Source organism: Cyprinus carpio, chromosome A18, assembly GCF_018340385.1.
Source record: "Cyprinus carpio isolate SPL01 chromosome A18, ASM1834038v1, whole genome shotgun sequence".
Classification (NCBI taxonomy): Eukaryota; Metazoa; Chordata; class Actinopteri; order Cypriniformes; family Cyprinidae; genus Cyprinus; species Cyprinus carpio.
Window position 1 is genome coordinate 12901006 of NC_056589.1, and position 72089 is coordinate 12973094.

Consider the following 72089-nt stretch of genomic DNA (forward strand, 5'->3'; position numbering starts at 1 on the left):
TAATTACCTTTGTTCGCTGGGTTGTGATTTAATTAGACATGAAAAGATAACAAAGCATTGATGTGGTATTACAATCATCCAGCATTTAAGGACAAAATCAGCTCCATATCCAAGTTAGCCTTGGCCCTCAGGTTGTAGACATGTAATGGCAGCCTATAGGCATGTGCTGACAAGTGATTGTTTGTTCTTCAATGCACAAAAGCTCCCAAGGTTCATATTAGAAAAAGAACATCATTTTGTAGTCATTACAACGGGTCATGAGTGATTGAGGCGTGCTAGATCTAACAGAAGTTTCTTTAGGTGTTTGTAGAATTGTACTTTTGAAACAACATTTAATGATTAGGAGCTTCTGTGAGAGACTGTACCCACAGGTACCAATAAAGTGCATTTCTCAGTTGTAACAAAGAATTAAAAGTACAGTGCCCTCAGCAACTCTGAAACAAACAATTCCTTTCATCTTTCTTGGTTTAATAGGTCTGTGCGTTTTAAAATTTAACACACAAACTTATTTGCTTAATTTTATATGGAAGAACATACAAGTTTTCTGGTTTTCCAGTTGTTACAGTCAAAAATGAATGACACATCAAAATCAATACTACACACACACACACACATTTATATATATATAGATAATATATAATATAAACACACATAAGTGTATGATGTGGGTGTGTGTTTAAGTGTGTGTGTGTGGTGTGTGTGGGTGTTTGTTGTTAAAATTAATAGTCTTAGAAAAATGAGTAACGGTAAATTGCTCCACTGGGGTTATTTTGGTGGCATTTCCTCTATTTAATTTTAGTTAATGTTGGTTTTTAAATCAGTAAGGGCACTGGAGCAGAACAGTAGGCTGCGATTGGAAGTGCCAGTAAGTAGTTTAGTATACTTTATTATTTTTCTTTTATTTTCACATCTTGATTGGTTATTTCTTCCAAATTAACAATATATCAGTATAATACCAGTAGATAATCCTTTGGTATAATATATAATACAGCATTTCAGTAATACTTTGATGTGTAATCAACTTAAAACCATTTCCCGTAACATTGTACCTGGTCCGCAGGTTTTGATTAGTTTTGTTTTTTGGGTGTTTGGGGGGGTGCACAAACTATCCATGCAAATGACATTTGAAACATGAACGCCTTGGTGAAGTATTGTTTATAAGCGTTAGAGCCATGTGTAATGTTTAAGCCATATTATCAGTAAGTGAGGCAATTGTTTAATATAAATGCAAAGTCTGTGTGGGGCATTATTTTTTCCATGTCAATATATAGGCAGCAAGAGCATAAACCAATCATGACTTTATGGTCAATAGCCCACACGAAGAGCCCGTTGGGGGCTGGTCAAATAGGTAGGGATAGAAGATTATGCAGAGGGCAGGTACTTGTTGTGTGAATGAATCTGAGGCAATCATCACCATGTAATAATTAGGCCTTACCATGGCTCACACAAGTTTTGAAAGGTTACCTTAAGTTTAAGTCGTACTGTAAAGAACATATTGCCATAAGCCGATGTTCTGTGGGATATGCACTAGAGTAGTATAGACATTCAAACCAAAAGTTATTCCAGACACCTTCAACATTTTACACATTATCACAGTTTCTTTGAAATAGTTATTAGGAAATGGTAATAAGTTAAACTGGTCGAACAAATTCAGCTGATAACGTCAGATTATAACTTAAGCATAAACAATGGTTAGAGGTCAAAGTAGTCCTGAGATAAATTTTTGGTGTGTCCAAAATTTTTTATACTTGTACCGGGGGTAGCCACTGTGTTAATTAGAATTTACATGTTATGTTTGCCGGTTGCCTTCACTTTACATAAGTTTGAATCCTATAGTTCTGTTTCCTGCACCCACTAGTAAAAAAAAATATTTATAATAGATATACATATATATATATATAGATATTATATTAATTAGGATAGATATATATATATATAAGCAAAATTATATCGTGGTCTCTGAATAATTATTTTGGTTTGAACTGTATCTATCATCGATCTGTCCCTGTCTGTCTGTCTGCTGTCTATCTATCTATCTATCTATCTATCTATCTAAAACTGTTAGGCATGATTTTGCTGTATACTAATTTGTTATGAACTTGTCAGAATTGTCTTAGTTTAAGATTCTGACCTCTGTCTTGTAGACACAGGTAATTTGACTACCTTATCACATGTTTGAAGTTCAAAATTTGTGGACAGGGTTTGTGGTTTTAGTGCGGAAAAGCATAACGCAAGCCTTGAACAGTTACCACCTTACAAGCAGACTGTAAATCTCCATTGCATGTACTCTCCCGTGAAGCTAAATTTGATAGGATCCGTCACAAACATTGAAAATAATAAAACTCTTTTTAATTAATCAAAGCACATCTTGAAGCCTACACCATAATGTGAATAAAAAGCAGTTTGAAGCAATGAAACTGAACAACCCCAAGGGAATGAAACAAAAACACATGATGCAACGTTTGGTTCACATCAATGAAATAATTCAGTTGTTTTACTTTGTCTCTGAAATGTCATATGCATTATTTAAAATTACGTTAACAGGCCCAATTAGGTAAATTTAATTGTAACATGTTATCTTGTTTAGAAAAGAATGAATGTGATATGTAAAGTGTGTAATAATTAGCAAAAGCAGGCACAGTCATAGAAACATATTCAGTTTGTACATTTCTAGCTGAATTTTAATTACTCCTCCAGTCTTTGGTGTCATTGAAACCTTTTAGAGATCATTGCAATATGCTTAACTTTTTATTCATTAAATAATCCTGAAAAAAGAGACTATAACACACACACACACATACACACACTCATGTTTGTGTTTTGTGAAAGAGGGGACATCCCATAGGCGTAACTTGTGGGTTTTTTATACTGTACAACACTGTATATGTCTATCGCCCTACACCACCCTACAACTAACGCGAACCCCTTACAGAAACATTTTTACTTGTGTCTCATAAAAACTCATTCTATATGGTTTATAAGCGTTGTTTGAAAAATGGGGACATGGGTTATGTCCTAGTGTCGAATAGGGAGCTCCACGTGGGCGATTGCTTCAACAGGGGGGTGGTAATACCTGTGTCATACCCATGTCAGTTTATCTATGAACAAAGCTTGTGTCCTGATATGTCCGGTGTACACGCACAAGACCCATACACATATTATTTTACATGACCATTTACAGCATTGCATAATTTTTAAAGTGCAATGACTATAAAAAATGTTACACGATTAAAATAGTGTCTTATAATTAAAGGTGGTTGGTCTACACAGGAGAGTCCTGGGGTATGGCATTTTTTTTATTTAAGACCAAACACCAAAGCTGGGTGCTGCTTGTGTAAGAAGCCACTCTGGCAACCGCCCCCGATACGCTCCAGCCTTTTCAGGTCGCACGGTCCTTGGTTCTAACATCTGTTATAGCGTAAATAAAGTGTGTCGTAGCTTCATGAGGTTCTACTCCCAGTTCTTGAACACAATAGTGACTGACCAAAAAGTAATACTGCCAAAATGCGAAGATACGAAGGAGAAGCAAAAGGTATTAAAGGAAGAGTGTAGTAAAGACGGAAAATAAATGAAGCATGGTAGCAGGCATGGGCAGATAGACCATTATGACACCAGTGTTTGCCAGTCTTTTGAGGCCATTGAGTGTGTGTGTGTGTGTGTGTTGTGTGGGTGTGTGTGTGTGTAAAGCCAAGCCTTAATGACATGTTTTGATGCCATTGTCTGCAGTTTTTTACCCATGAATTATTGTAATGGCTAAGGGGAATATTTAATACACTGTTATGATTTGATCTATATTGTTTTTCCTCAATAGCTGTTGTCACATTTACCTAGAATGTGACACGCTGACTTGAGAAACACAAGAAAGAAGAATTCGAGGTTAATGAAGATCACTTCCCATACCTCGCAGATTTTATTTTATTTTTATTTTTTTAAGCTCTACTTATTTTCCGCTCTGTAATGTAAAGTTTGGTGCAATGGTAATCATACCTTGTGGCATATTTCTAAATGGATGGAAATAGTGGGCCCACCCCCTACGGTAAAAAAATACATTTATTTTTGCCAAAATAATAATTTTATATATGCTAATAGATTGTAACTGTGAAGTTCAATAAATATATTTTTGAAATCGAAAATATATTTTATTTCAACCTTCATTTACCAAAAATTTTAAAAATGTATTTCACGTCGAAAATACATTTTCAAACCTTACAGTAGAATGTGGATGGAGAGCAAAGTACCATTAGTTAAATGGGAATTTTAAAAGGATTTTTTTTTTTTTTTTTTTGCATTCTAAAATAGTTTACAGTAAGTACAGAATAGGCCGATTAGTATGTACAAACATAACACAATAATTGGCTACAAATAAACAAGAGCCAAATGTTGAGAAAGAATTAGATAAGTCCTGTTTATTTATTTGCTTGTCACATGCCAGAATACTCACACTCATGTAGTACAGTGTGACTTTGACTACGGGCACGGATATCATGAGGACATTTGTGAGAGGCATTAAGTGGCAGTAGGTTCACTGTATGAGTTGATGTTTTTGAAAAAGAAACCAGAACTAGCACGAGGCACAATACAAAATTGCTATGTACCTTTAAGTTGTTGACATTATTCATTATAAGGGATAGAATATAACACATACATAATGGTAACACACACAGTATTAAAATCTCAGTATAATTTTTTTTTAAATAAACAGCAAAACAATCACAATAGATAAAGACTGCTAATGTAATGTACATTTGAGTTTTTTTTGCCATTAAATATTAAATGGCAATCACATGTTTTTTTGCAATGATAATGAAGACAGGTTTAGTGTTATAAACATAACCATAAACAAAATAAACGGAAAAAGATTACAAGTATTTATACAAATGGCTTCAAAATCACTTTGCAAATAACCACAACATGTAAATTCGCATTGGGGGGGGGGGGGGGGGGGCTTGAGTAAATGTAGTAATGTACAAAACTTTGTACACTGACACTAAAGATCAAATGAATAAAACAACTTAGGCCACTCTTATTTCATTGACGTCCTCATTTAAGAATTCAGACTATTAATATTTCTAAAAATGGTATCAACCTGTTGAGTTTTTCAAGTGTGAATGCCAGACATTTGCATTTGAATAGCTGCGCAGGAATGCTTAAGATCCAAGAAGTTTTGACACTGGTTCAAAGTAACCTTTGTATTTGAGCCAGATACTAAATCTTTGCTTGTTCATAGAATCTGCCATGGGCATAAACACCTCTCCTCCATTTTCATTTTGACAATCAAGAATCGTTTAAATCCTAAAAAATTTTGAGCTTCGTCATCATACACAACATTGAAGGAATTGCGTTTAGATACAACGGCTGTAATCTTCTGAGTGAACCCCCCGCGCCATGTGTAAGGATTGGTTGATGAAAGTACTTTACCCTGCCTTTTTGTATCCCATAACGACTCAGTGCCATACAGTCATCTCGCCTAAGTAATCGCACGTTAGGAACGATCGAGTGGCAGTGACCATCACATGTGGCGGGTTACATGTTTCACTGTTTGGTCTGGTCATAGTTTCAAAGATCTCCTTGCAGTCATTTGGGCTGTTGAGGAGATCTGACCATAAAAAGGTAGCCTGTTGTAACCAAAGGGTTGACAATCGCAGTCAACACCTTGAGTGCTTTTGTCATGTCCAAGTAGTTTTAGCATTATAGACGCAAATACAAGGCAGAGTGGCCCACAAAGGCCCCCAGTTAACTACACTTCTTGGTAAATGGAGGCAAAGATAGACATTATAGACATATTGCTTCCCCATAGTATACCTCCATGTGCCTTCACAAAATTCTTTTAAAAGGCCTCAGACTCAGTAATCTGGTCCTCTGTTATAGTTTCACAGCCACAGATGATACACCCTTAACTAGTTTGGAACCAGTGATTCAGTAGTGGTCTGCAAGACACCTTTTAGTACGGCAAGCCGAAATAAAAGAGCAAAATTACACCGGGGGCTTTCCAGAATTTCCTCAATGTGACTGGACCTTGGCACAGACAGGTACATTACATTGTGGGTTTTAATCGTTAAAAGCAACTCGTCCTATCATTTTGTAGAACCTACCTATATACCAGTGGTTCAATGGTTTTCACTGTTTAAACCACAGCCCCGGTACGTTCTTCTTGCAACACCCAGAAGTACTGACTGCCTTAGGTCTGGCACGACCCTTCAATGACAGTCACTGGGAAGGGCACATGCCTTGTGTCCTTTGACACCCACAGGCTGTCCAACTCTAACGCAGCTTCTACAAATCTTTGTTCTGTTCCTGCCTGCGAAGCTGGAGGTCTGTTCTGAAAGGATTACAACGAGTAATCCTCTGCCCTTTTCATCCATTTCCTTTTTGAAGGCAATAGGAGCCAGCCATATCACCATTGAACTGTTTGACATCTGTAATTAAAGGTCTGCAACTGATCACTCAGCAGAACTAGAGGATTCTTTGATTGATGAAACACCTTTGTCCGTTTCCCATGTGAAACCCCGTCCTCTAGTTTTACACCTTCATCTACAAAGGATTTAAGAATGTTCTCATATGAGGCTTCTTATCCCCAAACCACAGTCCACAAAGGATTACATTAGCCGTCTCATTTTCAACGGCAACTCTAAGGGTAACATAAAAGGCCAAATACTACAAGGGGACTATTTTTAAAAACTGGCACACCATCAAGCTAAATGTCAGTAAGGGTTTAAAGGGGCGTCTCTGAACCACTTAAGCTTTCTTATAACAAAAAACCATCACAATATCACTGAGAGATGTTGATGTTTCTTTTGCCTTTTTACCAATTCGTCTGACAATTCCTGGAATTTTCAAAAATTTTTTTATCTGGATCTTCAAGGAGAGTATAAGAAAAAATTATTGGTGAACCTGCTGCTTTGTCATGAGTAATTTGCATTGAACACATGACATGGTCGCCATTTCAGCTGACATATGTCATTGCACGGTCACTGAACACACAATAACAGATTCTCATAATGGTCTTGGTATAATCGGAAACTTCGTAAAAGGAGTATTTTTGTCCGGCATACCGATCATTACCACCAACACATTTAGGATTCTCATAATTCCTCCACGACATCATTGGTCAAACTGTTTTGAGCTTAAGTGCCAGAAGTAGTTCGTTGGGTTTTTGATTTTTGGTTGACCTTATCCTGGATCCTCTTAGCTGAACTGACTGGAAGGCACTCTTCATCATGAGTATTAGCTGGATTCTTCTGGGATTGTGTCTGGGAATGCTAAAAAAAACAAAACGAGAATTATTGGTCCGGTTAACACACATTAATACTCTTGTTGAAGAGATAACACACCTTGAAAAACAGAAAAAATAAGATAAGTTTACTTGTTATAAGGAGCAATTAATTAAAAAGGAGATGAAAGTTCTGTAATCCTTTACTCACCCTCAAGTTTTCTAAACCTGTAAGATTTTCTCCCTTGTTGACCACAAAATACAGTAAGCTATTTGAAGAATGCAGGTAACCAAACAGTTCATGTACCCCATTGACTTCCATATATAAATTCTATAAAACAAAAAATACAGTGCAAGTCAACAGAGAAACAGAAACTGGTTTTGGTTTAGCCGACTTGTCTTAAAATATCTTAATTTTGTTTTCAACAGAACAAGGAATACAGGTTTCAGAACAACATGAGGGTGAGTAACATTGCTTTTTTGTGAACCATACCTTTAATTAATTATTAAAGGGTTATCAAATTGTAAACTGTGAAATTACCAGAACCATACCTTATGACATTCCTTGATAACATTCCGCAGGTCTTCTGCTACCTTAATTCTGAAAATAAAAAAACATATAATACAGTCAATTAATAAAATGTAAAGTGCTTACTGCTTTTATAAAATTCTATTTTACTGCCATTAAATGCCTCCAAAACTTAGCAAAAGTGCAAGCTGTAACTTTTTTTAATAATGACTTGCTTGATAGTAACATCATAGTTGTCTGTTTTTGAATTCAGTTAGGTCATCCCAACTGATTCATAAATGAATTACGAAAAAAGAGTCACTCATAAAATTATAACTATAGCGATACATATAAATATTATGCTTTAAGAATCTTCTAAGAATAATTTCACACCACAACTATGATAACACCTAATATATATTTAACTGATTCAAGAACATGCATGAGAATGACATACTCGCGCTATAATCATGAAGTGTAAACTCCTAGTAAGATCGCGAGTGCTAGGGTTCCATTTGGGCAGGGCCTACACCCCTGATCAAAAGAGGCACTTCACGTGATACCGTAATACGGGAGTCCGTGGTCCAACCTTTATCTTTTTTTATTTTATGGGTGGTACACTTATGCTCTGTGGAAGTCAAAGAACCGACTATGAATTATTGGTGACTAACTTTCGCACAAGAATAGAGCATAAGCATTAAACAAAAGTAACCCCCAAACGGCTGCTTGAGGAAATTTTAATGGCGTTTGGTTGGTGTTAATCGACCTAGCAGTGGGAAAATTTTATCTCCACACAACCTTTGTTTTTAGGGCCCATCTTCGTATGGTTCTTGGAGGAATTTCTCTTCAGCATCAGTTAGATACCGTTTTATAACGAAATCCTGTGAGAGGCTCGCTCATTGTGTCTGTAAATCATATGTACATATTGATGAATTCAACAACATGAATGATTAACGTAAAACCCCAATGGGGGGGGGGGGGGGGGGGGGGGGGTGAGGTTCACGTTAAACATTGTATAAAGCTAGAATGATATGTATTGTAAATGCTTACCAGTAGTCTTCCAAGAATAAAAAAAAATCATCGTCTGAAATCCATCCGTCAATGCGCGCATCCGCGCACATTTCTCATGGCGCATGCCTGTTATATAAGAGCAACTGCATAATAGATTTTAAAGTAAAAAAAAAATTTAAAAGCTCCTAAATGTTTTAATGTAAGTGCAAATCATTTCAAATTTCACAATTTAGTTATTAAAAAAGGCGTTTTGATGACTTCATTAAGGGTTAAAAAAAAACGTTGCCTGAGCCGAATTACTTGACTGCACCGAGGATTGGCGTACGGGAAGAACCAGCCGAATTATGTTCGCGTTATTAGTGGGTGGAGGGATGAAAATTCCTCAATTCTCCAACTGCCACATATTAGAGGATTTGATGAGGATGAAACAGCAGCGTGTCTAGAACGGACCAATGACGTTTACTTTGTGGAGTGGCACCAAGGCGTCAAAAAGCCGAAAGGCGGTTGGCCTGTTTTTGCGTCTCTAGCCTCCAGTCTCAAGATAGCAGGTAACGTTACCTTTCGATAATTCCCCCAGTTTTTAAATAAACGTGTTTTTCATTCATAGAGCTTGAGACAGACCCGTAAAACTTTTGTTCATCTTCGGAACACAAAGTAGATATTTTTGATGAAATCTGAGAGCTGTCTCACTCCTCATAAGGGATTGAAACCTGCGCCCAGAATAGTTAGTAAAGTCACGTTAATATAGTCCCAAGTGAACTACCGTGCTCACTTGGACTATTTAACGATGTCTTTAATATACTCTTATGTCTCCTTTAAATATTCTGGATAACTTATACAAGACGTCAGTAAAATATTCATATAAAAAAAAAAAAAAAAAAAAAAAAATATATATATAATATATATATATATATAGATAATATGTATATATATATATCATATATATAATATATATATATATATATATAAGTAAAATCATCCAGGACCATGTTGGTGACTATGATCAGCAGTATTCTATCTCTTCAGAAGGGGAGAACGTTACAATAAAACGTAAGGAGCTTGAAAACCAGCTCCCCAAGCCAGTAACACTCTTAAGAGAAGAGTAAACCTCATGAAACTCCTAGAGGGCCGCAGATGTGAGGAGGACCAGCAGCTAGAAAAAGGTTAGTGTTTTCCCATATGTAATATCCTTTATATATGTCTATATAACCTTTTATGATGCCATATAAATGACTTGTTTACAGTCATGCTGTGTGTTAAGGGACAGCTCAAGACCTACCACAATGATCTAAAGTTGTGGAATGAAAGAAAATTGAACATCACGCGTGTGATAAATCGCTGAGATGAAGAGAACATGACTCTTCTAAATAAAGAAAATGAGAGGCTGAAAAATGACATCTTACAAGTAATTACTGTATGTTACATATATATTAAAATGAAAATCTTGATACACTCTATTATATATATATATATATATATATATTATATATATATATATATAATTAGATTATATATATATTATATATTATAATATTTAATTGTTAATTTAATTTAATTTAATTTAATTTATTGATATAGTTGAATTTTACGTCACTGAAAATCCCACTCGTCTTCTGGCTACGAGCACTTACTTCAGGGGTTAGAATATGTTTTACATGATGAACAGTAATCCTTAATTTATTTTACTAATGACAAATGCTCCACATTTCCTTTGCCTTTTAAAACATTTTTTTTTTAAGACCTTGGAGTTTTTTTTGCTTGCTCGGTAGTAATATTCGCCTACTTATTTTCAGTTCAGCAGCCCATGAAATCACATGCAGAGGCCCCTGACGTACGATTTACATCTATGAAAGAATTTGTTTATCATTATCATTATTGTTTGTTGTTGTTGGTTTTGGTGCAGTTTTACAATAGCTTGTGGAATCTGTTGCAGATGTTCTTATGTCAAAGACTCCATCTCATGTTCCCTTGTGGCTCTCACATGCTCCTAAAGTAATATTAGCTTTGCTTTTATGTATGTCTATCCACATGCTATTATGTCACATACTAAGCCAACTATTGAAATATTGACTTTTCTAATAGATTTTTTTTTACATTTATAACTACAAAACCATGAAATTAATTAAATTTGTGAGAATTACAACAGAACAAGTTTGTACTTCATACCACAGCTCCAATGCAAACTACTATACTGTATATTCGTCCTGCATTTTGTGGTATAATTATCCTCTACAAGACCAACAGTTACATCTTAGATCAGTAGTAAACTTATAATTGTAAACATTGTCCAGTACTATTGCTAACATATCCATTACCATATTCAGTTTTAGCCTGTGGAATCAATGCGATTTCCTTATGTAAGTTGATGCATTTTTAAACTATTTGTCTTTATTTTATTTTTACATTCAAATATACTGTTTGTCAAGTCAGGAACAATATTCATAGCTCTTAGTGATTTTTGAACATGACTGGGCTAGATTCAAACAATGTTTCACCTACATTGTTTCTATCTCATAATTACTCACCTTGTGTTAACTCATTTGGTGTGACTTTTTTCCTCAGCATATGCTGTATGAGGAGATATGGTGACTATATTCATAATAGTCCTTACATGTGTAAGGAAGTTCAGCAGCCAAAAATTAAATTTTCTTGTCATTAATTTCTCACCCCTCATGTTGTTCCAAACCCGTAGGACCTAAGTTCTTCGTCGGAACACAAATTAAGATATTTTAGATGAATCTATTAGATTTCTGACCCCACGTAATCGAAGATCATTACCACTTTTCAAGGCCCAGACAAGTAGTAAAGACATTGGTGTAACATATTCCCTGTGACTCAGTGGTCCATCATAAATTTTTGTCACAAAAAAAAAAAAAAAAAAAAAAAGAGTCTTTATTCGTTCCTTACAATTTATTCTCTTTCCGTATCGTCCGGAAGCTGTTCATTTTTTTTATGCACAAAAAGTATTCTCGTCGCCTTCATAACATTTAGGTTAAACCACTGAGTCACATGGACTATTTTAACAAGTTTTGTCCTTGACAGTAGTTATGCTGATGTATGATGTCTAGAAGGGGTCCGAAAGCCGTCCTCGAATTTCATCAAAAATATCTTAATTTTGTTCAGAAGGATGAATCGAAGAGTGAAAGTCTTACGGGTGTTGTGAACGACATGAGGGTGAGTAATTACTGACAGAAAATTTCATGTTTTTGTGGGGGGGGGTGTGGGTTTTTTTTTGGTTAACTCCCCCTTTAACACACATCACAGAGCACTAGATGGAGTAATGAATTAATCATGCCGCATGAAGTTGTTGCTTGTGTCAAGATTTATAGTAGAGGTATATTTGTGGAGGAATGCTTTGGTCTGTTCTCACCCAAAATCCACTAGATTGCTCAGAAACTTTATTAACTACGGAGTCTTACTGGAACTACTGAAACTTCAATTAATTTTTCTGTTTTTCAGAACATTTAACTTTGTAACCTATTTCACTTTGCGTACACCAAATATATATATCCATATATATCTATATACCCTCCCTGTATATACCTCCAGCAAAATATAGTCACAGTCTTAAAGGCGTATGTTTTGATAGTTGTGAACTTTTGATATTGGTACTGTAAAAATTTTATGAATGGCTCAGTGTGTGGTATTGTTTTTAATGGAGTATTCTGCTTACAGGTCCCGAAGGCTCCATCTGCTTCTCTGTCTGCTAAAATTAAGTATTTTGTTTTGCCTTGCCAAATCATGGTGTAGTTAGAGTCATTGCTTTTGTTACTTTCTTAGAAGGACACTCCAACCTTTTTTTGACCAAGTATGGTGACCCAAATAAAACTGGCGCTTTTCTAACGGGTAAAAATGATACCTAAATGTATGGCTGAATAGCACTGGAGCACTTCTACTCGGCCAGTAATATATGCACTCCTGAAAAATCTTCTCTCCCTCTCACTTCTGTCCTTAGAAGCCCCGCCACGTGACATTTTTATACGCCGAGTCGAAGTGCTTCCCAGTGCTATTCCGCCCTACATTATAGTTTATCCTTTTTACCTGCTTAGAAAAGCGCCCCGTTTTGTTTTGTGTCACGACTTGGTCGTGTAAACCTTGGTGTAACTGTATTAAATAGAGAACGTGCGGTGTTTGGTCGCTTCTACTTCATCTCTGTCTGTCCCTAATGATGAACTGGCAGTTAAGTGCTTCAAAGTGTCTCCAACGCGCCAGAGCGATTGGATGCAATGCACTGAGACGAGAGAGGTGTTGTATCACTCGTCTTTAGTTTAAGGGCATAACATAGTTTAATATGAAAAATGGTGGAGTGTGTCCTTTAATACATTATGTAAAATGTTTGTAGTAAACTCTTCCACCTTCCTTTAGAGTTTACCAGCAACAGTCTGTCTGTAATAACTTGTTGACTGCATTTTGTTTTAATTTATTTTAGTTTTTTTTTAGTGTGTCCAGGATGCTAAATTATGTAAGTACTTTTTGCTGAGATTTTAGGTCTGTCATACAGATTTGTTATGCATTTCTGCAATGGGTGAAATGTAAATAAAAACGTAAACAAGTTTTAAAGATTTGATTGAAAATATGTATATTATAAATCTCGTTTTATGTTCACACCCACAGGTGGAGTTGCACATGGCACGGCATAAAATCCAAACATCAATTTGGGACTTCTGCCCTGCAGGCCAACAGCCACTTCAATGGTTCGTGTTCTTTTAATGGCCCCTTCCAACACTAAGTTCTGATCCACAGCAATTTGCAAGGTAAACAATTTCAAGGCAAGTCAAAATTCTTAGATATTATCGGAGTAGTCTAAAAAGTATCTAACATACCCAGACAAATATCTTTCAAACCCAGTTTTTTTCTTTACTTCCAATGTGAGGTGAAACAAAAATATTTGGAATCTATAACTAGTCGAAGAAATTGTGCATGCCCTCTGTACCCTATTCAATGTTTGTGTAATCATGTATTGTCTTTCTGTAGGGGCAAGAGTAAAACTGGATGGTAGTTGCAGAGAGAAGACATGCCCATTTCCCTTGACAAGAAACCCATGTGGAGACATATTTGTTAAATCAAGACTTTCAGTGTGTCTGAAATGTTTGTAGTAGAATTTGTATTTAAATTTAACTTACAACCGTTACAACAAAGTACGTTCTATATGGAAATGAATTTCGGGACATTGGTAAGTCACATGACAGTAACCAACATGGTTGATTTAGTGGTGTCAGTTACGCCGCTTACTGCCAGTCATAAATCCTCCCTTAGCCTCATGTAATTAGTAAGTGTCCATTGTATGTACCTTCAGAATCTCTGCAAAAGTAGTAGTCATCAGGATAATGTTTTGCCTACTATTTTTTTTTTTAAATACTATGAATTTGGACATGCTACTCTGTTGGCGTATTTGTTGTTCATATACTAGTATATCGAGAAGTATTTTGATTTCGAACGCAGAGTGTGGTGAAAGGAAAAAATTTACTATAAAATTTCGTTAAAGAAAATTTGTAATTTACTCCTCACCCTCAGTCATCCCAAACTGTAGATTTTCGTTCATCTTCGTAAAGAACTTATATCTTTTTGATATAAAATCTGAGTAGTTTTTCTGTTCCCTCCTTTGACAACTACTTAACTACCACTTTGATGCTTTCAAAAAGTTTCATAAGAGCACGTAAATGCTATTGACCCTTTTTTGTTTCAGGCATTTGATTGACAGGTGATCTGACAATCATATCACTGCTGAGAACATGGTGGGGTGGAGAGCGGTGTGGCTTGTCGACATAGCAACCGAACTTTAAGGGGGCGGGTGTCTTTACATAACCACGGTCCATTGAGCGATTTAGTCATTTTCTTTTCTGAGAGACACTATCGCTTTTATAATGACAGTGTCAGTATAGTTTTTTTTAATGCCATGGCACATCTGTGACCAAAAAACTAAAATCAAATTTCAAGTTACATTTTCAATCCGTTCCATATGGAAGTTGAGCTTCTTTGCCTCCCTTCTTGCTCCTAGAAATGTTTGAAACGCTGGCTCTGCTCTGCTGCGCCCGTGGAAAAAAATGGACACCTGTCCCGTCATTAACATAGGCATTGGCAAAATACCGCGGCAATGGCGGGACAGAAATCTCTCAGATTTTATTAAAATCTCGTCCGTGTGTGTTAGAAGATGACAAGAGTATTAACAGTGTTAAACAACATGAGCGTGAGTAATGACAGAATTTCATTTTTGGGTGCATGACTAACCTAAAATATATCAGTGATTTTTGTCTCTTACAGTGGCCATCAAGAAGAGGTTTCCCAAGTGTCCAGAGGAGCTTTGGTATTGCAGTAATTCCAAGGCGTGGGGGACTGAGAATGGCTTGCAAAAAAGGCGCTAATTTTTGTTAATTGTTTTTTTGTTGTTATTCCTTTAATTTATAGCATGTTCCTTATTGATTTTAATTCAGTGGTGTATATAATTTCACATTTTAGACAAAAATAGATTTTATTTCAAATGTTTACATTGTGAATGTATTTTCTTGACTGAAATATATGCAAGGTCAAAACTATATATAAATATAGATATTTATATATCATATTAACACAAAATGGCCAAAAATGTCTTTGTTAGAAAATATTTTATTTAAATATATTCTAAATATTTTTTTTGGCCATTTTTTTATATTTTTCAAATATATTTTGAAATAGATGTAAAAACATACAAAAAATTGCCAAAAATGTATGTAGAAAATATATTTTGAAATATCTTCTGAAGATATTTTAGGAAATATATTTTTTGGCCATTTTTTGTATATTTTGAAATATATTTGAAAATATATTTAAAAATATATTTTCTTACCGTATGGGACAGAAGAATTTTTTGAGTTGGAAATCATGCCTCAATCTACCCTCTATCTGAGACAGCTTGGCTGGAAGAGGTGTTATTTATTCATTTATTTTTTTACATTTACAACCAAGGAGAACAGTGGGTACATTTTACTCAGATTGGAAACCAATTTTGTCATTGTAACAAAAAAACAAGATGGAGTCAAAGGCGAGCAGATCATTTGCAGCTTTCATGATCACGGTCAGAACAGACCAGATCAAATCACCATGTCCAGGGATACACACACGATATCCAGAGACTAGACTACATGATGCAGAAGGTCGGGCAGGCAGCAGAGCATCACAGGCATTACAAACAATCCAATATAATCACAGAAGGACAAAACCAAGAAACCGCACAGAAATGTCCGACTGGGCTAAACAAACTTTGCAATCACTGAGAGTCCAAACACAGTAATATAAGGAGTGGTAAATGGGGGAACACCTGGTGGTGATTACCCAAGCACGGGATTATGGGAATGGAGTTCAACACCAAATGCCAGAGTCCTGGTGGATGTGCCCTCTACTAGAGTTTCATGGGCACTCCAGCTGATGATCGGACAGTCCAATATTTGGGAATCTGAAAATAATAAATAAAATAATAATAAAGATTACTCAGCACTTAATTTACCCTATATCCCCATTGTTCCTAAATCGAAAGAAAATGCTGTGTTCCATGTGTTACAATAATAATTAACTTTATTCCTTCCCGTAATATATAATATTATGGAAGTCCCTTTCTGCCGAGTGGAGAAAAAAAATTTTCTTTAAATCATATAATGAAACTTTCTCGTAATAAACGAGAACTTTCTCATAATAATAAGTAATTTTCAAAATAATGAGAAACTTTCACATCATAATGATTTAACATTTCTTAATAATGATAAATGTTTTAAAAATAATAAATAATTGAGAACTTTCACGTAATAATGATTAATTCTCAAAATAATGAGACTTTCACGTGATAATGATTCCATCTATGAGAAACGTGGATTGTAATAATGACTAACATCGCTAATGAGAAACTTTTATCTAAATAATGAAAACTTTCTCATAATTCTCCATTATTAAATGACTTACAGACAACACATTTTGTGAGGAAACTGGCTTCCATGAATAAAAAAAATAAAATAATATAATTAATCATGCTGCAAGCAGCAATTACCAGATTCAAGCACATTAAGGCTTTATGTGGTATGCGTTTTTGGGGTCAGGCCAACTAGATGTATGGCTGACATTAAAAGACACCAAATGGAGAATAGGCTCACGAGATACATACACACAAAAAATTAAAATGGTTAAACTATTATAAATTAATACTCAATAAGCATGCTTACACACCGCGACACACACATACACAGACATACATGCACACCACGTTTTGTTGCAGATATCGAATTTGGAATGAAAGTATAAAGGGGACACATACGTATTGCACGTTCTTCTCTTTTTAAGAGTTTATATGTCTTTTCAGGTTTTCACTGTAGCATATCTGCTGGCATAAATTGTAAAACGGATATGTCGGTATGTACAAAAATGGGTAACTTTGACTAAATGTGATTTTAAATGTTTTAACAGTGATTTAGTAATGCTAGCACGATGCATCAAACCTATGACTGTACTGTTTTAGTTAGTTGAATGAGCCCATTAGTGGTCTTCTGGCTGCCATCTAGTGGGTTATAAATGCATTTCAGGCAAATTTCTTTCTCTAACCGTTAGTAATGATTTATGTGCTTTTTTGCCCAAGCTCTCTTAATTTGGCAGGCTTGTTTAGAAAGGGAAATTAAGCATCATTTTAACAACCACAGTTTTGAAAGTTGGAGGCTTCTGTTATGATTGTAGAGGCCTTGGTACACTATATGTAAGAACATAATTAAAATGCCAGTTTATATTTGCCCATGCAAATGTTCAACAAAAGTCGTTATTTGTATTTATTTATTTTTTAGTTTATTAACTTTTTTATTTATTTATTTTATTGATAAGTATTCGATTCCCAAGAGAATGACTTTTATGAGGTTATTCTTTTGTTTCTAACACACCTGATTCCACTCATCAGCCCTTTCTAACACACCTGATTCCACTCATCAGCCCGTTGTAGAGACTGCAAGAACTAAATTGGGTGTGTCCTGATTATAAAGACTTATACAATGTTCAGGGCGGGGGCCTCCAGGACAGGTGGGGAAGCAGTGGTCCCCTAGAGAAGAGTACTGCAACTGATTTGATGTTTAAGTAAAACAAGGACTAGTTTCAAAAAGTATGGGGGGTGTTTTTAATAATCTCAATTACTTAACCGTTAATCAGCACCCCTTTGGGTACTCAAGCTGAAAATCCTACCTAACTTAACATTGTAATAGTTCCTAGGGCTGCAGCAACGAATGCATGAAACTTCACTACCCTAAAGCTAACAGCCCTGGGAAATGTAGCAAACTAAGCTTCCGCAACATGGCAAAAGTAGTTACTACATCTTGTCACCCCCTGACTTATTATGTTGTTTTTTTGCCCGTGACCTAGGTTCTGTCTCCCCGTGGTTGGTTAATTTAATTCCAGGGTGTGTCTAGTTTCTTTCCCATCGTTTCCATAGTTCCCCATTAATTTTAGTAAGTCCATGCCAACCCTGTTCTGGTCCTCGTATCCTTCTTATAACCTTGTCCTTCATTTTCAGTTTTGTCGGGTTCTACAAGTCAGTTCCGTGTGTCTTCTATGGAGCGAAGTTTGGTGCCAATATTCATCAAACAAACTCCATCGTATTGTATATAACAAATCTGCTTTGCAAGTAAAACTCAACTTTCAAACAATGCAAGTATTGCAAATGCAAAACTCTACGTGAGATAACATGTAAGGTATGGAACAAATATATGTAGTGTGCGTTACAACTGTGAACTCATTTGTGAGGAAACTTGGCTTGATTTTCCACAATGCATGCAGCAGATATTCCCACACTTAAAGCATACCTTTTCTCACCAAAATCACCTGAGCAACTATCTGTTTCCAAACACTCAGATGGCGCTGTCCTCAATTTATTGTTAGTCCCCTGAGACCTGAACATCTGTTTACCTTCTTCAGGGAAACCGCAGACCAACACATGGTTGGAACCGGTGAGTTTCTTTCTTCTATATAGTTTAACCATTTTAGATGTTTTCACCACAAGCGACCCTGACTAGTGTCTTGAAATTCACCAATTAAGGCTGTAAGTTTGGTACGTGATTGATAGTTCAAAATCAGTCGTGACATGCGAAACATTAACTAGGCGGGTCTTCCCTATAAAACTGCTCATTCTCCATAACTCTTATCCTCTTAGGATCACAGGATATATAATATATACAGGTTTATCAAATGTTCATGATAATCGAAAATTTGTGTAACCACAAAATGAAAGCTTAGACAATTTAATTTAGTATCAGATTAGCAATTTACCACCCAAGAGGGTCATTAATTATAATAAACATTTTTAAAAAGCAAATTCACTTATTTTAGGAAATATCTGAAACTTTTTAAATGTTTTTTTAACACGGTGCATCATTTGTGTCAAAATAATTATGTATTTTTTAGATAACACATGAATCCTATTTAATCTTCTGGTGTCCACTCTTGTCCCTGTGAATTTGGGAGAACGATCAAGTTCACACTGATATAATACTAAATTCTGCAATTTTAAGAAATAGTGGTTTACCAGTATTTCAGAAGATAAGGTAATGATTAGAACTAATCTTGTGGTTTGTCCCTGTTTTGTTTGACCAACACAAAATAATTTAAATTACGATATGAGAATGCATCGTTTGAAACCTGCAAGGGTCTGCGTTTTATTTGTGCATAGTCAACAAACAATGTACTTTTGTAAAATAAGAAACAAACCAGGGCGCGCTCTCTCTGCCGCTCAGTCTCTGCTGAACTTTTTGAATAACACAACCTGAATCTCAGGGAATATGTGCCTCACATACATGGTACAAATCTATGTGTAGAAGCCTAAAGTCCCTATTTTAAACCAATTCCAATTGAAAACAATAGTCTCTGATTATATAATCCGTAATAAAAGTAAGGAGAGGGTAAGATTCTCCTGTTTCAGCCTCAATCTACCCCTATCTGAGACAGCTTGGCTGGAATAGGTGTTCTTTAGTTTCATATTTATTGATTTACGTTTACACAAGGATACAGTGGGTACATTTACCCTCAGAATTGGAACCATTTTGTCTTGTAGAGATGGAGTCAAAGTCGCGCAATCTCTTTGCACTTTTCATTAATTCACGGTTCAGAAACAGACAAGATCAATCACCAGTGTCAGGATAACACAGATTATCCATAGAACATAGACGTACATGAGTCAGAGGTCGGGGCAGGCAGCAGAGAATCACAGGCATTACAAACAACCAAGATAATACACGGCAGGAACAAACACAAGGAAACCGCACAGAAAAGTCAGACTGAGCTAAACAAGACTTCACAATCACTGAGAGTCCAAAACACATGTAAATATATAGGAGTGGTAATGGGAACACCTGGGTGGTGATTAGCCCCTAAGCACGGGATTATGGGAATAGGAGTTCAGACACCAAATGCAAGAGTCCTGAGTGGAGTGCCCTCTACTAGAGTTCATGGCACTCCAGCTGATGATCGTGACAGTCATATTTTGGGAATCTGAAAATAAATAAATAAAATAATAATAAAAGATTTACTCGCACTTAATTTACCCTATATCCCAATTGTTTCCATAAATCAAAGAAAATGCTGTGTTCCCATGTTTTACAATATAGTTACTTTATTCCTTCCTTAAATAATAATAATAATTATGGAAGCCCATTTCTCTTGCCAGAGTGGAGAAAAAAATTATTCTGTAAATCATAAAATGAGAAACTTTCTCGTAATAATGACTTAACTTCTCGTAATAACGAGAAACTTTCTCATAATAATAAGTAATTTTCTCAAAATAATGAGAAACTTTCACATCATAATGATTTAACATTTCTTAATAATGATAAATGTTTTAAAAATAATAAATAATGAGAAACTTTCACGTAATAATGATTTTAATATCTCAAAATAATGAGAAACTTTCACCGTGATAATGATTTAACATCTAATGAGAAACTTGATTGTAATAATGACATAACATCGCTAATGAGAAACTTTATCTAAATAATGAGAAACTTTCTCATAATTCTCATTATTATGACTTACAGAATCACATTTTTGTGGAGGAAACTGGCTTCCATGAATAAAAAAAATAAAAATAATAATAATAAATATAGCTGCAAGCAGCAATTACCAGGATTCAAGCACATTAAGGCCTTTATGGTGGTAATGCTTTTTGGGTCTAGGCAAACCTAGATGTATGGCTGACATTAAAAGACATCCAAATGGAGAATAGTAGGCTCACAGATACAACACCAAACAAAAAATACAAATGGTTTAAACTTGATATTAATACTCAATAAGCATTGCCTTACACACCGTTGAGCACAAACATTACACAGACAACATCCACACGTTTTGTTGCGATATATAGATTTGGAATGAAAGTATAGGGGCGACAATACTTATTGCAAGTCTTCTCTTTTTTAAGAGTTTTATATTGTCCATTTTCCAGTTTCACTGGTCATCATAATCTGGCATAATTGGTAAAAACGGATAGGTCTGTAATGTACAAAAATGGTAAACTTTGACTAAATGGTGGATTTTAAATAGATGTTTATAACAGTAATTTTATACTGCCTAGGCAACGAATTCAATCAAACCTACTAACTGTCCTGGTTTTAGTTAGTTTTGCATGAAGCCCATTAGTGGTCTTCTGCTGCCATCTGGTGGGTATAAAATGCAAATTTCACACCATGCAATTTCCTCCGTAACCTTTATAATGATTATAGTGTTTCTTTGTTTTGCGTCCAATGCTCTCTTAAATTTGGCATGCTTGTTTGAGAATGAAATTAAGCATCATTTTACACCGTTTTTGAGAAGTTGTAGGCTTTTCCTTTTAGAATTTATGTTTAGTCCTTTGGTGTACCCTCATTTAAGAAAACATATTTATAATGGTGACCCGTTTTATAGGTTGTGTCCAAATGCCAAATGTTCAACCAAATTATTTATTTGTATTTTGTATTTATTTTTATTTTATTAACTTTTTTATTTATTTATTTATTGATCATTATTGAACCTATATAGTCTAAGAGCAGTGCTTCCCAAACCTGTCCTAGAGGCCCCCCTGCCCTGCACCTTTTGTATGTCGCCCTTATCTAACACACCTGATTTCCCCTCATCAGATCGGTTGGTATAGTACTGCAAGAACTAAATTGGGTGTGTCTGATGTTAGAAAGACTATAAAATGTGCAGGGCAGGGGGTCCTCCAGGACAGGTTTTGGGAAGCATTGGTCTAAGAATAGTACTGCACTGATTTTTATTGATTTAGAGAGTTAAAACATATGACTAGTTCAAAACGTAGGTTTTTTTAAATAATCTCAAATACTTAACCTGTTAATCAGCACCCCCATTTTATGGGACGCAAGGCTGAAAATGCCCTACCTAACTTAAAATTGTAATAGTTCCTAGGGCTGCAGCAACGAAATGCAATGAAACTTCACTACACTAAAGCTACAGCCCTGTGAAATGTAGCAAACTAAGCTCCAGCAACATGGCAAAAGTAGTTTACTACATCTTGTCACACCCCTGGACTTATTATGTGTGTTTTTGCCCCGTGACCTAGTTTCTGTCTCCCGGTGGTTTGTTAATTTAATTCCAGGTGTGTCTATTTTTCTTTCCCATGGTTTCCATGTCCCCATTAATTTAGTAATTCCATGCACCTGTCTGGTCCTCGTTATCCTGTCTTTATAAAGCCTTGTCCCTTTCAGTTTCAGTTTTGTCGGGTCTACAAGTCAGTACGTGTGTCTTCTATGGAGCGAATTTTGTGCCAATATTCATCAAACAAATCCAGCGTATTGTATATAAACAAAAGCTGTGCTTTTTGCAGTAAAAACTCAACTTTCAAACAAATGCAAGTGATTTGCAAATGCAAACTCTACTTGAGAGAAAATGTAGAGGTATGGACAAATATATGTTTTGTGAGTCGTTACAACTGTGAGACTCATTTGTGAGGAAACTTGGCTTGATTTTCTCACAAATGCATGCAGGCAGATATTCCCACACGGTTTAAAGCAGATTTTCTCACAACATGCAACTGAGAGCACTACTATCTTTTCCAAAAACAGCAGATGGCGCCTGTCCGTCAATTTTTGTTAGTCCCCTGAGACCTGAAAACATCTGTTTACCTCTTCAGGGAATACAGCAGACCAACATGAGTTGGAAACAGGTGAGTTTCTGTCTTACTATATAATTAACCATTTAGATGTTTTCACAAAGCGACCCTACTAGTGTCAGTGAAATTCACAATAAGGGCTGTAAAGTTGGTAACGTGATTGATTAGTTCAAAAATCAGTCGTGAACATGGTCTAAACATTTAACTAGGCGGGGTCTTTTCCCTATAAAAACTGATCCATTCTCCTACCCTCTTATCCTCTGTAGGATCACGGGATATATATTATATACATGTTTATAAAATTGTTCAATGTATATCAAAAAATTGTTTGTACCAAAAATGAAAGCTTAGACACTTTAATTTAGTATTCAGATATAGCAATACCACCCAAGAGGTCATTAATTATTAATAACATTTTTCAAAGCAAATCACATTATTGAGTACAATATCTAAACTTTTTAAAGGTTTAACACGGTGCAATCATTTGTGTCTAAAATAATTATGTATTTTTTAGATAAGCTACATGATGGAATATTTTATCTTCTGGTGTCACTCTTGGGTCCTGTGGAATTTGGGAGAAAGATCAAGTTCACACTGATATAATACTAATTCTGCATTTTAATAAATAGTGGTTTACCAGTATTTTCCAGAAGGATAATGTATATGAGTTAGAAACTAATCTTTGGTGGGTTTTTGTCCTGTTTTGTTTGATGACCACAAAAATAATTTAAATTACAGATATGAGAATGGCATCGTTTTGAAACTGCAAAGGGTCCCCTGCGTTTATTTTGTGCATAGTCAACAAAACAATGTACTTTTGTAAATAAAGAAAAAACAAACAGGGGCGCGCTCTCTGGCCGTCCAGTCTCTGGGAACTTTCTTGAATAAAAACAACCTGAATCTCAGTGAATATGTGCCCTCACATACATGGTACATCTATGTGTAGAAAGCCTAAAATGTCTAATTTTAAAAACCAATTCAAATTGAAAACAAATATTCTCTGATTATATAATCCGTTATAAAGTAAGGAGAGGTAAAGATTCTCCTGTTTCATTCCCTCATTATCGCTAGCGCATGATCTGAGGTCACCCAGGTAAGCATGTAGATGCCCTCGAAAAATGCCATCAAAACGTCAAGCTTAATCATAGAATTTAGCCTACTTTCTTTTTCTGCCCGTTGGATGTTGGTGCGCTACACGGGTGAAGACACACTCTGGACAGCGAGGATATCTTCTCATATTGGTCTGAAAAGATAAACAGATGTTTCGGATCTCAGGAGACTAGCGTAAATTAACCAACAGCGCCATCTGCGTTTTTGGAAAATAAACTTGCTCAATTGCATTTTGTCAGAAAATCCAACTTGACGCATGTGAGAAAATCTGCCTGCATGCATTTGGTGAGAAAATCAAACCAAGATTCCTCATAAAAAATGCAAATGTCACAGTTGTAACACACTATAAATATATTGGTCCATACCTCTGCATTTTCTCTCAAATAGAATTTTTGTATTTGCAAATCACTTTGCGTTTGTTTGAAAGTCAAGTATTTCTTTGCAAAGCAAATTGTGTTTATTTTGCAAAATGCTGGATTTGTTTGATGAATATTGTCAAAAAAATTTGCTCCATAGTCTTCCCTCCTGTGTTCCATGTTGGGTTTACTCCTGTGTTGGATTAAATAAAGACTCTCTCTCGTATTCTCGACTCTGTGTTCCTTCAGAGCACAGTGGTGTGACACAATCTAAGCTATTTTTTAAAAAAATCATACCAAGTCAATGCTCTCTCAGTGATCAATAAAACTGTCAGTCAAGCAGATAGACAAGCATAATAGTTCAGTTTTAGTTTTATTTATTCACAACTGTTCCAAACAAATTTGTCAACAAAAATCAGGTATCATGTACAGGGCTGGATTTACCTCATATTGTGACACAGGCAAAATGCATTTTTGCTGTCACCAGAAACCTCCTATTGGTAGTTGGTATTGTGGCTTTATTGTAAACAGATAAATTTTTTATAAATGTATGTTTATGTGCCCCGCTAGAAGCTTGCGTTGCTGCAGTGAACGTCGCTTTATTGTTCATCCTAAAGAGGTACAAAACACTTTCACTGACTTTTACATTAACAGTTCCATCCTGGTGGCAATGAACCAGCCCCAACTCAATCCCAAGCAGCTGAGTCCTTAGCCATCTTCAAGAAATGATTAAAAACACATCTCTTCCATCTTTATTTGACCCTCCAACTCTAGCACTCTCTATTCTAATTCTATTCTTTATTTTTAAAAAATTAATAAATAGATGAAAACTTGCCCCTTTTAGACTTGCACTCAATTTACTGCTTGTTTTCTTAAAAAACAAAACAAAACAAAAAACGAAACACCTGCTTCTGTAATCTTTTTGTATTCTTTGTTTTCTTTTTATTTATTATACAGTTAACAAAAGCATAAAAGGCCTCTAACACTAGCCTGTTCTTCCTTTTTCTATTCTATCTGTTTTCTTTTTTATTATATTGATAAAAAAAAAAACCTTTTTTTTTTTGCTACGATGTACTGCGTTAAGCTAACTGAGACTTGTTTATAGCACTTGCGTATCATTGCTCTTTTGTTGATTTTGATGGCTTCCCATTTTGCTCATTTGTAAGTCGCTTTGGATAAAAGCATCTGCTAAATGTCTAAATGTAAATGGTAACTCTTCACACTAAGGTTCATTAGGTAACTATAAGGAGGATTTAGGCCGAGTGGATTCCATAAGCGGGGTCTTTATTAAAGGATCTGAGCATAAAATCCCCAAACGATAGTCACAACTTTGTGGTCATGGTCACAGGCTTGGGTCAAAACACAGGCAAAACAATCCACAGGCATACATATCCAAAACAGTAATCCAAAAACATGATAAGTCAAAACAGCAAAAGCAAAGGTTATATACAAATATCAACAATGGAACAATGGAAGAACGCTTAGTAAGGCAGTGAACTAGCAATACTTCGCAATGTGGCAGTACAAACACATGACTTAAATACAGGGTGACAGGAAATGACAAGACATGAACTGATGTGGCAGGAACAGGAAGTGGCAGAGTTCAATATTCAGGTGGAAGGCTCCCTCTGGTGGACTGGAGCCTGATCACAAAAAACGTTACAGATTCCCTCCCACTAGGAACACATCTATGTGTTCTTCTAGGACGACCCCTTGGTCTGTGTGCTGGATGATCTGGGTGAGTCTGGTGAAAGTCTCTGATAAGCGATGAATCCAAGATGTCCTTAGTTGCTACCCACAATCTCTCATCCGGGCCGTATCCCTCCCAGTCAATGAGATATTGCATCTGCGAGAATCTAGGATCTCCCGGACTAGGTAGGCAGGAGCTCCCTCGATCTCAAGCGGTGGAGGCAGTTCTTCGTCAGCCGGTTTCAGGAGGGACACAGCCGTTCAGGAGGACACATGAAAGGAAGGAGAGATGCGGTAATTAGCAGGCAACTCTTAATGGTATGTAACAGGATTAACTTGATGTATAAATCTTAAAAGGACCAACGTACCTTGGACTTAATTTCTAACACGGGAGTTTCAGGCGGTAGGTCACGAGTGGAAAGCCACACCATTTGACCCTGGCTGATACTCAGGATGTGGACGCCTGTGTCGATCAGTTTGGATCTTTTTGAGATCGAATAGCCTGCTGGAGACGGACGTGAGCATTGTCCCAGACCTATTCACTTCTTCTAATCCAATCATCCACAGCAGGCACTTCAGATGGCTCCCCAGACCAGGGAAACAGAGGAGGCTGATATCCAAGGACACATTGGAAGGGGGTAAGACCAGTTGAAGAGTGATGTGAGGGAATTTTGGGCATAATCTGCCCATGGGAGGAATATGCTCCATTTCTCCTGTTTCCTGGCTACAGTATATGAGCTCAAGTATCTACCAATCCTCCTGATTAAGACGCTCTACTTTGACCATTAGCTTGAGGATGATAGCCAGGACCCGTGGTGCGATTTATTCCAGGATGTCCAGAAGCAGGGGATGCAAGTGTGAACCCATTGAATGGTTCTGTTACGAAGACTGGTTGGAACATAGATTTTTCCAGCTGGGCACTCTGGAGGGGATGGCTTTTCGCATTGGGCATGTTGAATCTCTTCCATAATATCCCACTGGATGGGTGCAATGATGATGGAAGGTGGTAAGATGGTTTCTGGTCTCATCTGTGAATTAGCAGAGTCATGGATATGTGACAATGCATCTGCCTTACTATTTTTGCTCCCTGGACGCTATGTGACTGCGAAATTGAAACAAGTGAAAAAGAGTGCCCATCTTGCCTGACAAGGATTCAAATGCTTGGCATCCTTGATATAGGTTTTTGTGGTCTGTAATGACCTGAAAGGGATGAAGGGCGCTGTGGGCAGCTGTGGCCTAATGGTTAGAGAATTGGACTTGTAACCAGAAGGTTGCAGGTTTGAGTCTCGGTGCTGGCAGGAGTTGTAGGTGTGAGGGAGTGAATGAACAGTGCTCTCTTCCACCCTCAATACCCATGGCTGAAGTGCCTTTGAGCATGGCACTGAACCCCCAGTTGCTCCCCCCGGGCGCTGGATATAGCTGCCCACTGCTCCGGGTGTGTGTTCACGATGTGTTCACTTCTCACTGCTGTGTGTGCACTTGGATGGGTTAAATGCAGAGCACCAATTCCGAGTATGGGTTACCATACTTGGCAAATGTCACGTCTTTCTCTTCTTTCTTTCACTTTCACTTCTAGCCAGTAACTCCATTCTTCAAGAGCGGCCTTGATGGATAATAATTCCTTGTTACCAATATCGTAATTGTTTTCGGCCAGATTGAACTTTCGTGAGAAGAATGTACAAGGATGTAACTTGCCTGGTGTTCCATGACACTGAGAGAGGACAGCACCGATTCCACAGTCAGAGGCATCAACCTCGACGATGAAGGGAAGTTTAGGATCTGGATGCTTAAGAATGGGAGCTGTGGTGAAACTGGACCTGAGCTTGTTGATTGCTGAAGTAGCTGCCTCCGTCCATACTAACTTCTTGGGTTTTACTTTAAGTAGTGAGAGTGACAGGTGCAGCTATGGTACTGAAATCACGGATGAATCTACGGTAGAAGTTTGCAAATCCTAGAAATTGTTTATAACTCCTTGACCGTGCTGGGTATGGGCCAGTCCTTGACAGCTTTTACTTTGGTGTCATCCATCTCAACTCCTGAATGGCTAATATTGTATCCCAGGAACTTAATTGATATAACATGAAAATCACACTTTTCCGCCTTGACAAAAAGACCATTCTGGAGCAGGCGTGACAAAACAGTTCTTACATGAGAGATATGTTCTTCCATGGAGCAAGAGTAGATCAAGTTATCGTCTATGTAGACAATCACATACTGATTCAAGAGATCTTTGAAAACTTCATTAACGAAGGACCAGAAAATAGAAGGTGCATTGGCCAACCAAAATGGCATAACCAAAATACTTATAGTGCCCCCTGCTGGTGAGAAAAGCCGTCTTCTATTCATCACCCTCACGGATTCTGATGAGATTGTAGGCAGATCTGAGGTCCAATTTAGTGAAATAGCTGGCCTCACGTAATTGCTCTAGAGAAGGGATAAGAGGCAAAGAATGGCGATTCTTAACAGTGATAGCGTTGAGTGCTCGATAGTCAATACAAGGTCTTAAACCACCATCTTTCTTGTCAACAAAAAAGAACCCAAATGCTGCAGGAGAGGTGGATGGCCTAATAAACCCATAAGATAAGGCTTCTTCAATGTATTCTTCCATGGCCTTGGTTTCAGGAATAGACAACGGGTAAACATGACTCTTAGGTGGAGAGGTGTTAGGAAGGAGGTCAATGGCACAGTCCCAGGGGTGATGAGGTGGCAACTTGGTGGCCTTGTCTTTGCTAAATACCTCGGCTAAGTCAACATACTCAATAGGGACATTAGTGGGTAGTGAAATTGGATTCTTGGCTAGATGTGTCGTGCAGACTGGAAGTTTGGTGAGCAGCTCCAGACAGTGAGAGTGACAATGAGGTGACCAACTGACCAATTCCTTCTCCCTTCAGGAAATCTGTGGGTCGTGCGTAGACAACCAAGGATATCCTGGGATAACTTGGTTTCGTGGTGATGATATAACATAGAGAGTGATTTCTTCTGTGTGAAACAGGCCAACTCTGAGTTTTATGGGAAGTGTCTGATGAGTGATGTGACCGACAGGACCATCATCAACGGCAGTAACAGCAATAGGTGGTTCACATCTGGTTGTAGGAATGTTCAACTGCTTAACTAAAGCTATTATCAAAGGCAAAGGAGGCCATTTTTGTTATTATGTGAATAAATACTCTTTAATTGTTTTGGTTTGTTATTTGGCCAATAAATGACTAACATTTTTAGATTTACATTTTTTTTGACAGATTCCTAAAATATTAGTTTTCTCTATTATGACAGGTGGTCTAATAAATTGTTAAGCACTGTATGTTTTCATAGCATTCAGGTGGCACATTTGTTTGAAGGACATTGGGCAGAGAATGTGGAATAGTGTGTTTTTGTCAATACAATTAAAATAAAGAAAACTGTAGGTTTTTTTAACCCTTATGTGTTGTTGGGGACGTTTTCGTCCACTAGGGGGTAAAGTTGAGTCTTATTTTGGAAACAACTTTCTCTGTGTTTCAGCTAATGGAATGACTTTTGGTGACAAATCTTATTTTGACACATATTTTGGGAAAAATGCTTTGAAAATTTTCAAAAACTTAACAATACACTGTGGGCAATTTCACTACCCTTTTGTTATGTTCGTGGATAAAAACATCCACTAAATTAAACTGCTGTAAAAATGTATCAGAAAAATATTTTCCCAAAATTTTTTTTCATAAAAAAAATAATAAACAACATCACTCATCAAAAAAACCAAAAAATTAAAAAAAAAAAAAAATCCAATTTTAACTCTTTAATTACCAAGGTCATAAATGATGTCACTGATTTGGGAAAAAAACACAAAAAATGACATATTTTCAATATAAAAAGTGATTGTGGACTGGATATTTTTTTACCTTTTATTACAGTCTTGGGCATGTCAAAGATTAGTAACAACTTTGGCTTTGATGCATTGTTAGTTTTTGTGCAGCATTAGATTTTCATTTTTTCTCCCTCGTTTGTTGTTCGTGGCTGTTTTTGCCCCATTGACTTCCATTATAACGACATTTTTTGATTGCAAAGCCATGATACCATATAATCATGCATTCTTGATTGTTTGTGGTTTTCCCTTTTGGTAAGAGGTAAAATTTGTTATTTTTACAGTTGATCACTAGGTGGGACCATTAACCCTTTAGATAGGCCTGTGCAAAAAAAGGCTTAGTTTCTGGTTTGTATATGGAGTTATATGGAGTATAACAGCAAATTATAGTGTTTGTGTGTGTGTGAGATTCTTTATTTGTCGGTGGTTTTCCCTGTTGGGAAGAGGTAACATTTGTTATTTTTTACAGTTGATCACTAGGTGGGACCATTAACCCTTTAGATAGGCCTGTGCAAAAAAAGGTTTAGTTTCTGGCTTGTATATGAAGTTATATGGAGTATAACAACAAATTATATTGTGTGTGTGTATGTGTGTGTGTGTGAGAGAGAGAGAGTGAGAGAGACCTTTGTGCACTTACCTTGATGTCTCTGAAAAAATCCAAATATGCACCTCAGCTCTCAGAACTACATGGAGTAAACAATAAAAAAAGAAGTGTGTTTATGCACCTGCTGCCTTTTGATGGTGAAAAGTACGGATGGCCTATGTGTGAAATGCTTGTCTTTTCTTAATGGTAAAGCCAGTTTAAAACCTTAAAATCCTGTAAAAAAAATCTACTTTGCATCAGATTTATGAACATAATGTATTATGAACCAAAATGCAATACCAACTTCAAATAAGCTGCAGCTCGCTGGAGAGGTCAAGCTGCATAATCATTTCTAAAACTTTGGTACAAGTCAAGCCCTTTCTCGTGTTGCTTGCTTCTCTTCTCACCATCAAATGACCAGCAGGATGGCATGCAAGTGTTTAAATTCACGTACTTTGCTTTTGTTTAGTCTATACTTATCACCACCATTAAAAGGCAGCAGGTGCATAATTACACTTTTGTTTACTCCATGTAGTTCTGAGAGAGAGAGGTGTACATTTTGATTTTCTCAAATACATCAAGGTAAGAGCGCAAAGGTCTCTCTCACACACTCTCTCTCTCTCTCACACACACACACACACACACACATACACACACACAATATAATATGCTGTTATACTCCATATAGCTTCATATACAAGTCAGAAGCTTTTTTTGCACAGGCCTATCTAAAGGGTTAATGGTCCCACCTAGTGATCAACTGTAAAAATAACAAATTTTACCTCTTCCCAACAGGGAAAACCACAAACAATCAAGAATGCATGATTATATGGTGTCATGGCTTTGCAATCAAAAAATGTCATTATAATGGAAGTCAATGGGGCAAAAACAGCCACCAACAATAAATGAGGGAGAAAAAAAAATGAATCTAATGCTGCACAAAAACTAAAAATGCATCAAAGCCAATGTTGCTACTAATCTTTAACATGCCCAAGACTGTTATAAAAAGTAAAAAAAAAATATTGAAAATAAGTCATTTTGTTTGTTTTTTCCCCCCAAATCAGTGACATCATTTATGAACTTGACAATTAAAGAGTTAAAATCTTGGATTTTTAAAAACATTTCGTAGTTTTGATCAGGACTGAGGTTGATTAATATATTTATGCAAAAAAAAAAAAAAAAAAAAAAAAAAAAAATTATCTGATACATTTTTACAGCAGTGAAAATTGAGTGAATGTTTACATCCCGAACATAACGAAAGGGTAGTGAATTTGAACAATGCACAAGGGTTAAATATCCGATTAATCGGGAAAAAAAAATATCAGCCAACTAATCAATTATCAAAATATTGTTATTTGCAGCCCTAATAGTCCTGACTTCAGTGTGCTACACATGGGCTTTACTGTCCGTCATCCAGAGTTGAAAATTCTCAAAAAGATACAAAGTTATAGACACTGAAGTACCTTCAAAAAAATTGTACCACACTAAAAAAATTTTTTATTTCATATAAAAATACACTAAATCAGTCCTGGAGCAATCCAGAAAAGTAATGGGTTGAAAGGCACATAATTAAATGTATAATGCAATATTGTTGACGAATAAAAACGAGACTAAATGTGGTTTACAAGATAAAAACTATGCTAAAATGTCTCTTCATTTTCGTTGACCAAAATGAGACGAAACAAAATGTTATAACGTTATTTCGTCTCGCTTAATCGCGTTATTATTATTTTGCAGTATTTCTGCTTCCTGTCTCACTTCAGCAAGGGCTGCATCAGGTTGCTCTGCACAGACGCAGGCAACGTCACTTCCTCAAGCCCCACTCGCGGCATTATTTAGAAGATGACAACAAACAAGTTAAGCGGGATTTATACTTTCGCAAGCCTCCGCTGACTGCGAGTGCACCTTCCCAAACGGACGAGGCTTTTATACTTGAGGAGTAATTGTCCCCTAAAACCGTTGGGAATCACCGGTGAGAAGTCATTTGCCAGTACAAGTTTTGTGATGAATGAGTTGATGAATTAATAATTTCTTTATGTACAAACTTAAAACAATCTTAAACTATTGGCTGTATTTCGCATCAAACACAAGACAACCGAAAGCAAATATTGTATAATTAATATCTAAATGAATTCTTAATCTGTTTTATACAATAAAAATAAAACCTACCTCAAATAAGAAGCCTTGGACAAACTATGCAAACATTTTTTTTTCCAGTTTGAACTTCACATTTAACTGCTTCTGTTTTACACAAACGCCGACACAGACGTGCATGTTCGGCTAGAATCGCCCTGAACTCATGCATGTTCGGATTCGGAGCTGTGAGGAAAGTTACAAAAAATGCTGTGAACTTCGCCACATGAAATGAGTTCGCGTGCACTCAAAGCGAACTTCCGGCAACACCGCGATAATGTCATATTTTCCGCACTCACCCAAGCGAACTTGCGGACGCGTCCAGTATAAATCAGCCTTGACACAGAGAATGGTTCGTCTTTGGGAGAATTTTTTTTTTTTTTTGTGTTTATTTATTGTTTTTATTTAAATTTATTTGTGTGTACTTCTAACATGTTTGGGTGTTAAAATAAATGTTGTAAATTCAAATCAGAGGGTCTTCCGTGTCTGGAATGGATGTATTCTTGAGTCTGTAAGGTAACAATAATATAATAAGATCATTTTGGTTTCGTCTATACTACTAGGTACTTGTACTATATTGACTGGGTTAAATAGAATGGCATTACTAAAAAGAGACTAAAATACAATTTTCATTGACTAAAACTAGACTAAATGTCATCAGTTTTCGTCGACTAAAAAGTCAGAAAAGTCAGAGGTTTGGTAAAACGTTGTAAGAACTACAGAACCTCTGACACTTTGATCTTCGGAGACACACAAAAGACAAACAGTGCATTAGCATATAGTGCATTAGCATATAGACATCTGTTTCCACATCTCACTGAGAGAAAGTGCGGGAAACGCCTCTCTCACATATGCAACAGTTCCTTGATCTCTCGATAAACAGACAATTCAAACATACACGGGCATGTTCGAGACACCCCACAGAGTGAAGAATAACAATAATAATTAGAGACCGGCAAACAACCAATTTGCCTTTCAACCTAAATTCGAGGTCATACTAAAATGGAGTCAGATTAGAATTGGATTCAAATTGAATAACTCAACGAACATGCAAGAAACTTTCAGCCAGCACTGGATACCTTCCTTGGGCCATGTCTGCGGACCTTACAACGTAAATGACAAAACATCGATTTTCACTGGTCATCACTATGCAGAAATATAACACTGAAAACTGCAATAAAATGCTTGAAAGATACACATTCAGTAGATCCAAATGCTGTTGATCAGGTCTCTTCAGTTATTATTCCCTGCAGTTACTGCAGAAAATAACATGGTGAAACGGTCAATGCAGACATTTTACTTGAACTTACTTTCTAATTGGCTCTAATGCTCCTTGCTAGTCCAGCTAGAAAAGTATAATAAAGATGATGTCCACTGTCTTAAACTCAAAGCATTACTCGGTGTTCACAAGTGTCTGAGTAACGTCTGCCATTCCTTCAGCGATGACACTTCTCTTGATAACTACAAAACATAGAAATATTAAAAGAAATTTGTAACAAGTTAAGAGAAATAATCAGTTACTCCTGTGTGTCTCTACATCCTGAGTGAAGAAGCAATTACAGTATCAACAAAAGAGATGAACTTTTATTCACTGCATGTTATGTAGTCACATGTGTTTTGGCAGAGATGAGCATCTGTATAGTCTGCTTACATTAAGCATCTGTAAAAGCAGAACAGAGATATTGCAGATGATCTCAGACATACTGATGCATATATGACTGCAGTGCATTCTCATCATAAAAATAACTGAAACTAGCTTAGGCCTATGTATTTAGTTGAGGTTATTTGAAAACGACCTTAAAAACTAAAAACAAATCTTCACTCTCTCGTACTTTAAGAAATATGGGGGAAAACAATGTTTGCTTGCTGCAACTGCATTTACAAAAATAAGAATGCGGAGGCTAAAAATACAAACAAACCTTCATCCTCCTCTTTCTCATGTTTGCTGGCGGACTGTAGTGTTGCTCATCAGTTTTCTGCAGTGTAAAAACTCTAGAACCAACACTTCGAAAAAATAGAAAAATCTAAAGTTATCGTTTATTTATTTTTAACTTACGTTTTGCACAAAGCTGTGTTCACTGCAGTCTCACACGTGAGGTAAAATTTGCAGTTCCTTTATGAGCTAGCGCCTGCGCTGTAAAATACTACAAATAAATGCTCAACGATGCTTACCAGAAGTGTTTTATCGAAATGAGTGTATACATCCATATCTTTTGGTAAATAATCCATTGTTTTGTTTGCATTCACACCACACAAACATGGCAGACAGCACTCACGAGCACAGGTACGAGGACTACACCCACGCTGCGTGAGTGAAGGTGTATCATCTGAGAGCGCAATGAAGCCAGTTCAAAATACATACAAGGAAGCGTATATAAGAATGACCTGCTGCATTACATAAATATAGATTTGCTGTTGTTATACATATTAGAGAATGTTCTGTCCTATAAAGCACTTTTTTTTTTAGATAAACATTATAAGATACCGTAAAGGTTAAGTCAAGTTTAAAACAGTTTTATGTTAATTATGGCTATATTAATGTAACCATCTACTGAACAGAGCCAGACTCTACAGCCAGACTCGGGTTGGTTACGGTGAATGGGAATCGGGCCAGTGCTTCACAGCCGCATCACAAACACTTGCGCGACAGCGAGCTGTGGGCCACACTCGGCCCGGATAACACTTGCTGATGCCGAGTCTGAGGGCAGCCGAGCTCGGGCCTATTAGGGGAGAACGGGGTAATGTGAGACATTGGGTAATGTGAGACACCCCCTGTATCTAGGCAATGGAACACATCTGTGGTCATGTGACCATTATGTCTTCAAGTCTCTCCTATTTCCCTTTGGCCATGAAGGAGAGGACCTCATGGTGCTGTGGTAAGCATGTTTTTTCACAAAAATATTTTTTTTTGCATGTAAAAGTAAATTTTCTTTGTGCCAAAGCAAATTGATTCAGATAGAAAAACTTATACATGTTGATGAACTACCAACATATAAAACCATGTGATGATGCTAGCTGAAGATTAGAATTGCTAAGAGAGATCGTTTTTTCTAAAATGTGGTGGTGGGGTAAAGTGAGACAAATGCTGTGGGGTAAAGTGAGACATGAGACATATGTTAAGTTTAGTATTAAACATATTTTAATGTAATATTATATTACATATGTTTTATTTTTAATGTCATAAACATTGTAGAAAAGCCATCAAAAACCCATCGCATGCAGCATCTCGACGTGACCGTGTATGGCCCGTTCAAGACCCAATACAGCCGAGCTCTTGATGGATGGATGAGATCCAACCCTGGCAAAACATTCTCAATCTACCAGATTGCAGGACTTGTGAATGAGGCCTTCATTTCAGCAGTGACACCACACAACATCACTTCTGGATTTAGGTCCACTGGGATTTTCCCATATAACCGAGACACTTTCCCTGATAAAGCGTTTGCACCATCTATGATGTCAGACCAGCCAAACCCTGAGCTGCAGCCTGCCACTGCAAATGATCCGGATGGTCCATCCTTTGCAGATGATTTGGATGGTCCACCCCCTGCAGATGATCCACCTGCAGATGAACCACCCGCTGCAGATAATTCACTCACTGATGCTAATCCATCCACTGCGCATGGTCCACATCGATGCGCCTCACCAGCCAGCTGACTCAGATGTGCCACGTGTTCCCAGCCAACCTGGATATGTGTCTCCTCGTGAAATTCTTCCAATTCCCAAATGTCATCCCAGAACACCAACCAAACGAAAGCATGTGAAGACTACCATCCTAACTGATACTCCTGAAAAGCAGGCAATTGAAAAGGCTTCTAAAGAAAGACAAAAGAAACTGGTAGGGAAAAAGCAAAATAGTAAAGAAAAGGGAAAACCGAAAAAGAAAGCAACCAAAAAGAAAATCATAGTTAGCAGCTCTGAGGAGAGTGATGTCCCTGTCCCAATTGATAATGTGTCTGACGAAGAGAGGTCTGAGGATGAGAGAAGTGATCCAGGAAACACAGATCTGTCCATGGGTGACTTTGTCATAGTTAACTTTGCAACCAAACTCAGGAGCGTCCGTTACATTGGCATGGTTGAGAAAGTTGGGGATGACGAAATACTTGCACAATTTCTCAGAAGAATCCAGGGAAACACAAGAGTGGGAGAGACCCACGTTTGCTATAAAGGAAAATGATGTGGCACATGTTCCTAAAAGTGATGTGGTGAAGTGATGTCAGTTAATTCTCAGCACATAGAGACTCTTTCACCTAGATATCACACTATAGAGACTGTGTCTGTTCCCCGGGCTAGAAAATACAAAAAACGTCCAAACCAATTTAAGAGCAACAATTTAATTGAGGTTCAACAAATAAAAAATAGATGCAATACGGATAAACAAATGATAAAGATTGGCTTATTGAATATCAGGTCCCTTTCTATGAAAGCACTTTTTGTAAATAATATGATCACTGATCATAATCTAGATGCACTCTGTTTGACAGAAACCTGGCTAAAACCTGATGATTACATTATTTTAAATCGAGTCTACCACCCCAGATTACTGTTATAAACATGAGCCACGTCCAAAAGGTAAAGGGGGAGGTGTTGCTTCAATTTATAACAATGTTTTCAGGATTTCTCAGAGGGCAGGCTTCAAGTATAACTCGTTTGAAGTATTGGTGCTTAATATAACATTATCCAGAGAAACAAATGTTAATGATAAATCCCCTGTGATGTTTGTACTGGCTACTGTATACAGGCCACCAGGGCACCATACAGACTTTATTAAAGAGTTTGCTGATTTTAAATCTGAGTTAGTGCTGGCTGCAGATAAAGTTTTAATTGTTGGTGATTTTAATATCCATGTTGATAATGAAAAAGATGCATTGGGATCAGCATTTATAGACATTCTGAACTCTATTGGGGTTAGACAACACGTCTCAGGACCTACTCATTGTCGAAATCATACTCTAGATTTAATACTGTCACATGGAATTGATGTTGATGGTGTTGAAATTATGCAGCCAAGCGATGATATCTCAGATCATTATTTAGTTTTGTGCAAACTTCATATAGCTAAAATTGTAAATTCCACTTCTTGTTACAAGTATGGTAGAACCATCACTTCTACCACAAAAGACTGCTTTGTAAGTAATCTTCCTGTTGTATCCCAATTCCTTGGCATATCCAAAAAACTCAGAACAACTTGATGATGTAACAGAAACTATGGACTCTCTCTTTTCTAGCATTTTAAATACAGTTGCTCCTTTACGCTTAAGGAAGGTTAAGGAAAACAGTCCGACACCGTGGTGTAATGAGCACACTCACACCCTAAAGAGAGCAGCCCGGAAAATGGAGCGCAGCTGGAGGAAAACAAAACTAGTTTTAGCGCGAAATGCTTGGAGGGAAAGTAACCTATCTTACAGAAAAGCATTAAAAGCTGCTAAATCTGATTACTTTTCGTCTCTTTTAGAAGAAAACAAACATAACCCCAGGTATTTATTCAATACAGTGGCTAAATTAACGAAAAATAAAGCATCAACAAGTGTTGACATTTCTCAACATCACAGCAGTAATGACTTTATGAACTACTTTACTTCTAAAGTCGATACTATTAGAGATAAAATTGTAACCATGCAGCCATCAGCTACAGTATCACATCAGACAGTGCACTATAGATCCCCTGAGGAACAGTTCCACTCATTCTCTACTATAGGAGAGGAAGAATTGTATAAACTTGTTAAATCATCTAAACCAACAACATGTATGTTAGACCCTATTCCATCTAAGCTCCTAAAAGAGGTGCTTCCAGAAGTCATAGATCCTCTTCTGAGTATTATTAATTCCTCATTGTTATTAGGGTATGTCCCAAAATCCTTCAAACTGGCTGTTATTAAGCCTCTCATCAAAAAAACACAACTTGACCCCAAAGAACTAGTTAATTATAGACCTATCTCGAATCTCCCTTTTATTTCCAAGATACTAGAAAAGGTAGTATCCTCACAATTATATTCCTTCTTAGAGAAAAATGGGCATCTGTGAGGATTTCCAGTCAGGATTTAGAACGTATCATAGTACTGAGACTGTTCTCCTCAGAGTTACAAATGGCCTGCTCTTATCATCTGATCGTGGTTGTATCTCTCTATTAGTGCTGTTGGATCTTAGTGCTGCGTTCGACACTATTGACCACACTATTCTTTTGCATAGACTAGAACACTTTGTTGGCATTAATGGAAGTGCATTAGCATGGTTTAAATCGTACTTATATGACCGCCATCAATTTTTAGCAGTGAATGAAGAGGTATCATATCGTTCACAAGTGCAGTATGGAGTACCGCAAGGCTCAGTACTACGGCCGTTACTCTTCACGCTTTACATGTTACCCTTGGGAGATATCATCAGGAAACACGGTGTTAGCTTTCACTGTTATGCTGATGATACTCAGCTCTATATTTCTTCGCGGTGTTGGAAACTCAGAAGCGAAGACCAGGAGACTCTTGGGTAATCTTCAGCAGAATTCTTTATTGAGAACGCTCTGCTTAGCGCTACAGTCATCAAAAGTCTAACCAAAGCAGTCATACATTGGAGTTTATATACATTTCAAGGGGGAGGGAAACATAGAGGTGGAGACAATTTTAACAAAGCAAGCAAATGCAAAACAGGTATCAGCCCGACACTGGAAAACTCCCAGCTTTGATCTCATCAGCATAACAGTGTTCAAATGCAGAGGTGCCAGACAGTATCACTCATACCTTCACATTATCATAGAAACAAAGGCATAACTGTGCCTTGATCTTAAGAAGCCAGATGGTCAGGAAGAGCAAACAAAAGGTCAATGTCTCAGAAACCTGGGCTGCTTGAATTGATCATCTCAGAATCATCATCTTAACCTCAAAATGTAAAAACACAATGTACATACTATTACATCGGAACCTAGATTTAACATTTTATAAATTTGTAATCCCACAGCGGCCTGGCAAAACATACCAATTTGAAAAACTAACGGAATGCATAGTCGAAATAAAAAACTGGATCACGAGTAATTTCTTACTGCTAAATTCTGAAAAAACAGAGGTGTTAATTATAGGGCCTAAAAGCTCTGCATGTAATGACCTAGAACGCTGTCTAAGCCTTGATGGCTGCTCTGTCAATTCTTCGTCATCAGTTAGGAACCTAGGTGTGCTATTTGATAGCAACCTTTCCTTAGAAAGCCACGTTTCTAGCATTTGTAAAACTGCATTTTTCCATCTCAAAAATATATCTAAATTACGGCCTATGCTCTCAATGTCAAATGCAGAAATGTTAATCCATGCGTTTATGACCTCAAGGTTAGACTATTGTAATGCTCTATTGGGTGGTTGTTCTGCATGCTTAGTAAACAAACTCCAGTTAGTCCAAAATGCAGCAGCTAGAGTTCTTACTAGAACCAGGAAGTATGATCATATTAGCCCGGTCCTGTCAACACTGCACTGGCTCCCTATCAAACATCGTATAGATTTTAAAATCTTGCTTATTACTTATAAAGCCCTGAATGGTTTAGCACCTCAGTATTTGAACGAGCTCTTGTTACATTATAGTCCTCCACGTCCGCTCCGTTCTCAAAACTCTGGCAATTTGATAATACCTAGAATATCAAAGTCAACTTCGGGCAGCAGATCCTTCTCCTTCTTTAACCTGGCTTACACATAACATACTAATACACTTATAATATCCAAATCCAGACTCTTGCAGTTTATATCTAGATTAAAGACCCATCTCTTTAACCTGGCTTACACATAACATACTAATACACTTATAATATCCAAATCCGTTAAAGGATTTTTAGGCTGCATTAATTAGGTAAACCGGAACCGGGAACACTTCCCATAACACCCGATGTACTTGCTACATCATTAGAAGAATGGCATCTACGCTCATTAGTCTGTTTCTCTCTTATTCCGAGGTCACTGTAGCCACCAGATCCAGTCTGTATCCAAGTCAGAGGGTCACCGCAGTCACCTGGATCCAGTATGTATCCAGCCCAGATGGTGGATCAGCACCTAGAAAGGACCTCTACAGCCCTGAAAGACAGCGTAGACCAGGACTAGAGCCCCAGATACAGATCCCCTGTAAAGACCTTGTCTCAGACGACCACCGGGACAAGACCACAGGAAACAGATGATTCTTCAGCACAATCTGACTTTGCTGCAGCCTGGAATTGAACTGCTGGTTTCGTCTCAGGAGAACTGGCCCCCCAACTGAGCCTGGTTTCTCCCAAGGTTTTTTTTCTCCATTCTGTCACTGATGGAGTTTTGGTTCCTTGCCGCTGTCGCCTCTGGCTTGCTTAGTTGGGGACACACTTCATTTACAGCGATATCGTTGACTTGATTGCAAATTATTGCACAGATACTATTTAAACTGAACTGAGCTGCATGATGACATCACGGAATTCAATGATGAACTGCCTTTAACTGTCATTTTGCATTATTGACAATGTTTTCCTAATTAATGTTGTTCAGTTGCTTTGACGCAATCTTTTTTGTTTAAAGCGCTATATAAATAACTTGAAAATATTATCCAGATGATCATCTCGAACCACTCCGTGAAAAGCGCATATCATTCAAACGACGCACCTCACCAGAAATACTGCATGTAGATGCAGATGAGGACCTATGAGGGTTCGATTTTTACTGCCGTAGTAACTGACAATTTTACCATGACCATAGAATAATACAGAACCAAAAGAGGACCATATGGGGGGGAAGTCGTGGCCTAATGGTTAAAGAGTCAGCAGGAATTGTAGGTGGGGGGAGTGAATGTACAGCACTCTCTCCACCCTCAATACCACGACTGAGGTGCCCTTGAGCAAGGCACTGAACCCCCAACTGCTCCCTGGGCACTGCAGCATAAATGGCTGCCCACTGCTCCGGGTGTGTGTTCACGGTTTGTGTGTGCACTTTGGATGGGTTAAACGCAGAGCACGAATTCCAAGTATGGGTCACCATACTTGGCTGTATGTCACGTCATATTGTATATCCCCCTGTTTAAATATGTGAATGTTCTGGTAACATCCCAAATGTCCTCTTTGGAATGTTGCTATGTGACCATAAAATAATACAGAATGTCCTCCTAAAGTCATATCTGGAACGTTATTATGACTATCGTTCTGTTAACGTCCCAAATGTCCTGTTTGTAACGTTCTTATGTGACCATAGAGTAACAAATATGAAACGTCCTCCTAAAGTCATATTGGGAACGTTAATATATGACTAAAAAAGGACCATGTCAGAACATTCTGTTAATGTGCCAAATGTTCTCTTTGTAACAATCTTATGTGACCAACATATAACCAAAATGGAACGTCCCCCTAAAGTCATATAAGGAAAATTGAGCACCAGCACTTTCATAACCAAAAGAGGACGTTTTAGGAACGTCCCTAATGTTCTGTAAAGGTTCGGGACTTTCGTCACCTTTAGAGAACTTTTAGGGAAGGTGGCGCCAGGTTGCGAGAACATCCCCTCTATGTGGGTACATTAAAAAAAACATTCAAACATCCTAAATTCTCACTTTCATACCACAACAGAACAAAAGAAAACCCATACAAACAAAAACCAAAATAAGACCAAGACACACAAAGTTAAAAATCACCCAACAAACACTAAAAACAAAGCAGCAGTGAAGTCACATCACTGGTCTCCGACCAAGTTACTGGAAACCCCTGGATGTGCAATTACACCTGCTGAACATAAACAAGAAAATGATCTACAATAATACACTCACTAAAACACATGATAAACTCCCATCATACATACCGAGAGAGATTTACCATGAAGCAATATGCATGGTTGCTCACCATACAAGACCACGGCCACTAGCATGCTGATGACCGAAGATAAAAAATAAAGTCTCTCCTTATAAAAGACTAAACCTTTTTGACACTGGTAGACTAACCTGAAAAAGGCCTAACTGCTAAAACACAACAACCGGAGAATGCACCAACCCCTATCCCTTGTTCATAATGAAATACTTCCACAAAAGTCCAATACCAAGAATGATGCTTCCTGAGCAACCAAACCCTTCCCTTTTTATATTCTCAGTGCCAACACTGTTAGGTTCATAGGACTTAAACCATATTAACCAATCACAAAGGAGTAGGAACACTGATAGGTTCACAGGCTGGCATGACATCAGCTTATCATACCTGGGCTATTGCTTACCCGGCTGCATAGTCAAATGAATGCGATCACGACTGGTTGCTTACTGACGCTTCTCTGGATGCTCAACCAGCCAGCCGCTGCTGAGCTGCGAGTATAACACGTTCCCTATCACTCTTGCTGCAAGGAAATACATAATTTTATTATTATGAATATATTTTTATGACTCTATTCTTTTGTATGATTGGCGTTTTAGGTGTGTTTATCCCAGTTAAACCAGTCAAATGACTGATCACGACTGGTTGCTTACTGATGCTTCTCTTTGCGAGAATAACATGTTCCCTATCACTCTCGCTGCAAGAATTCATTACTATATTATTATAAATATATTCTTATGAATCTATTTTGTATGTTTGACATTTTTAATTTAATTTTTTTTCCCAATTAAAAAAGTCAAATGAATTTTTCAAAATGAATGGTTGCTTACTGACGCTTCTCTGGACACTCAACCAGCTGCAATTGAGCACTCCGGTCTGACGTGTCAACTCCCACTCTCATTCCAAGGAATAATTTTTTTGCCGCTGATCTTTTATGCCTGTAATAAAATAGGCCAAGCGCAATAAACAAATTTGTGCTGAATTCCTTAGGAGGAGTCTTTTATGTTTTATCTTTACACCGACTGTCATGTATTTTTTTTCTTCTTCTTTTTTGGTTTAATTGAATAAAAAAAATATATATATACTTTTGTGTGTGTGTGTGTGTATATATATATATATATATATATATATATATATATATATATATATATATATATGTATTTGTAGTTTTGTATAAGGGGTTTTTTTTTTTTTAAGTGCCTTTGTATGCTTTTATTCTTCATAATTTATTTCTGTCTTAACTGTAGGCGACAAAGACCTTGGGCCCTATTTTAACGATCTAAATTCAAAGTGTATAGCGCACGGCACAGGTGCACTCAGGGTGTGTCCAGATCTACTTTTGCTATTTTAACGACGGAAAAACGGTTGGTCTAAATGGGTTGTCTTCCATTCCCTTTGAAAGCCAGTTTCGCTCGTGCCATGACGAATTTGCTATTTACATGGCGGAATTTGACAGAACGCGTCTCCGGGATGAAACGGAGCTGCTCGTGTGCGAGCAAATAGATAGCCTAATTCTGATACATGCGATGACTATCCATTATGACATGTAGGCATTTTTATATTTAATTAGCCTACAAAAAATTCTTATGCATTTCAATCCTTTAATTTTTAATATTTGGCATGTTTGTGTGCTGCTGTGCGTCCCTGTGTTTAATAAGCAGCATGTACGCACATTGTGGACCCGCCTATACTAACACCCTCTTAAAATAACAAAGAAAAAACATTGCGCCAGTCTTTAGACCAGGTTTGAGTTGGTCTATGACGCAGTCTATTTTCAGTTTCTTTAAAATAGCAACGCAGCAACAATGCACCTGAACACACTTCTTTTTTAGACCAGCACACAAATGGGCGCAAAAGCATTTGCTATTTAAACGACGTGGCGCTGGACGGGAAAATGCGAACGGCCCCAGACTGAAACTAGCAAACACACTTGCGCTGCGCCTGGCGTCGCATTGCACCGGGTGTATGATCTAAGTCTTAGATGTCAAACTTATATAATTGTCAGACTTGTCTTGTAAGCCCCAGGCCCGTAGCTAGCTATGAAGGTCCAGACCTCTGTAAATGTTTCATGTTTAAAAATAAAATTTCTTCTCTTAATGAATAATTTGCTGTATAATTCAGTTTAGATCATTTGCAAGAATGTTTAGCGTCCGTGGTATGAAATTTTTTTTTTTAATTTATTTATTGTTCAGATTTTATTTGTTTGTTTGTTGTAGCAATATCTGGCAACACTGCATTGCCAGCACTTAAACTGGCAGTAAACAAAAAAGCCCATGGACAGGTTATTGCTGAGAGGATACGACATTCGGTCAATTTTTATTTTTTTTATACAAAAAAAAATCATGATATTGTCTGTCAGAAACATTGTCAACACTTCCAAAAACAGTAGCATTTAACAGTAGTACACATACTGTATCTGTCAAACAATTAGGTTACAGAATGAAATTAAAAAGCAGATCTATCCGTTTTTACCAACATAGTTTAACGGTTCTGTTTCCCGAAACTGCCAAATTGGACAAAATGTCCAGCCCTGAGCAGTACTCAGTGTTCACATATGTTTTTAGAAACAAAAGTATCTGATCAGCTAATGGGAAATTGGATGTGCTTTCTTTACTTTAGGAGTTTACACTCAGACTACACTTGTAGTTCCAACAATAGACCATATCACCAAGATCAAGAGTATAATTCCCAAAGGAATGCATGAAAAATTTAAATATATACCTTGCAATGGCAAGGTATAGATATAAGTGTCTGTAAATTGCATAAATTTAAATGTAAATGTTAATTAATCTTAACTACAAGTGACTTTCATTATAATTCACTGAACAGACAAAAAATATGCATTAGCTCAAATAGTTGCTTATGGCAAAAAATGTTTCCACCATAAAAATTAGAAGTAAATTAAGAAAGCATGTAAGCACAATCTTTATGAGAAATGTAAGTGGGTAGATCCTTTAAAAACTTAGAAGCTTAAAAATAACATTTTTAGAATTCACTGACTTATAAAAGTCACATTTTATAATATTAGTTTAACTGATTGATCTGGTTCATGTTCTGCCCTGTGAGTTCATTGGCTATTTTCATAATCCTTCATCCATATTAATCACATATATAAAAGTGCAGATACTCTCAGTCAGCTGCATTTATTAGTCAGAGTTGAGCTCAATCATTGGGATGCTTGTATTTCTTTACACACTTTTGCTTTTCCATCACCTTCATACAAAGGCGGAAAACACTGTTTGCCAACTGATGGGAGACCCTAAGTACCCGCTGTTATCCAAGGATGGAGACATAACTATTGGAGCACTGCTTTCAGTCCACAGTAAAGAAACATTACCATCATTTGAGTTTACACAAAAACCTCAACGTCTGTTTTGCTCCAGGTTTGTTATATTACATGCATTTGATACAAAAGTAATTGTTTAAATTAAGTGTAGCATATATACATATTAATGTTTTAAAACACAAAGATTTTTAGAAATACACACAAAACATTGCTCACACTGAAATTATTATACAGTATGTTTCCACAGTGTGAATCTAAGAGATTTTCGGCTGGCTCAAATCATGATCTTTGCCATTGAGGAGATTAACAGAAGTGACAGTTTGCTACCAAATGTTTCTATTGGTTACAGAATCTATGATTCCTGTGGTTCAAGACTCTCTTCTATGAGTGCAACCATGGCATTGATGAATGGTCATGATATTGCAGCAGAGGAAAGATGCGATGGACAGTCTCCTATACATGCTATCATAGGAGAAACAGAGTCTTCAACCACAGTGATTCTGTCCAGAACTACAGGACCTTTTAAAGTTCCGGTGGTAAGGAGCAATAACATTAAAAGTTTGACATAACCACCATACTAATTATTTACTTTTTAACTGATCTTTATTTTTCAGATAAGTCCCTCAGCCACATGTGAATGTCTCAGTAATAGGAAACATTATACATCATTTTTCAGGACAATTGCTAGTGATTACCATCAAAGCAGAGCACTTGCACAAATAGTTAAGCACTTTGGCTGGTCTTGGGTGGGAGCTGTGAACAGTGACAATGACTATGGAAACAATGGGATGACCATATTTCTGACAGCAGCCCAGGAGGAGAAGATTTGTGTGGAGTACTCTGTAAAATTCTACCGAACAGAGACCGAAAAACTAAAAAAAGTTGTAGACACAATAAAAAAAGGCACTGCAAAAGTGATTGTTGCCTTTCTTTCCCATTTTGAGATGGGAAATTTGCTTGATGAGCTAAGTATTGAGAACATTACAGACCTCCAAGTAATTGGTGTGGAGGCATGGATAACTGCAAAGAGTTTGATAACACCAAGCAGCTTTCGTGTTCTAGGAGGGGCACTAGGGTTTGCAGTGAGAAAAATCAACATAGAAGGATTTGCAGATTACATTATTAACGAATTCTGGGACACAGCTTTTCCATGCTCACAAATGGAAGGGAATTATTCTCAATTTTCATTAAATTGCAATGGATTTCAGGATCTATTTGCATTGAAAAAATACAAAGAAGATGTGTTGGAACAAAGCTATTCAAGCAATGTCTACAAAGCAGTTTATGCTTTGGCTCATTCACTACACATTATACTTAACTGTAAAGAAAAATGTGGTTCTGAAAACGTGACTGTTCCACTACATAAGGTAAAATAGTGAGAGATAGAAAAAAAACTGCAAAAGGTTATTATCATCATCACCATTATTTTATTAGGCATTTTAATACTTCATAATGTCAAAACTGTCTTTGTGCCAGGTGGTTGAGGCTCTTAAAAGGGTGAATTTCACTACAAAGATGGGAGATCATGTGTGGTTTGACAGCACTGGTGCAGTTGTAGCCCAATATGAAGTAGTGAACTGGCAGCAGGATTCAGATGGATCAGTAAAATTTAAACCAGTGGGATACTATGATGCTTCACTACCTCCTGACCAGCGCTTTGTGCTCAACACTGACAACATTATTTGGGCTAGAGGACAGCTGGAGGTATATGGCAACAAACAAATAATCCAGCTTTTATAATGGGTCATCATAATGTAAAAATCTAAAGATAAAATGAACATGTAACAAAGATTGTAGATCCTGGAAGAAGGATGCGGGAACCGTCGAACATTTAAACATAAATCTTTTATAATTAAATGGGATTAAATAATCAGAATGGGAGGTTTGTCAAACCCGAGAAAGCAGGGTAAGTCAAGCCCATTTCTGAAAGAGAGGTAACTTACACTATGAACCTAACCTGGTCAAGCAGGTTTTCTTCAGAAAACCCAGAGTTTCTTTCGGTCTCCTCGCCTTTTTTTAAAGCCCAAGCAATGATTAAATACTTCATTCATTCACGCACACTGCAAAAATGCTTTTCTTACTAAGTATTTACAAATATATATACAATATATATAAAAAAATAATAACTATATATATATATATATAAAATAATATATAAAAATAATATATAAAAATATATATATTAAATCAAGATGGATTTTCTATATAAGAAACTGATATAAGATATTTAGACTTTCCTGGGGGGGATCTAAATTAAGTTCAGTTTACTTAAGTAAAATTGTATGCCAGTGTGGTAAAATAAAACTAATCTTAATGCAAATGGAAAACAAGATTATTCGGAGTGTCTATTGCTAAGTGCAAATCTACTGTAGCTCTGCCCTCCATTAAATACGACACGCGTGAAGAACAGCTTCAGTGGTGTAGGCAGTAACATGTTGGGCGCGGAGAACTAGATTGTAACGTGACTGATCGGGTTTGAGTTCGGCTTTTGCTGAGCTCGTTCTTCTCATTTTTCCCATTACATATCACATAAGAATTTATTTTCATAAATCTAGAGCTATTTGCACTTAGCCTACTGTAAATCGGATCTATCGCTAAGAAAGTAGGCTATGTTAATTCCACTTAGTGTAAATAGCTGCTGCTGTATTTTTCTTACCCTATTGGCAGATCATTTGTAAAATAAGAAAATGTATTAAATTATTATTGTTATTATTATTTTATATATATATTTTTTGCCTTTGAGATACCATGAAAATGAATAGCCTATTAGTTCAATAACCTACAACTCTGCCAGTTTTCACCTGTGATATTATAACAGTGATAAGAATTAAACTTGTATTGAGTCTGAAGTATGCAGACGTCTTTTTGGCAGGAGCTGTTGCCATGGTGAATCATTATATCGGGGCTCCATTGATCATAACTTTTCATAGTCATGGTGCGCACGCTAAACTCAGAGTCAACCTACTCAGACTTGACTGAATTTACACAGTTCAGCTTTTCTGAACCCGAAAACTCAAGAGTTTCCCCATCTCAGAGTAAGTCAACTCAGAGTTCAACCTCCTTATTGAAACGTTCCCCAGGCCTGGTCCTCTCGTCTTGCAGTGTTGTCACTCCTCTGTTTATCCTTCCGGAGCTCCTCCGTGGGACTCGAGACCGGTGAGTGGCGCAGGTGTCGCTCATTATCATTTACTCCACCGGCCTCGCTCCGCTCCCACGGCTCTTGGCCCCGCCCCACTAGTCATAGAATGCATGATTTAATCTTAAGTAAAAATATCAGGTAAATAATTATGTAAAAAACCTAAACAATGCCCTCTACCACTCCACAAATCTCTTCACCTGTTTATAGGTGAAGACAGAAAATATGTATACCTTTTAATGAACTTTGATTTACATTTACATTTAGTAATTTAACAGACGCTTTTATCCAAAATGACTTACAAATGAGGACAATAGAAGTAATCAAAATCAACAAAAGATAACACATAAAGCAACTATTTTGAGCAAATGTTTTGCTAAATATAATAATAATAATAATAATAATAATAATAATAATTATAATAAAAACAAGATCTACTTCAATAATAAGTTTGGCTCCCTATCTGTATATTAAAGCCCTTTCACACTGAGCATGACACAACAAAGTTAATACTTCTCATCGACAAACCACGGCTCAATGCTGCTTAAACATATTGTAAATAGAAACCTTTGATGCTCCACAGAGCATGAACACAATACACACTGGTATAACCATGGTTAGTTACATCAAGTAACTAACCATGTAAAATCTCAGCTGTATAAAAAAGACACCATCCCCAATATAATAACATAAATTAGCATAAACAGATGGCGTTATGAAATGCATCTTCATTTTACAAAATCAGTACAAATAACTGTATGATGTATTGTGCCCATGTAGAAACCAACTTCTGTGTGCAGTGAAAGCTGTCCTCCAGGCACTAGGAAGGCTACACAGAAAGGAAGACCAGTCTGCTGCTATGACTGTATTCCATGTGCAGAAGGAGAAATCAGTAATAAAACAGGTAAACATCAGACCCTCTCAAAAATACCAAAGAAAAACTGGTTAGTTGTTTTTTTTTTCTGCATTTTCCTTCTGTTTGTAAGGATGCGGGTGCTTAACAAGAGACTCTTTGAATTAAATAATTTTCCTTTTTTCTCTAACTCTAGTGAACACCACTTCCTTTTCAGATTCAGTTAACTGCAAAGCAGTGTCCAGAAGAATATTGGTCTAATGCTGAGAGAAATAATTGTGTTTTTTTAAGGTTATAGAGTCTGTCATTCACAGAAATTATGGGTATAGTGCTAGTCTTTTTCTCACTGTTTGGAGTAGGATTAACTGTGCTGGTGGCCATTCTGTTTTACAATAAGAAGGACACCCCCATAGTAAAAGCAAACAACTCAGAGCTGAGCTTCCTGCTGCTTTTCTCATTGACTCTTTGCTTTCTCTGTTCACTGACTTTCATTGGTCAGCCCACTGAGTGGTCCTGTATGTTGCGTCACACAGTGTTTGGGATCACTTTTGTCCTCTGTATCTCCTGTGTTCTGGGGAAAACAGTAGTTGTGTTAATGGCCTTCAAGGCTACACTTCCAGGAAGTAATGTCATGAAATGTTTTGGGCCTAAACAACAACGACTCAGTGTTCTTGCCTTTACACTTATACAAGTTCTTATTTGTGTGCTTTGGTTAACATTATCTCCTCCTTTACCTTACAAAAATATAAAGTATTTTCATGAAAAGATCATTCTTGAGTGCACTCTGGGTTCCACTATAGCGTTCTCTGCTGTGATGGGTTATATTGGCCTATTGGCTATCTTGTGCTTCATTCTGGCTTTTCTGGCCCGCAGACTGCCTGATAACTTTAATGAAGCTAAATTCATCACATTCAGTATGCTCATATTCTGTGCTGTATGGATCACATTTATACCAGCTTATATCAGTTCTCCTGGAAAATTTACTGTAGCTGTGGAGATTTTTGCAATTTTAGCCTCAAGCTTTGGTTTACTATTTTGCATATTTGCACCAAAATGTTATATCATTCTTTGTAAGCCTGATCAAAATGCAAAACAACATATGATGGGGAAATTTCAATCTAAGCCCTATTAAGATTTCCAAATACATTTGGTAAATGTATTTTATTTACAATGGTACTAAAAACCAAAGTGATTCATAGCAATTCAGTTTTAGCACAATCTCATATTCTTAATAATAACAAGATGGTGAATATGATTTCAACAAGTACAACATGTTCCTGGAACATAATTTCAATCAACCAATCAGAATCGAGGGATTACTTTTCAAGAAATATCAGTTTTAGGCTTACAATCAGGGTTAGATTGAGGGTTAGATACCCTTGTTATTCACCTATAATTTCTCTCTGATTTTAGGAATAAATTGTGGGTAGGGTTAGGTTTAGGGGCAGGGATTGGGGTAGGTCTATATTTTTGGACAGTAATGTTGATCCAGGATCAACAAAAGATGTCTTTTTATGATTTTACATATACATGATGCACTTATCTTTGACAATGACAAACTTTATAAATCCAATCTATAAAACTGCTTTGAAATGCTGTTTAATCTGAAAAGGGCTAGAGAGTTTATTTGATGCTTGTTTTATGGTTCTAGCTGCACTACACCACTTCTTCTTCTTTTTTCTTCTTTGAAGATGATAAGTTGCTGAACTACTGGATCACTTGTATTTGTTCACTTTTATCACTTGTAACCACTGGAGAAGTGTCTTCTTGATATTATAAGGAAATAAAGCTATAATATTAAATCTACACAAGTGCCAGGTAGTTCATGATTTAAGACAGTGGTTCCCAAACTGGGGGGGCATGGCAAAGCTGAGGGATAGTGTACAGTCAGCAGATTATTTTGCAAAAGAAACCTCTGCAGAGTGATAAAGACTACACTGCACAATTTTCCCACTTATCATGTGGCCACTTGGCTGATAAGTAAATAATGAACACAAAATATTAATTTGATATATTTTAATTGCCTCAACATGACTCGCAGTACCCGCTTGAGCAGTTATCAGTTGTAGGTGTAGTTGTGGTTTTATCAGTAACAAACCATTAGATGGCGCGATTGAAGAATCAGAGTTGTATTGCAGGAAGCCATGTAGAAATATGAATGAATGATGCATGGTTCTGCTTTAAGCAAGCATGTAAGTTACAAGTTTGTGAAAATACTGCTAGTGTCAGGTAAACGTAAAGCAGATTAATGAATATGCTTAAAATTCACAAATACCACAACAATGTGTCTACACCAGCAGGGGAACATTAAAAAACATACATTTAAGTTGGCTTGAGAAAGCCAACTTACTGATATATTTAAGTTGGCTTGAGAAAGCCAACTTACTGATCTACTATTTAAACTTATTATTATTATTCTTCTGAGAATAAAATTTCTGACTGCTACTCCTCCTAGAGCTTTAGCTCTACAGACTCCAAACTCAGCCAAGATCTTCAGACTGAAGAATGTCGAGTTGCTATATCTTTTTAGACTGATTGGACTTACGGTTTTCATAAAAATGAAGATTAAAAATCATAAAAAATCCCATAGACTTACATTGAAAAGCCTCTGCTCACCTGAGACATTCCGTAAACTCCAACTGTCAAAAATTTCAAATCTAAAACACACTGAAACCCATTAGACTCAATCAGACTTACCTTCTATGTACTATTACTAACGCATTCAAACTCATTCAAACTCATCTATCTATCTATCTATCTATCTATCTATCTATCTATCTATCTATCTATCTATCTATCATCTGACTGTTTCTTTCTATCTATCTATCTATCTATCTATCTATCATCTGACTGTTTATATCTATCTATCTATCTATCTATCTATCTATCATCTGACTGTTTATATCTATCTATCTATCTATCTATCTATCTATCTATCTATCTATCTATCTATCTATCTATCTATCTATCTATCTATCTATCTATCTATCTATCTATCTATCTATCTATCTATATCTATCATCTGACTGTTTATCTATCTATCTATATCTATCTATCTATCTATCTATATCTATCTATCTGTCTATCAATCATCTGACTGTTTATATCTATCTATATATATATATATATATATATCTATCTATCTATCTATCTATCTATCTATCTATCATCTGACTGTTTCTTACTACCTATCTATCTATCTATCTATCTATCTATCTATCTATCTATCTATCTATCTATTTATCTATCCTAGCAACATGCTAATAATGTTAGAAACATGCTAGTCACATGCTAATCATGCTAGTGACATGCAAGTCACTTGTTAATCATGCTAGAAACATGCTACCGACATGCTAGTCACTTGCTAATCATGCTAGGAACATGCTAGTAACATGATATTTGTGCTAGAAATATGCTAGCGACATGCTAGTAACTTGTTATTCATGCTAGTGACATGCTAGTAACTTGCTAATCATGTTAGGAACATGCTAGTGACATGCTAATCATGCTAGGAACATGCTAGTGACATGCTAATCATGCTAGAAACATGCTAGTGACATGCTAGTCATTTGCTAATCATGCTTGAAACATGATAGAAACATGCTAGTAACATGCTAATCATGCTAGAGACATGCTACCGACATGCTAGTCACTTGCTAATCATGCTAGGAACATGCTAGTAACATGATATTTGTGCTAGAAATATGCTAGCGACATGCTAGTAACTTGTTATTCATGCTAGTGACATGCTAGTCACTTGCTAATCATGCTAGAAACACGCTAGTGACATGCTAATCATGCTAGAAACATGCTATCGACATGCTAGTCACTCGCTAATCATGCTAAAAACATGCTAGTGACATGCTAGTCACTTGCTAATCATGCTAGAAACATGGCTAGCGGCATGCTAGTCACTCGCTAATCATGCTAAAAAAACATGCTAGTGACATGCTAGTCACTTGCTAATCATGCTAGAAAACATGCTAGTGACATTCTAGTAAACTTGCTAATCATGCTAGTGACATGCTAGTCACTTGCTAATCATGCTAGAAACATGCTAGCGACATGCTAGTCACTCGCTAATCATGCTAAAAACATGCTAGTGACATGCTAATCGTGCTAGAAACATGCTAGCGACATGCTAGTAACTTGCTAATCATGCTAGTGACATGCTAGTCCACTTGCTAATCATGCTAGAAACATGCTAACGACATGCTAGTGACTCGCTAATCATGATAGCAACATGCTAGTAACTAGCTTATCATGCTAGAAAACATGCTAGTAACTTTGCTAATCATGCTAATGACATGCTAGTCACTTGCTTTATTAAACCTCTTAAACTTTTCAAACTTTTCAAACTTCAAACTTTTTAAACTTCAAACTTCAAAAACTTCAAAAACTTCAAAAACTTCAAAAACTTTAAAAACTTCAAAAACTTCAAAAAACTCTAATGTTCAGGCTTTCTCAAGCCAACTTAAAGTTTGTCTTGACGAACTTTTTTATATAGTCTTCTAATTATTATTTGTATATATGGGAGTTTGCAGTAGTGACAACAGCATTCTGAATGCAAACTCACACACTGATTTTCAGCGGCGCCCTGCTTGTAGCATATGTAGTTAATGGTTCAGTTTAGGTTTCCCCCACAGTTTGTACTGTTGGTATGTTCCACCGATACACTGAGAGCTAAATGCACTAGTAAAGAAGCCTAGTATGAGTGCTAGCACAATCTCTATGTTAACCATATGTTAACTTGCAGATTAACAAGAAAACACAAGACTGCTGTGTAAAAAGGAACCAGATTAGACACATTTCTGTAATGTCATACAGTGCAAGTTCAGTAATTTACAAATGCATGGATATAATCTGTGTGACAGCTGAAGGTTTTAGATTCAGTCACTGTACCATCAGATGTGCTGCTTCAAAGTCTCAATTTTGAATCCAGGGATGGAAAAACAGGAATCGTATTGCTTAAATGTGATCATTAAACTTTAAATGACTATGATTTAATTAATAAATGCGTGCATGGCATGTTTCAAAAATAAAAACGCAGTAAGCAATCACCAAATAGCTCACATTTATGCCAGCTTGCCAAGTGTTGTTTCGATTTACTGATGATGAATAATGAATATTTTGTGTAATTATGGTGTTTAAATCATACCTGTAAAATCACATTTTGACCAGGAAAGTTTTGATAGCATTTTCTTTGCATATTACCTCTGTATAATGCCTGTAATGGCGTATTATTTACTTAATGAGTATAATTCTGATGTTCCACAAGTGCTACCTTCTGGCAAAGAGTGCATTTGCATATTCATTTATATTCACATTTTACACGGAATAAGGTTGTAAATGTTAACTAGCATATCAATAAGAAAAAAAAAAATAGAAATTTGACTTCCGGGGGGGTGGGGGGGGTGGGGGGGGGGGTACTGTAATGCTGTAGCCCAGGGGCCTCTGATTATTTTAGAGAACCCCAGTACACCAGACACAAGCAGCGTGACAAAAGTAAATAGAACCAGTGGATGTGGTGCAACGCTACATGACAAATCCATGACAGTAAACTAATGCCTGTTTCTATTTCTGATGAACTCCAACGCTTACACGCCAACACAAAGGACAATTGGATTTGCAATATTCACTTTGTCGCGTCAGTTGACATTAGCTGTTGCTTGCGGCCATCGAGTTTAGTGTGATGAAAAGACAAGAAAAATCCATGACTAGGCCCTCAGATTCACCAGTACAAAGGTGGGTAATGAAGATGTTAAAGTAATAATATTTTAATCACAATATTTCAAATCATAAAAAATAATTTTGCAATCAAGATAATGTCAGAGATATAATAATAAGAGAATCATGAAAAAAATGTTTCCTCAAAAATTTGAAGCAGCACAATTGTTTTCAGCATTAAAATAATCAGAAATGGTTACTGCGCAGCAAATCATCATATTTGAATAATTTCTGAAGGATCATGTGACACTGAAGACTGGAGTAATGATGCTGAATAATTTAGCTTGATCATATGAATTCATTATGTTAAAACATTCAAATAAATATTTTAAACTGACACATTTCACCAATATTACAGTGAGCAGAAAAGGTTTGGGGAACCACTGATTTAAGAAGACTGCTGACTGCAAGCATCTTTCAATTATTCTGAATATGCCAAACTACTGTACATGCTATGTGTCACGGATTTGCCAGGTCCTCCTGCACTCACAACCAATTACCCAGATCACAATCACTGACTTCTAATTTGCAGCACCTGTCACTCCTCATCACGCACTCACTATAAAAGCCAAGCCACAAACACACAGACACTGTCTGGTCTCGTCTATGTTACTTTGTGTATATGTTTGGACCTGCAACCTGACTCTCTCTTGCCTCTGATTTTGGCTCTGGAGTTCGTCGTCGTCGTCTTCGTCGTCGTCGTCAAGTGGATACTTTGGAATACCAACTCCCTTTCTACATCTGGTGGCTCTGGAGTGTGTCTGTGTGCCTTGTGGCTTTTCCTGGACTGTCCATTCATCTCTCATTTGCCATATATTACCATACTTCCAATATAAAACGTGTTCAAAGTTTTGAGGTTAACATCTGTCTTCGTTGTCTTCTGTGTGTAACAGAACGGACCACCAACTATACATGTCTCAACATGATTCAGACACATTCCAGAGCCTGGTGGACATGCTACGCCAAGAGCTACTACAGACACCACACGCCACCATCACTGCTACAAGCTACTCTAACCAAACCACAAACCCCCAACCCAACTCCGTTTTCTGGTGAAGCTACCGAGAATGACTGATTTCAACTTCATTCTACTTCAAATTAAATTCATTTTTGAAATGCAACCAACTCGTTATCCCACAGACTGAAGCAAAATCACCTTTATAATCTCATTACTTACCGGGAAGGCGCTCCACTGGGCCGTTTCCATCTGGCATCAGAATGGTCCTTTTCTTCACTCCTGTCGAGGGTTCAGTGAGTACTTCCAAGAAAGTTTTGGCATTCCTGAAGGTGATAATTCCGTTTGTGATGAACTCTATAACATCAAGCAGGGAACATCATCATCATCTGCGGATTATTCTCTCCATTTCCGCACGCTAGCAGCCACTAGCGGCTGGGACGAAACGGGCCCTGATGACGACATATCGCAATGGTCTTCAACCCTCTGCCTTTGACGATTCGATCGGGCTCAAATTTCATCCAGAGAGCTATTCGCATTGAGAATCAGATGTCAGCATGCAAAAACACTGCCGTTACACTCTTCCGCTCACCAGCATCATACTATCTGGGACCAGAACCCATGCAGCTAGACTCTACGCGGATCCTACTGTTAGAGCGTTCATCGGCGGGCTGACCCAGGGTCTCTGTTTGTATTGCGCCAGCAAAGGGCATGTTATCGGAGAGTGCCCCAACCGTCTACCTTGAGCTTTGAGTACGGTTCAGCCAGAGAAACATACACTCCTCTAACTACAAAAGTTATCGTCCCATAATTTTTCTGTTCCAGTTTGTTTGCCCTTCTCGACTTGGGTCAGCCGGGAAACTTCATCTCAGCCCAGCTTGCTTTATCTCTCAAAAGAGCGCATCTCACAGTGGGTATTTACATCAGGAGAGGATGAAACTTCTGGTCCTGGAGAATTCCTTCGCAGATGTGTGATCCTTGGGAGACCCTGGCTTATCGAACACCACCCGGAGCTCTCTTGGGACACTGGAGAAGTGAAACGTTGGGGTAATCACTGTTTCCCACGTCGTTTCCCTGAAATGACGAAACCTCATCGTCCTCCTACAAAACTGAAGGTATGCAGTACCTCAATAGAAAGTCCTATGGACAATGTCTTCTGTCCCAAGAGAGCTTCAAAGCTACCACCTCATCGGCCATGGGACTGTGCGATTGACCTCCTTCCGGATGAACCAGTGCCAAAAGGAAAAATCTTCTCACTCACCATCCTGGAACAAGACGCAATGGATTAGTACATCTCGGAAGCTTTGGAACAAGGGTACATACGACCATCAATGAAACTGATCGCCACACTAATCGTTGGCACAAACAGGGAGCGAGACCCAGAGGAACATGAGACATCAGATTGCCACGAGTTTCTCGTATTGCTGCCGTAGCATCCTCTACCCCAGATTCGACTATGACAAGGCTTGTGAATACTGGTATTCTACCACCCCCTATACATCTTGAGAACAGATTTGAAGCATTAATGAATGCAGGTGAGGACTCCCCAAGTGTGATTAAATATGGATCGGATCAGCCAGCAGCTAACACCGCTACTAACAGCTCCGATCCAAGGTCGAGCAGACCAGCGGTATTCAGCTCAGAGCGCAGCCGAGCCCAGGACTCTATGATAGTGGGTGACTCTACTATCAGAAACATCAGTAGCAGGACTAGAAAAAACATGCTGCCTTCCTCAAGCAACAGGTCTCTGGATGTGAACAAGGAAAAACTTCAGAACATTCTGATGAAGCACAAGACTGCAAATCGAATCATCATCCATGTGGGGAAGAAATGATATTGGAAAAAGAGCAGTCAGAACTCCTTAAGAAGGACTTCAGTGAACTCTTTGAAAATACTTTGAAGACTCAAAGTTCAGTCGTTCAACAGTGGACCACTCCCAGCAAGGGAACAAATATGTTTTCACGGTTGCTTGGGCTGAAACACATGGCTACAAAGATTTGCGATTATAAAAGGAGTGAATTTCATCGACAACTTCAATCTTTTCTGGGTCCATAGACAAACTGTTTAACCCTCTGAAGTCGATTAAACGCGTATATGCGTTTTGCGGCGGCATTTTCTTCCTGATAAACCCCAAAATGAACTTAAATTACACTTTCAGTTTTGATCGTACAGATAAGAGCAATACATCAATCGAATCTGTAAAGGGTCTACTTTTTTGTATACAGACATAACAACAAAACTTTGTTGCACTTATAAAATAAAGATAACAAAAACAAGGAGTGCTTTTAAACTGAGTTACAGTTCATTTTAGACATGTCAGGCTTTCTATACAAAATGAACTGTAAACTCCGTGAATACTCACGAAGAGACACGAGAGATATATCTATAGAAAGCCTGACATGTCTACTTTTAAACTAAACAAGTGCTGCCGAAAACAAATATTCTTGTGATATTAAAGTAAAATCCATAGGAAAACAATGTGATGTCCATTTTTTACGTCTCCCTGATGATGATGATGATGATAATACATTTTATTTATAATGTGCTTTAATAATACAAATTATTAATAATATGATTATCAAAAAAATAACAATAAATGTGTTTTTTTTTTTTGTAGAAAATAAGATGTTAAAAGGATTTCTGAAGGATTGTGTGACGGAGTAATGATGCAAAAAATTCTGTTTGAAAGTCAGCTTTGATTGTTCCTAATAAAACTGTTTTAACTGCACTCACAAAGTGAATATTAAATTATGTCGTGGGATAATTAAATATGTTCTAAATAAACTACAAACATAAAATTATCTCCATTTATTTTGTCCTTACATTCTTTCTTGTAACTCATCCCACACAGCTGACTGAATGGCTCATTAAGCAGCTCATTATGCAGGCCTTTGTCTTCTCAAGTGTGAATCACAATGATATTCATGATAGTTGACGCCTACTCGCACATTACTTTTACCAACAAAAAGTGTCTTAGAAAATTAAATCAATATATTGTTTTCTGTAAGTGAGGGGTAAACAAGATGATTTTCAACATAATTTAGAAAGAAAAATTCTAGGCTACAAGCTACCAGTTCTCAAAAAGTCCCGGGGAACCAATGTTCTGTATGTGTTTTATGGCCTTATTCAAGTGATTTTAACATTTTTAGTTTTCACTAACCATGCATAACATTTTTTTTTCTCAAAAACACAATCATATACATACATGCTGCTCACATATTATATAGCCAGGTTTGTGCTGATTACAGTGAAATTAGACTTTAGCCATTTAGATATTTATAAGAAACTGAAAAAAAGCACAAAATGTCAGGGCATGACCAAAAACTTCTCCAGGCCCCAAAATACCCTTAGACTCCAGAGGGTTAAAACAGGATGGCCTCCACCCAAACAAAACTTGGGTGCTAGAGTGCTTAAGGGACAATATCTACTTTTCCTCCGTCATCCTTCAGCAGAGTGTGTCAATTCATTCAGCACACACAACACACCAGGTCCGAGTCCTCATAATGTGGTTGACATATCCACAAGGACAATGATAAACACCATGCAGCCACATCAAGCACTGCTGATGGACCACTATCCCGGCTGAGCCCCTGCCCACAGAGCTCCTCACAGACAAACTGTGATGTATCAAAAACAGCTACAAGACTCAGCACCCAAGGACGACTTTCTGGAAAACAGCAAGGGAAAGCCAAGACAACATATCACAGTCACCGGAAAACACCAGAGAGACAGCCCCGCTCACCGGACACATTATCACTCTCTCCAGCATCAACCAAAAACAACTGAAGCAGCTCTCAGTGATATGTGTCAGGTCCCTGCTATAAATTCAGCATTGCGTTAGTTTCAGTCAGGCCACGTTAGTCATGCTTGCATCAGCCGACAGTCAGCTGTTCCTGAAGTTTTTTCCATTAATCCAGTCTTGACACCTATCACATGCGTCTATTTAATTCCCATTCTTCAGCGTCTCTTCCATCGCATCGCTGCTTGCAATTAACTGTTGAAGCTTGTTTCAGAACATCTGAAATCCGCATCTAAGATAAGTGAATGCTCTTTTAATCCATATCAATGTGTATATTGCCTGGTGGTTAACATCGTTTTGCATCAGTTGCAGGAGCAAAATATTAAGCATATTTGCAGCAGCATTTATACATCTGAGACCAGCACGCTCCATCCCATCTGCCCCCTGGCTGTCTGATGTTCTCGTGAACATCGCTCTAAAAACTCAGGGCTGCAGAGAGGAAATGGCATAAATCAAGAAACTCTACCGACCTCAGTGTGTATCAGTCTCTCCTCTCTTCCTTATCTGCAAACAATCTTCACTGCTAAAAACATCATACTACCCATGACAAAAATTAAAAAATGTTGTGACGCTCGGACACTCTTCAAAAACCTTCTCTTCTCTTCTTAATCCGCCGCCTCCTCCATCGACTCTTACAGCTGACGACTTTGCAGTTTTCTTCACAAATAAGACAAGAGCCATCAGCGACCAAATTTCTCCACACCACAGACTGAGGATAACTTCACAACTACTAATGCACCCTCTCTCTCCTCTTCTCTCCACTCTCAGAGACGGACGTTTCCAAACTTATCCTGTCCAGTCATCCTACTACTTGCCCACTTGATCCGATCCCCACTTACCTCCTTCAAGCGAATCTTCTTCAGTTATACCTTCACTTACTCACATTATCAACTCCTCTCTTCACTCTTGAACATTTCCCTAAGCATTTAAGCAGGCTCTCGTAAGCCCACTGCTGAAGAAACCATCTCTAAATCCAGCACTTCTAGAAAACTACAGACCAGTATCCCTTCTTCCATTCATTGCAAAGACACTTGAACGAGAGCTGTGTTCAACCAGCTCTCTATGTTTCTTGTACAGAACTACCTCCTGGACAGCTACCAATCTGGCTTCAAAAGTGGGCAATCAACTTAAACTGCCCTGCTCTCGGTTACTGAAACCCTTCGACTGGCAAGAGCAGCTTCAAAATCCTCAGTACTCATTTTGCTGGACCTGTCTGCTGCTTTTGACACCGTTAATCACAGATTCTCCTATCCACCCTCAGAAAGATGGGCATCTCTGGAACTGCACTCCAGTGGCTTAAACTCCTACCTTTCTGATAGATCCTTCATGGTGTCTTGGAGGGGTGAAGTTTTTCTAAGTCACAACAACTTGCTACTGGTGTTCCTCAAGGCTCAGTACTTGGACCACTTCTCTTCTCAATCTACATGACGTCATTAGGATCTGTCATTCAGAAGCATGGCTTTTCCTATCACTGCTACGCTGATGACACTCAACTCTACTTCTCATTCCAACCAGATGACCCGACGGTTAGTTGCTCACATTTCAGCCTGTCTGAGTGACATTTCTAGTGGATGAATGACCATCACCTTCAGCTTAACCTTACTAAGACTAAACTACTGGTGGTTCCAGCTAACCCATCGTTTTCATCACAACTTCTCTATACAGCTAGGTTCGTCAACCATAACTCCTTCCAGGACAGCCAGAACACCTAGGAGTTGTGATGGATGATCAGTTAAGCTTCACCGACCATATTGCTACAACGACCCGGTCCTGCAGATTTGCCTTATACAACATTAGGAAGATTAGACCATTCCTGTCAGAGCAAGCCACCCAACTTCTTGTCCAAGCTCTTGTTCTCTCCAGACTGGACTATTGTAATGCTTTCCTGGCGGGCTTTCCTGCATGTACTATCAAGCCTGTACAACTGATCCAGAATGCAGCAGCGAGGGTTGTCTTCAATGAGCCAAAAACAGCTTATGTTACTCCTCTCCTCATCAGGTTACACTGGCTACCAGTAGCCGCTCGCATTAAATTAAAGGTACTGATGCTGCCTACAGACGACCACTGGCACGGCGCCAACATACCTAAGCTCATTAGTTCAGTCTTACGCACCCTCCAGAAGGTGTTTTTGCGCTCTGAAAAGTGAACGACGCCTTGTGGTGCCATCCCAAAGAGGTTCAAAATCACTGCACTGACTTTTTCCTTGACTGCGCCCAGCTGGTGGAATGACCTCCCGATCTCAACTAGAACAGCTGAGTCTTTACTCAAATTTTCAAAAAAAACATCTAAAGACTCATCTTTTTCGCATGCACTTAACCAACTAATACTAGTACTTACATTTTCTTTTTCTTGTCTATCATATTCTTAAATAAATAAAAAAAGAAAAAAGAAAAAAAAAACCCTGGCTACGTGTTCTGTACTAGACTAACTGAGACTTGTCATAGCACTTGTATACCGTTGTTGTTCTCTTGTTGATCTGATTGTTTACTACTGTTTCTCATTTGTGTAAGTCGCTTTGGATAAAAGCGTGTCTGCTAAATGAGTAAATGTAAATGTGTTCAAACACCTGGAGCAATACGCAGCTAGAGCATGTAATCGCTCTGAGGACACGCCGACAAGGTCATGAGAACAGGGTTTTAAATAAGACGAGCATTCTCGTGTCGGCGTTTCAAGGGGGTTCGCCGCTGTATTTAGCGGTGAAATCTCAATGTCACCGGTGTTTATTTCTAAGGTTGATGTTACATTAGCTGTGTGAGTGTGCGGTTAATTCAGATGCACGCAGTGTCAGAAGCACGCGTTTATCGCTCTACTGCTTCTATACATAGGCCTATAAGAACGTGATATCAATAGCCACGTTTACATGTATTTTGTTTTGTCATTCAGATTAAAGATTCGGTGGACTATTTATATGAGATGTTATCTAATCCGATATGGTGTTTATGTGTGCTCGTTCTTTTGATTTTGGGACATGCTAAGTGGCCTAGATGACATGCAAATTACCAGAAGAAGAAGAAGGAAAAAAACCCGCTGCATTTGCATTGATATTTTTAATAACTGCTCGCACTTGCTTGGAATAAACAGACTAATATTGAACCTCTAGTGTTCATTCGTGCGCTCAGTCATGTGGCCAGAACACGATACATACACACTACGGCCGTCTTCTATCGTACCACACCAGATGTGTAGGCTAGTTGGGGCCATATGCAAGTATACGCCGTATGCTTTTACTTTTTTACCGGGCCATTTATTATTATGACTTCTAAAGGTTCAGTATCTGCGTATAGCCTTGGTATACCCACTTGTTTGTTGCTTCGCAAAGTCCGTAATCTACTACAATGAATCGTTTCCTCTTTAATGGTAGCTACAGATGGTAGACAACCAAAATGGGTACTACCGCCGTGCGTACCGCCGCCGCCGCAGGGCCGCGGCGTTAACTGCAAGTCAGTCGCGTGTTAAATTCATTCACGAAACTACCGCCAGGTTGGCACAAAGGGACGGATTGCGAACTGAATGTAATTGTAAAATGAGATAAAAGGGAGGAGGTAAAACAACAATAACATTATGATATAACATTGTACCATCTTTTTAAAAACCATTAAAAAAAATGTACAGTGAGTTAATTTCAAAATGTAGGATAGTCTTATTCTAAATAAAAATCAACAAAAAATAAAAGAAGACCTTTACACAAAGGATCTTATGCTTGCTATTTGTTATTAAACAGTCATTAAATATAAGGCCTATATATACAGATAAAAAGCTAAATGTTTTTATTTTCGGTTCATTCTTGGTTTAAAAAAAAATCCTTCAGGTTCCATTTGCAGATCGAAATGAGAACGGTCCAGCATTTAGCAATAATTATTATTAATTCTGTTATTATTCTTGATTTTTCAAACTGCTAACACTTTGCACTTTTGAATTATGCCTTTACTGTGTGACAAAAAATTTTGTATTTTCTGTTTCAGCTGTTTGATCGCGCTGGTGCCTCGCGCACATTCATTGGAAACAGTAGCCGTTCACTGTGCCATCCGGCGCGAGCAGGGGTCCACTTTGGCATATTTTTTTTTCGTCTATACTGAAACACGCGTGAACTACAAAGCCTATTTTTCCTAATGAATAATAGTTAAGCTTGAAATAGGCAACATCACGAATATGAAAACGTTTGGATTTCTCCGGAATGAGAGCCCAACCTAACCTTATGGTTCGCTTTAAATTATTATTCTTTTTTTTTTTGTTTGTTTATAGCTAAGCCTATATTATTATATACTGCAATTTTATTTATCCATTAGAATTATATATTTGTAATTATTGTTCTGTTCTGATAAATTTCTTAAATTTAAAGGATTTGCTGTAAAGTGAAGAGAAATAAAAAATATCCTGTTGGCACATTATAACATTATTAGGCCAGCCGTTATTATTTCTGAATGTAATAAAATGCAACTTATACATGACTTATATATATTTTTTTTCCTCTCACAAACTTAATTAATTTTTTAGCTTGTTTTAAAAAATAAATAAATAAACTATAAAAATAAAACAACATGCAGCAAATGAAAATAGGCGATTAATCGGTTTTTAAAATTTGTTACTGTGGGGTAATTATATTATTATATATACTTAGGAACAGAGTCTGGGCCTAATCTAGGCTATATCCAGGGTTTTTTTTTTTTTTTTTCATTGCATCTGAAAATGACTTTGTGCAGCACATTCACTTCGCACGCTCAAACCTGCCTCGCGCGTTGCTCAGCTGTGGACTAATTAAAATGTTTGATATAAAGGTTGCTGTCCCATTTTATACAGGAATTGTTCATTTTTAAAAAAAAAAAATTGTAATTATATTGTTAGTTCTAATTATATTGTTAACACAAGTCATTTAGGCTATTTAACATGCACTGTGACATTTTACCCTTTTTAACTTATAAACTCCTTGAGATTTTAAAGTCAGTTTAATAGTATTGAAGTTCAAGTTTTTTTTTTTTTTTTAAAAAAGGTTTTAAATGCTTAAATTATTTCTATGAATGAATAATATGTTATCATGTTTATTCTTTAAGAAAATAAGTGTTTATTCTTTAAGAAAATAAGGGAAAAAATAAGGGACGATCCAAATATTATTCATATTTGTTTTGCTTCACCTATTTATGTAAGCTACAATTATTCTAAAGAAAAAAAAAACAAGAAAATGTAATTAAAAGTGCCATCGGCCTGAGTAAATCATACCATTATAGAATTGTGACTTTAAAGGTTAGTGATTTAGGAGGTGAAAATACTGTGAAATTACAAATGTTATGGGATTTTAAAGCATAACAACTGAAGGTCTATGAAACGTTAGCCAATAAAGCATTTTCTTTTTTAAACAATGGCACTTAAAGTTTCAACCATATAGCCTGTGAATAAACAAAATACATACTTTTCAATGAAAGAACATTGAGAGTTTGCTTCTGGTGTTTGGATTTGTACTTCAATAAAATGAGCTCCAAGTTTAGGAATAGCCAACACGGGTTTTTTATCTCTCTCTCTCATCTCTCTCTACTCTCTCTCTCTCTCTCTCTCTCTCTCTCTCTATTAACTCTCTATTTAACAGCATTAACTTACAATTAAATACGTCTTCCTCCAGGTAGACTGAATGTTTTCCTGCCTTGCTAAATGTTGGGCTCATGATCAGTAAGTTGTATTCGCTCAAACTGATTTAGTTAAATCAAAACTTGCGGACTTTGAAGCTGGGTGTAGTTAGCGCGAGTCACGCGCGCTGTGAAGCGGGAGCAGCTGACGGAGGATTCCTCTTGGTCTTAAAGCCTTCCGCAAACGCTACGTTCACAAATAACAATGATTTTCGCAGAGGTGGAAAGTAGCGGAGAAAAAACGGAGCGTAAAAGCAAAGGAGGAGCAGAGCGGGAACGTATAAAAAAGAGAAAAGCCCTGGCCACAGACGCATTTTGTTGATGCAAAATCCCAGCCATGTTCGCCAGTAAGGGAGCAGGTCGGTCAGCATTACATTTACATTATATTTACTAGGGGTGGGACGTTTCACTGAAAAAATCGAACTGTTCGGTTCTCCAGATACGGTTCGGCACGCGCTGGAAACGCTGTTCAACTTAAATCTGACAAAGCATCTGTAATATGGTTTACTATAAATAACACGTAAAACAAACAGGGTTCAGTTAATATATGTTTCTGTTGATGGATGAACCATTCTGGCTTCCCAGACATTACAACAACAGCGATGAAAAAAAAAAAAAAAAAAAAAAAAAAAAAACCCGTGGCCAAACATTCACTTCTTGTTCAAAACGAATACGAACACTGGATCAGTGCATTCTTTTAAAGTGACAGTCTTTAATCGAACAGCAACAACAAAGAAATCACTCACTGCTCTTGATTGAAAAGCTTTTGTAACTTTAATAAAGATTTATCTTTAATTTTAGTCCAAAATGCAATGTTATTTTAGATTTGATTACTTTATTAAATTTATGTAAAAACTATGCTATACTAAAAAACCCTGAAAGTCAGTTTTTTTTATTTGTAGCTTTACTCTATTGTATTTATTTGTGCTGTTGCTTGTAGTTAGAATATTCTTAATAATATGATAAAATATATTTTTTTTTGAAAGTATCATTTTTTTTCCATAAACATAGCACATACAACGGTAGCGAAAACAGTGACTCTAAAACTGTGAAACAAACCTAACCGTGAAAAAAGTTGAACTGTTCCACCCCTTATATTACCGTAATCATTTGGCAGAACGGACGCTTTCATCCAAAGAGACTTACAATAGATACAAAAACTATTCTAAAAAAAAATTACAAATATATATAATGATAGAAGTTTTAAAAGAGCATCTTTATGACAAACTAGCACACTGTTTTACATATGGGGACACACAGTATTTTTTTTTTGTGCCAAATTTTGACCAGAAATTTTTATTTCCCATTTCTAGCCTACAATATGTAGTCTAGTCTACAATGTTTATTTATTTATTTTTGAAGGTGACGAAGGAAGCAACAGTAGCACTAGTGCTCCAAGTGCTCCTGCTGTTAAACAAAAGGGGGTGGACAGTTCAGCTTTTGAGTCAGAGCAGGAACCTTCCGGTAAAGTTTAAGCTATAAGCAAAACTAAACATGCTGGCTATACTCTTAGAACAATATGTGCTTTTATGATTTATAAGATCATCAGTAGTAGGACTGTGATCATGGGGGACATACAATTGATGGCTGCACAATTAATATAGATTATTGAAAGTGCTTATTTCATATAGCAGAGAAAACTAGATGTGCAGAGTGAGAGAGAGAGGGATTCAGGGAAAGATGATATAGATGGTGGATTCCTAGTGAGTTTTTGAGGGCTTATTTATTTATCCATTCATATTATGTATGGTAGTCTACCTGTTACATCAACTAACAGGTTTAGCCTACAAGTTTAGCAGTCTGGTGGACACATGAATTGGGTGGTGGTGACTGCACCAACAGAGGTGGCCTGGGGTGGAGTCAAATTCCCGGCCTGATTTACTGTCCCAGTCCGCCACTGCTCACCGGCCTTCACAAAAAGACCATTAGACAGCTTCAGCTCATCCAGAACGCTGCTGCCAGGATTCTGACTAGAACCAGAAAATCTGATCATATCACACCAGTCCTCAGGTCCTTACACTGGCTTCCAGTTACATTTAGGATTGATTTTAAAGTGCTTTTACTAGTTTATAAATCACTCAATGACCTAGGACCAAAATATATTGCAGATATGTTCACTGAATATAAACCTAACAGACCACTCAGATCATTAGGATCGAGTCAGTTTGAAATACCAAGGGTTCACACAAAACAAGGGGAGTCTGCCTTTAGTCACTATGCCACCCGCAGTTGGAATCAGCTTCCAGAAGTGATGTGCTATTAAATTAGTCACATTTAAATCTAGACTCAAAACTCATTTGTTTAGCTGTGCATTTATTGAATGAGCACTGTGCGATGTCCGAACTGATTGCACTGTATTTTATATAAAATAATTTTCTAATTTTAACTGTTTTAAATTCATTTTAAATAAGTCAATTTTTAAATAATTTCCAATGTTTTAAAATTGCTTGTTTTATCTTTGTTATTATTTTTCTTCATGATTATTTTACTTTCTTTTATGTAAAGGACTTTGAATTACCATTGTGTATGAAATGTGCTATATAAATAAACTTGCCTTGCCTTGAAATATTGAAATTTGTCAGGTCGCCACAAACACGCCGTTTAATGAAAACCAGATTGAGCTGATATAATGTTGATGTCATTAAATCTCTAGGAGTTCATTACAGTATAAAACATGTCACGTAATGTTGTCAGCTGGTGGCACTATGACTATAACTGAATATGGACATTAGCATGTGTTCAGGACAGGACAGTTACAAAAACAGCATTCTTCGATCTTAGAAACATTGCCAAGCTACTGAACATGTTACCTGTTTCTGATGCAGAAAAGCTAGTTCATGCATTCGTGACATCTAGACTGGAATACTGTAATGCACTGCTAGGTGGTTGTCCTACATCCTCAATAAAAAAGTGACAGTGAAAGTGACGTGACATACAGCCAAGTATGAACACACACCCGGAGCAGTGGGCTATACATACATATACATACATATATACAGTACATATATATATACATATATATACATATATACACACAGTGGGTACGGAAAGTATTCAGACCCCCTTAAATTTTTCACTCTTTGTTATATTGCAGCCATTTGCTAAAATCATTTAAGTTCATTTTTCCTCATTAATGTACACACAGCACCCCATACTGACAGAAAAACACAGAATTGTTGAAATTTTTGCAGATTTATTAAAAAATAAAAACTGAAATATCACATGGTCCTAAGTATTCAGACCCTTTGCTGTGACACTCATATATTTAACTCAGGTGCTGTCCATTTCTTCTGATCATCCTCGAGATGGTTCTACACCTTCATTTGTGTCCAGCTGTGTTTGATTATACTGATTGGACTTGATTAGGAGAGCCACACACCTGTCTATATAAGACCTTACAACTCACAGTGCATGTCAGAGCAAATGAGAATCATGAGGTCAAAGGAACTGCCTGAAGAGCTCAGAGACAGAATTGTGGCAAGGCACAGATCTGGCCAAGGTTACAAAAAAAATTCTGCTACACTTAAAGGTTCCTAAGAGCACAGTGGCCTACATAATCCTTAAATGGAAGACGTTTGGGACGACCAGAACCCTTCCTAGAGCTGGCCGTCCGGCCAAACTGAGCTATCGGGGGAGAAGAACCTGTGTGAGAGAGGTAAAGAAGAACCCAAAGATCACTGTGGCTGAGCTCCAGAGATGCAGTCGGGAGATGGGAGAAAGTTGTAGAAAGTCAACCATCACTGCAGCCCTCCACCAGTCGGGGCTTTTATGGCAAGAGTGGCCCGACGGAAGCCTCTCCTCAGTGCAAGACACATGAAAAAAAAACACTTGAAGGACTCCAAATTGGTGAAAAATACGATTCTCTGGTCTGATGAGACCAAGATAGAATTTTTTTTACCTTAATTCTAAGCGGTATGTGTGGAGAAAACCAGGCACTGCTCATCACCTGTTCAGTACAGTCCCAACAGTGAAGCATGGTGGTGGCAGCATCATGCTGTGGGGGTGTCTTTTCAGCTGCAGGGACAGGACGACTGGTTGCAATTGAGGGAAAGATGAATGCGGCCAAGTACAGGGATATCCTGGACGAAAACCTTCCCCAGAGTGCTCAGGACCTCAGACTGTGCCGAAGGTTCACCTTCCAACAAGACAATGACCCTAAGCACACAGCTAAAATAATGGAGGAGTGGCTTCACAACAACTCTGTGACTGTTCTTGAATGGCCCAGCCAGAGCCCTGACTTAAACCCAATTGAGCATCTGTGGAGAGACCTGAAAATGGCTGTCCACCAACGTTTACCATCCAACCTGACAGAACTGGAGAGGATCTGCAAGGAGGAATGGCAGAGGATCCCCAAATCCAGGTGTGAAAAACTTGTTGCATCTTTTCCTTAAAAGACTCATGGCTGTATTAGATCAAAAGGGTGCTTCTACTAAATACTGAGCAAAGGGTCTGAATACTTAGGACCATGTGATATTTCAGTTTTTCTTTTTTAATAAATGTGCAAAAATGTCAACAATTCTGTCAATATGGGGTGCTGTGTGTACATTAATGAGGACAAAAATTAACTTAAATGATTTTAGCAAATGGCTGCAATATAACAAAGAGTGAAAAATTTAAGGGGGTCTGAATACTTTCCGTACCCACTGTATACATATATATATATATATATATATATATATATATATATATATATATATTTATTATATTTATATATATATATATATATATCGTTTTTAAAGTCCCTTGCTACCTGTACTGCGTTAAGCTAACTGAGACTTGTTATAGCACTTGCTTATAGCAGCTTGCTTATACTATACTTGTTATAGACTTGTTATAGCAGCTTGCTTATACTATACTGAAACCACTACGTCACTTCCTGTTTGTTGCTGTCGTATGCCTCTAGTTTGAGCTCCGTCATGTTATTCTCTATCTTCTATTTTTTTTTATTTGTTGAAATCTATTTTATACACCATCATTTTCTTTTCTATAACGTGTGAATATATCCTCTATCGTATTCTACAACAAAAACAATCAGAGCGCCTTGTTATCACTAGTTTTATTTTGATTTCCCGAGTCCGCTAGTAGCTTATAGCCCATTAGCATCACCAGCGTGGTTGTCGTTAAACCCGCGTGCATCGCTAATACTCTATTCACACACATTACAATTGCTTTACTCACTGTTACTTGCTTTAATGGCGGATGTTTGTCTACCTTTGAGTGCAGGTGACGACACGTTCGAGCTGCATTCGGTGCAGCTCGAGCTGGAGGCCGTGGAGAAGCAGATTCGGGTCCTGGAGCAGAGGCAGTCCCAGCTGAGAGAGCGGAGAGCCGCGCTGGAAACCTCCCGGGCTGACGCTCACAAGTCCAGGGTAAGTATACAGCGCGCTGCTAACAGTCCCACCACCTCCACACCGTGTCTGTTTCTCTGCACAGGCCCGGTGCACCCAGGACGCGATCTGGCCAGATGTCCTTCACGCCGGCGCCGGGACACACCACGGACCCTGGGTGCATCCGCAGCGGAGGACGCAAGCCAGGCCCCCTGGGTGACGACTTCTCCCCCTCCGGTCTTCGAGATCTCCACACGGAACTGCTTCTCTCCCCTCCGCGAGATGGAACGCGATGCTGTGATCGTCGGAGACTCCATCGTCCGACACGTCCGTGCTACGTTAGCCGAAGGTAAAGTGCACACTCACTGTTTCCCTGGTGCTCGTGTTCTCGATGTTTCTTCTGCGTTTCCTGCGCAGAGCCCCACCGTGCCATGCCATCCTGAAGGCCGACGAGGGCACTTCCCTTGAGAGCGGTTCGCAGCACGACGACGATTTGTCAGCTCTGCCCACGTTATCGAAGTAGACACGAATGTAGTTTTTCTCTAAATGAGATGTTATGTCATGGTGTAAAGAACAGAAACTGCTCTTTGTTAATAATTGGAATCTTTTCTGGGAGCGACCTAGGCTTTTTCGCGCTGATGGCCTGCACCCCAGCAGAGTCGGAACAGGACTGCTGTCGGACAACATCTCCAGAACTCTACGCTCCATTTGACTAGTAAGCCAATTCTCAAATAACTGCTATGATGGCTTTTGTTCTACCCGGTTAAATGTTAGAAGTACTTGGCGCTGTCCAATCTATTAAGACTGTGTCTGTTCCCCGAATAGTGAGGTCAAAATATAAATTTAATGTAGGATCTAGAAAAACTCTTGTCGTGATTAAACCAGAAAAACGTAAAATAAATGAACAAAACAATTTTTAAAGTTTGGGCTCATAAACTCACACCCAAAGCAGTTATTGTAAATGAAATGATCACAGATAATAGTTTTGATGTACTCTGCTTGACTGAAACCTGGCTAAAACCAAATGATTATATTGGTCTAAATGAGTCTACTCCATCAAACTACTATTATAAACATGAGCCCCGTCAGACT

The 72089-nt window shown here is 37.5% G+C and overlaps 1 protein-coding gene across 1 annotated transcript; it reads left to right on the forward strand.

Annotated features, from left to right (window-relative positions):
- The first annotated feature begins 45458 nt into the window (after positions 1–45458).
- LOC109080048 (extracellular calcium-sensing receptor-like) lies at positions 45459–50706 on the forward strand. The gene is given in 7 exon segments (XM_042775866.1): positions 45459–45682; positions 45833–46121; positions 46200–46952; positions 47062–47289; positions 49502–49625; positions 49792–49805; positions 49807–50706. Coding segments are annotated over 7 exon segments (2517 nt in total). The 5' UTR covers positions 45459–45473.
- The last annotated feature ends 21383 nt before the right edge of the window (positions 50707–72089 follow it).